This window comes from Pseudochaenichthys georgianus, chromosome 7 (assembly GCF_902827115.2).
Source record: "Pseudochaenichthys georgianus chromosome 7, fPseGeo1.2, whole genome shotgun sequence".
Lineage (NCBI taxonomy): Eukaryota > Metazoa > Chordata > Actinopteri > Perciformes > Channichthyidae > Pseudochaenichthys > Pseudochaenichthys georgianus.
Genome location: NC_047509.1, coordinates 35,364,857 through 35,436,945, shown reverse-complemented (window position 1 = coordinate 35,436,945; position 72,089 = coordinate 35,364,857). Strand labels below are relative to the sequence as shown.

At 42.9% G+C, this 72,089-nt stretch overlaps 1 protein-coding gene across 1 annotated transcript; it reads right to left on the bottom strand.

Moving 5' to 3' along the window:
* Positions 1-21,285: 21,285 nt before the first annotated feature.
* Positions 21,286-26,718, bottom strand: LOC117449225 (keratin, type II cytoskeletal 8-like). The gene is made up of 8 exons (XM_034086734.2): positions 26,165-26,718; positions 24,389-24,597; positions 23,706-23,766; positions 23,487-23,582; positions 23,182-23,346; positions 22,830-22,955; positions 22,456-22,720; positions 21,286-22,176 (listed from the first exon to the last, which is right to left on the bottom strand). The coding sequence occupies exons 1-8, from the start codon at positions 26,597-26,599 to the stop codon at positions 21,899-21,901; spliced, it is 1,635 nt and encodes a 544-aa protein (XP_033942625.1). The 5' UTR covers positions 26,600-26,718; the 3' UTR covers positions 21,286-21,898.
* Positions 26,719-72,089: the final 45,371 nt, after the last annotated feature.

Here is a 72,089-nt window from a genome sequence, read left to right as displayed (position 1 = left end):
TATTAATTATATGTTTTACATTTGATAACACCAATGTGTTTAATAATGGCAACTTCTAATTGTGGGAAAAACGAAAACGTTCAGTAGAGACGTCCCATAGAACATTTTGCGAAACACAATAGCCAGCATGTGTAGTTCTGGGGGGGTGTTCGATTCCAGTTTTGGATAATCTGGCGTGGTTTCGTTCCATTTCACACAGCTGTTTGACGCTCTGCGTAAGGACTGTAGTCCTAAACGATAGCTGGGGATTATGGGTAGTGTAGTGTCTTCGGCCATCCTAAACTCAGAAATGTTGACAATCGCAATGATGTTCGAAATGTCCCTTATAGGCCTACGTCTGTTTCCGGTTATTTTTATTTTGAAATTCAGTTCCTGACGGACACCAAAAAAGCCCGAGATTATGGAATTAAACCAATAAATAAAAGCAAGGATAATTGTGTGTTATTGGTGAGTAAATAACAGTGTGTTATTTTGAAAAGAATAACAAATTAGAAGGAAAGAAATATTTAAAAATACAGATTTCAGTATCCTGAGGCTCTGAGCCCCATTTATTTTCCTCACAGACAGCAACAAAAGTCCGAAATTATACGATTTAAAATAAAAGCAATAACTGTGGCTTGATATTGAGTAAGAACATGTTTTTATGAACCACACAGCTTCCGGTCTTCCACGACCCGACCGGAGAAAAAGTCGTGCTGCAGCCTGCAGGCACGAAACACGTTACCAGTAGAAATACATTGCTTTTAAAATCGTGCTGTACAACACGAAAAAAAGGGGCAAATCGTGATGGTGAACACGAATCAATAGATTAAAAATCGTGTTGGTGAACACGAAATGCCATGAGACTGGGTTGGTGTATACGTGTGTGTGTTTGTGTATTTTTGCATTTGTGTGTATTGTGTTTGTTTCCCGGGAAAAACACTCTCGAGAAACACCGCCTGCTGTGACGTCAAGTTACTCCGTTCTCCGCTTGTAATAATGCCGAAGCTTCAAAGTTGTATTTATCATCTGAATTTGCAGAAACAAGTTTAATATTCTGAAAGCCAAGACTTTGTTTATTTGAAAACAGATGAAAACAAACTGTAACGGACCCTGCCGTGTTATCTATGATTACTATACGCTTACATTCATAATTTCAGCCGGAGGGAGGGGGAGTGAGTGGCGAGTGAGAGCTGTCATCTTCCCTTTACAAGCTTCAAAAATGTATTTATCGTGTGATTTTGGAAATAAAAGTTTCATATTCTGAAAGCCAAGACTTTGTTTATTTAATTTTTTAATTCAACTTTTTTTTTAAACTTTTTTATTGGCTCATGATAGGCCCCTGATCTCCGTAGGCCCCTGGGCTTCAGCCCAGGTCAGCCCGTGCATTAAGGTGGCCCTGTGTGTGTGTGTGTGTGTGTGTGTGTGTGTGTGTGTGTGTGTGTGTGTGTGTGTGTGTGTGTGTGTGTGTGTGTGTGTGTGTGTGTGTGTGTGCGTGTGTGTGTAGGGCGGCGCTAGCCAGCGTCCAGCCACAAGAGAGTGTGTGTGTATGTGTGTGTGCGTGTGTAGGGCGGCACTAGCCAGCGTCCAGCCATGATAGCGTGTGTGTGCGAAGGACGGGCTGGAGGGCGGCGAGACAGTCAACCTATGGCAACGCTTCAATGTAGGAGATCACATTACGAATGGTGTCCAGTCCGAGATCTCCTCTACGACCAGCAAGAGGATCAAACTGTGCGGTGAGCTGCTCCATGTCCTCATCGCTTAGCAGGTGCTGGTTTGGAGGTACGGTGACTCTCTCTGGCCAGTCCAATGCAACATCCCCTGCATCAGCTCTTCCCTCTCTTTCTGGCTCCTCCTGAGCATCTCCTTGTCCTCCACCAAAGAGGCTCTGCATGGCAGAAGTGGTCTGGTCCTGCCGTTCCAGGCATCCTTGGACAAAAAGTTGTATGGGAGTCTGGTGTCTTTCGGTCCTCAACCCATGATTGTTCCACTGGTCCAAAAACCCCCGTAGGTCATGGTTTATGCGCGGGAGATAGACATAATGCAGGGCCCACATGTGCATTTCCTTGTCTATGTCTATTATGCCTTCACTCTCCAGGAAGTTGAAGAGGTCGTAATAGACATTGCTCACACCTCGCCACAGGTCACCCCAGAGCCGTTCTATTCTCTGGTTGTGGGTGCTTCTTCCACGGAGAGCACTGCCTCTGTGAAAGCCTCTGAAGACGTTCATCATTAGGCAGACAGCGACCATGGTCGGTTCTGACCCTCGAGGGCACACCATACTTGGCCACCGCATCCAAGAAGCTGTCCATCACAGTAGCGCTCCTGTTGTTGTCTGAGGCCCGGAGGAAGACGACCAGCCGGCTGTACCCATCTATACCCCCATGAATGACAATCCTCCACCTAAAACAAAAACATGAAAAGTATAAATAACATTTGATGATCAATACATAAACTGAAGCAGGAGTTTGGGTTTTGTGGCCTATTGATAGAAATTATCCATCTTTCAAGTCTGGTATTGGTCATATTCACCTTATTAATTTGTGGTTTCCATCTAGGTGCCACAAGGAGTTCGGTCCGGCGACCCGATATGCTCTACGATGCAGTCTCTGTGACATTGCTCGTAGTGCAGCTGCTTCTGGGTTTATGCGCTTCATGCTGTCCCGCACTCTGCGTCTCTGTATCCACATCTGCTGGGCCTGCAGCTGTGCCCTGACAGATTCGGGGCCAATCTGGTTATTCCCAGCCACTATCTCTTTGATGAGGTTGTCTAGGGCAGAATCTGAGATGGTGGAGTATGTCCCAGAGCGCAGCATGTGGAACTGCCTGAAACATAAACATGTTTTAAATATATGAGACCTACGGTATTCAGATTTACTTTACAACATGCATACAGTGGCGTAGCGGAGGCCCCGCCCCGCCCCCACTGTAGGCTATCCTCTTAGATTTCGTAACGCGGGAACAGGGCGCAGAGGGTGGGGCCCCCCCCTCCCTGCTATGTTGCTACGTCATGTGTACGCTGCCTGTAGTAGTACAACATTGTATCATTATAATTATTTGCTCACCTGCGATAGGGCTAGCCGGCTGATAACTAATGTTCATTGGCAGGCTGGGCAGCGTTCAAAACAAAGCGGGAAGCATTGCTCATATACATAACGTTCATTAGTTGCGTTGCCGGTAAACATGAAAAATGAAGCGCCACTACCCAAGCGGTGCTCAGAAAAGCAAAATGAGAGGGAAAGCCGAACAGGAGAGGGCAAAACTACCTAAAATAACGTCATTGTTCCGGCAGGCAGCAAAGGTAGACGTAGACTCTAACGTTACTGCAGATAGACCGCTAGCAACCCCCCCCCGGCCGTCAGCTCCGAGTCCAGGCAGACAGCCCAGCAGCCCCGTTACAGCCGAGCCAGCTAGTCGTGCCTCGCGCTTCGAGACAGGTTAGACATTAGAATAATAGAAAGTTTTATTCGCCATAACCAGTAAGAGTATGCTACAGGTTACATTGGAATTGGAATCTAATCCATTCATTTTTGCAGGTCAGCAAGAAGTCAGCTGTGCCCCCTCCGAGGCCAGTTAAGACATAGGCATAGCCAAGGCTGCCCAGCCAGCTAGCCGTGCCCCCACAGACCCCAGCAGCCCCGTTACAGCCGAGCCAGCTAGTCGTGCCTCACGCTTCGAGACAGGTTAGAATAATAGAAAGTTGTATTCGCCAATCACCATAAACAGTACGAGTCAGTATGCTACAGGTTACATTGGAATTGGAATATAATCCGTTCCTTTTTGCAGGTCAGCAAGAAGTCAGCTGTGCCCCCTCCGAGGCCAGTTCAGACATAGCCAAGGTTGCCCAGCCAGCTAGCCGTGCCCCGACAGTGACAGCAACTCCCACCCACCCCAGGGACACGTTGGCCAGCGACAACTCTGTGACTGAATACCCTACTGATAGGGGGAAATTCCCTGTAGATTTAGAAGACGATGATGTTAAACGGTACATTCTGAATCACGGGCCATACAAGCCTGAAGGGCCATTCAAAAGGGATGGGAAGGGAAGGTGCTTTTCAAAAGAGTTCTATAACAAAACATCCAAAATTGGATGTAGAATTCCACGCAAGTGGCTATGTTACTCGCCATCTATGGACCGGATGTACTGTGAGCAGTGCTGGCTGTTCGGTGATAGACCGTCTGCCCATCACCTCCACCAAGCGTGGAGAATAGGAATACTTTCTCTAAAAAGATTAAGGAACACGAATTCTCTCGCTCTCATTTGGCAGCATGTGTCGTGTATGATACGTGGAAAAATAATCTGACCATTGACGCGCAAATATCATCTGAATTTAATAGAGAGGTGGGGTTTTGGACCGAGGTCCTAACCAGAATAACTGATGTTACACTAACACTGGCCTCTCGCAACTCTGCTTTCCGGGGTCACAGAGAGAAAATAGGTGATATAGATAATGGTAATTTCTTATCTACCATAGAACTTATGGCGCGTTATGATCCAGTTCTGCAAAGGCTTAATGAAAGCAAAAAGAAGGTGCACTACCTAAGTCCTCAAACTCAAAACGAAATAATTTCATTGCTATCGAAAAAAGTGCAGGACACAATCATTACAGACATACAGAATGCAGAATTCTATTCGATTATAATGGATACTACCCAGGACATTTCAAAAGTAGACCAACTGAGTCAAGTGTTCATATATGTTACTATAGCAAATGATGAAAATGGAAACCCTACAGAGGTGAAAATAAACGAAAGTTTTTTGGGCTTCCATACAGTCACAGACCAAACTGCTGCAGGTCTAGAGAGAGAAATTCTCGAATCGATGGAGAGAAAGGGGATACTACTTGGGAAGTGCTGCGGACAAGGATATGACGGGGCTAGCAATATGAGTGGCGTCTACAAAAACGCAATTTAAACCTTGTACTCAATGACGCATGCTAAAATATACCTGAGAAAAAAGACTTCTACGACACTGTTGAAAGGCTATATGTATTCTTTAGTGGAAGCATCAAACGATGGGAGCTAGACTTGCTCTCCAAAAAAAGTGAGGAACGTGCCGAGGCGACTGGCTTGAAAAAGGCCATGGAGAGCTTTGAGTTTGTTGTAATGACTGTAATACAGAGCAAGGTCCTTGAAACAGTCAACATTGTGTCCCAAGCTCTCCAGCGCAAAGACGTGGACCTCTTACAGGTGACAGCAATGCTTGGTAATGCAACCGATACACTTGCCCAACTCCGAGGAGAGTTTGATGGCTTAAAAGCGCACACGCAAGACCTGGCATCCTCATGGGGTGTCCACAGTCTCTTCAAAGGCAGGCGCACAAAGAGGCACTTTTCAGAGCTTTGCGAGGACCAGCGACTCCAAGACCCAGGGGAGCATTTTAGAGTGAATGTATTTTACGCAAATATCGATATTGTCGTTGCCCAACTAAAAAATCGATTTGTTGGAATGAGCGAAGTTGCACAGCGATTTTCTGTTCTGCTTCCCCGCGAACTTTTGTGCGCAACAGACAAGGATCTGTCTGAGTCCGCAAGTGCTTTATCAGGCCAGTATAAAGACGACCTGTCAGCCGAGTTTCCTTTCCAGATCCTGTCCCTCCGTAATGCTCTTAGGCCTACTATAAAGAAAATTGAGCGTGGAACAATCAAAGACCTTGCACAAACCCTGCTCATTGAAAATCAGTCCATTTTGCCAAGTATCCCCGATGTTGCCACAGCACTGAAATTGTTTTTAACTATACCCGTGACTGTTGCCAGTGCTGAGAGATCTTTCTCAAAACTTAAATTAATAAAATACATATTTGAGGAGCACAATGTCGCAAGAGAGACTGTCTGGGTTAGCAGTCCTTAGTATTGAGAGCTGACGCGCGCGCAGTATAGATTTCAAGACTGTTATACAGGACTTTGGGCAGAAGAATGCCAGGAGACGCGCTCGTATAAAATAATAGGCCGACAAAGCAGCTCCTGATTGCATCCTCTATGTAGCCTATAGGATGTGTTTTATTTGTTTGTTTTTTGTAGGCTACTTTTCTTTTATACAGAATGTTATATATATGTGAACCGTTCCGTTGTGTGAACTCCAATGATGATAGGCTATAACGTTCTACAATATACCTTCATGTTACAAACAATACACATCCAAATTGCTACATACCTCAATCACTGTCTCACTGTGCGCAGAGATACTTTTAATATATGTGCCATCTTTGTAGCTGTAAAACCACAGCTCCTCAAAAAAGAGAGTTGCTCCCTCGAAATGCTGTATTGTGGGGGACCTCGACCACCCAACAGAATGAGTGGGGCGTGGTAGCCAGAATGACCTGCAACAACAGCAAAAGATTAGATTACATTTATTGTCATTATTGCATTTCTGTCGTTGTGCCAGAAACCCACACTTTAGTGTCATTGCCCAGCCAAAAGTTACGATGAAAAGGAAATGCAGTTTGGCATTAAAACAGTGGACATGCAACACACTATAGTTGTAGTGCTGTAGCGACGCGTCAACGTCTTCAAAATATCGTCGACGACATATTTCCGCGTCGACGCGTCGCTACACACACGTGGGTGTGTAAACAAAGCAACAAGCAGTTCGCAATCGCACTTCAAACACAATGGAGACTGAAACGGCTACCACCTCCTCCTCACAGGATTGCGCACGAAGCCCTCAAACGAAAACATCTCGCCCTAGGTCTTCAAAAGCATGGGAATATTTTAAAGTTAGTCCAAAAAGGAAAGATATTGTCATTTGCAGTCTTTGCCAAATGGAGTTGGCATATCACACAAGCACAACGGCTATGTTGGAACATTTAAAGCGCCAGCTAGCTGTGGTGGCTACCATTAGCAGCTAGCATTTGCTCTCCTATTTTTACATAAAAATGGAATTATGGATTATAAATTCAATCATTTTTTTATACATAGACGTTAAAAACCTATGGATTAACCGATTCAGCCGCGTTTTTTCTCATTTTAATGACATTGAACACGTCTTTTGATCAGATTGACAGCTACGGTGGTGAGACGATCTCCCTAGAAGCTCTGTAAAGGTACGTGTTGTGATGACTGTATTTGCTTCCCCTGTCGCGAGTCCGGATCACTCAGTGATGATACTATATACCTACATAATCTGTGGAGTCTCAGCTTTAATCGGATATCTTGTATGTGCAGCTACGATAAGTAATAAAGGTACTTTTATCTTGAGTTCTGTGCCAATGACCGTTAGCATTTTTCGCTCATGGGTCATTTAGATGCTTCTTATGAGACTTGTGTTTTGTTTTGGTAAACATGGTTTGTATCGTCAGTTAGCTGAGATTATTTCCGTTAATCTGGTATAACACATTAATAGTTTGTTAAATATTAAGATCCCCTGAGACACAGTATCGTGAATTTTTTGTTTGTTTACATTACGTTTTTTTTTTACATTACATTTTTTATGAATTGAACAACAGAAAAATAATCGTTAGATTAGTCAACTAATCGATCAAATAATCGCCCGATTAATCGTTTTCGAAATAATCGTTTCCCCCCCAGCACTAGTATACAGTATGAACAAAAATATACATAACGTTCATTAGTTGCGTTGCCGGTAAACATGAAAAATGAAGCGCCACTACCCAAGCGGTGCTCAGAAAAGCAAAATGAGAGGGAAAGCCGAACAGGAGAGGGCAAAACTACCTAAAATAACGTCATTGTTCCGGCAGGCAGCAAAGGTAGACGTAGACTCTAACGTTACTGCAGATAGACCGCTAGCAACCCCCCCCCGGCCGTCAGCTCCGAGTCCAGGCAGACAGCCCAGCAGCCCCGTTACAGCCGAGCCAGCTAGTCGTGCCTCGCGCTTCGAGACAGGTTAGACATTAGAATAATAGAAAGTTTTATTCGCCATAACCAGTAAGAGTATGCTACAGGTTACATTGGAATTGGAATCTAATCCATTCATTTTTGCAGGTCAGCAAGAAGTCAGCTGTGCCCCCTCCGAGGCCAGTTAAGACATAGGCATAGCCAAGGCTGCCCAGCCAGCTAGCCGTGCCCCCACAGACCCCAGCAGCCCCGTTACAGCCGAGCCAGCTAGTCGTGCCTCACGCTTCGAGACAGGTTAGAATAATAGAAAGTTGTATTCGCCAATCACCATAAACAGTACGAGTCAGTATGCTACAGGTTACATTGGAATTGGAATATAATCCGTTCCTTTTTGCAGGTCAGCAAGAAGTCAGCTGTGCCCCCTCCGAGGCCAGTTCAGACATAGCCAAGGTTGCCCAGCCAGCTAGCCGTGCCCCGACAGTGACAGCAACTCCCACCCACCCCAGGGACACGTTGGCCAGCGACAACTCTGTGACTGAATACCCTACTGATAGGGGGAAATTCCCTGTAGATTTAGAAGACGATGATGTTAAACGGTACATTCTGAATCACGGGCCATACAAGCCTGAAGGGCCATTCAAAAGGGATGGGAAGGGAAGGTGCTTTTCAAAAGAGTTCTATAACAAAACATCCAAAATTGGATGTAGAATTCCACGCAAGTGGCTATGTTACTCGCCATCTATGGACCGGATGTACTGTGAGCAGTGCTGGCTGTTCGGTGATAGACCGTCTGCCCATCACCTCCACCAAGCGTGGAGAATAGGAATACTTTCTCTAAAAAGATTAAGGAACACGAATTCTCTCGCTCTCATTTGGCAGCATGTGTCGTGTATGATACGTGGAAAAATAATCTGACCATTGACGCGCAAATATCATCTGAATTTAATAGAGAGGTGGGGTTTTGGACCGAGGTCCTAACCAGAATAACTGATGTTACACTAACACTGGCCTCTCGCAACTCTGCTTTCCGGGGTCACAGAGAGAAAATAGGTGATATAGATAATGGTAATTTCTTATCTACCATAGAACTTATGGCGCGTTATGATCCAGTTCTGCAAAGGCTTAATGAAAGCAAAAAGAAGGTGCACTACCTAAGTCCTCAAACTCAAAACGAAATAATTTCATTGCTATCGAAAAAAGTGCAGGACACAATCATTACAGACATACAGAATGCAGAATTCTATTCGATTATAATGGATACTACCCAGGACATTTCAAAAGTAGACCAACTGAGTCAAGTGTTCATATATGTTACTATAGCAAATGATGAAAATGGAAACCCTACAGAGGTGAAAATAAACGAAAGTTTTTTGGGCTTCCATACAGTCACAGACCAAACTGCTGCAGGTCTAGAGAGAGAAATTCTCGAATCGATGGAGAGAAAGGGGATACTACTTGGGAAGTGCTGCGGACAAGGATATGACGGGGCTAGCAATATGAGTGGCGTCTACAAAAACGCAATTTAAACCTTGTACTCAATGACGCATGCTAAAATATACCTGAGAAAAAAGACTTCTACGACACTGTTGAAAGGCTATATGTATTCTTTAGTGGAAGCATCAAACGATGGGAGCTAGACTTGCTCTCCAAAAAAAGTGAGGAACGTGCCGAGGCGACTGGCTTGAAAAAGGCCATGGAGAGCTTTGAGTTTGTTGTAATGACTGTAATACAGAGCAAGGTCCTTGAAACAGTCAACATTGTGTCCCAAGCTCTCCAGCGCAAAGACGTGGACCTCTTACAGGTGACAGCAATGCTTGGTAATGCAACCGATACACTTGCCCAACTCCGAGGAGAGTTTGATGGCTTAAAAGCGCACACGCAAGACCTGGCATCCTCATGGGGTGTCCACAGTCTCTTCAAAGGCAGGCGCACAAAGAGGCACTTTTCAGAGCTTTGCGAGGACCAGCGACTCCAAGACCCAGGGGAGCATTTTAGAGTGAATGTATTTTACGCAAATATCGATATTGTCGTTGCCCAACTAAAAAATCGATTTGTTGGAATGAGCGAAGTTGCACAGCGATTTTCTGTTCTGCTTCCCCGCGAACTTTTGTGCGCAACAGACAAGGATCTGTCTGAGTCCGCAAGTGCTTTATCAGGCCAGTATAAAGACGACCTGTCAGCCGAGTTTCCTTTCCAGATCCTGTCCCTCCGTAATGCTCTTAGGCCTACTATAAAGAAAATTGAGCGTGGAACAATCAAAGACCTTGCACAAACCCTGCTCATTGAAAATCAGTCCATTTTGCCAAGTATCCCCGATGTTGCCACAGCACTGAAATTGTTTTTAACTATACCCGTGACTGTTGCCAGTGCTGAGAGATCTTTCTCAAAACTTAAATTAATAAAATACATATTTGAGGAGCACAATGTCGCAAGAGAGACTGTCTGGGTTAGCAGTCCTTAGTATTGAGAGCTGACGCGCGCGCAGTATAGATTTCAAGACTGTTATACAGGACTTTGGGCAGAAGAATGCCAGGAGACGCGCTCGTATAAAATAATAGGCCGACAAAGCAGCTCCTGATTGCATCCTCTATGTAGCCTATAGGATGTGTTTTATTTGTTTGTTTTTTGTAGGCTACTTTTCTTTTATACAGAATGTTATATATATGTGAACCGTTCCGTTGTGTGAACTCCAATGATGATAGGCTATAACGTTCTACAATATACCTTCATGTTACAAACAATACACATCCAAATTGCTACATACCTCAATCACTGTCTCACTGTGCGCAGAGATACTTTTAATATATGTGCCATCTTTGTAGCTGTAAAACCACAGCTCCTCAAAAAAGAGAGTTGCTCCCTCGAAATGCTGTATTGTGGGGGACCTCGACCACCCAACAGAATGAGTGGGGCGTGGTAGCCAGAATGACCTGCAACAACAGCAAAAGATTAGATTACATTTATTGTCATTATTGCATTTCTGTCGTTGTGCCAGAAACCCACACTTTAGTGTCATTGCCCAGCCAAAAGTTACGATGAAAAGGAAATGCAGTTTGGCATTAAAACAGTGGACATGCAACACACTATAGTTGTAGTGCTGTAGCGACGCGTCAACGTCTTCAAAATATCGTCGACGACATATTTCCGCGTCGACGCGTCGCTACACACACGTGGGTGTGTAAACAAAGCAACAAGCAGTTCGCAATCGCACTTCAAACACAATGGAGACTGAAACGGCTACCACCTCCTCCTCACAGGATTGCGCACGAAGCCCTCAAACGAAAACATCTCGCCCTAGGTCTTCAAAAGCATGGGAATATTTTAAAGTTAGTCCAAAAAGGAAAGATATTGTCATTTGCAGTCTTTGCCAAATGGAGTTGGCATATCACACAAGCACAACGGCTATGTTGGAACATTTAAAGCGCCAGCTAGCTGTGGTGGCTACCATTAGCAGCTAGCATTTGCTCTCCTATTTTTACATAAAAATGGAATTATGGATTATAAATTCAATCATTTTTTTATACATAGACGTTAAAAACCTATGGATTAACCGATTCAGCCGCGTTTTTTTCTCATTTTAATGACATTGAACACGTCTTTTGATCAGATTGACAGCTACGGTGGTGAGACGATCTCCCTAGAAGCTCTGTAAAGGTACGTGTTGTGATGACTGTATTTGCTTCCCCTGTCGCGAGTCCGGATCACTCAGTGATGATACTATATACCTACATAATCTGTGGAGTCTCAGCTTTAATCGGATATCTTGTATGTGCAGCTACGATAAGTAATAAAGGTACTTTTATCTTGAGTTCTGTGCCAATGACCGTTAGCATTTTTCGCTCATGGGTCATTTAGATGCTTCTTATGAGACTTGTGTTTTGTTTTGGTAAACATGGTTTGTATCGTCAGTTAGCTGAGATTATTTCCGTTAATCTGGTATAACACATTAATAGTTTGTTAAATATTAAGATCCCCTGAGACACAGTATCGTGAATTTTTTGTTTGTTTACATTACGTTTTTTTTTACATTACATTTTTTATGAATTGAACAACAGAAAAATAATCGTTAGATTAGTCAACTAATCGATCAAATAATCGCCCGATTAATCGTTTTCGAAATAATCGTTTCCCCCCCAGCACTAGTATACAGTATGAACAAAAACATAAAATGTGGATGGGATGGGGATATATCCAGTCTCTGATAGTGTGACGTTATTATGACAGTGCTCTGTTTGATTCTGAAACTAAGGACTAAGACATGAGGATAGGAGTCTAGAAGGGGAATTAGTGAAATGAGAAAGGGCCAGAGACTCCCCCCTCTGGCACACTTTCAATGTCCTCATTCACAGTTTGATGATACGCAGTGCTGGAATTGGGCCGGTACTCACCGGTACGCAGTACCGGGACTTCTGATTTTTACCCATCTGGTACCGTTACTTCTTACTGAGTACCGGCACGGTGGTACTCAGTAGATGCGTCATGAGGTGCCGCCGCCACTTTGCCCGCCTCGCCCCCGGAGCAGCAGTCTTCGTCGCCCCAAACACTGCCACCCCTCGGCGGCCCGCAAGTGCTAGAGCACCTCGGCAAAACAGAGCCTGCCAAGTTCCCAACTCGCCTGTACAGTGGGGTAAGGTGCTCAGTTTGCAGCTCATGGTTTAAAAACAGAGATTGGCTGGAATATTCATGTAAAAAAGACGCCATCTTCTGCTACTGTATACATTTCGGTTCAAATACATCTAACTCAGATGCCTTCACCACAATTGTACCAGAGTACCAAACGCTGTCTCCTGGTACTCATCAAAATGAAATACTATATGACAGTAAAACAAGAATAGAGTTTAAAAGGGGAGTGATTTGTAAAATATCCATAAAGAAATTGAAAATCTGTTTACAGTTCTGTCTCATATGGATGTTGAGAGATGTATCCATAGATCTCTTCATGTTGCTCTCAAAGTGCATGTTACGACCCCCTCCACTCCACTAGAGGTCTCTGTCTTTGTGTCTGCTGCCTGGCTCTTGTTTGTGTTTCAGGTGATCAACCTGATGAGCCACACCTGGGCCGTCGACATAAAAGGCCAACACCAACCCATACTGCCGTCTCACTCTTCTGTTGGACACGGCCGCGTTTTTGTTTCTGCACATTCTCATACACACGCAATCATTACTGATAACTGACTTCCACGTTTAGGTTTCTTTGAAGACCTTTGGTTTTTGTGGTATTGTAAATAAATATGCTTTTTGTTACACTTAACTTGTCTAGTCTCCCATCTTTGTTGCACCAGTGCACCAGATTGATGCATTCAACTTCAATATTTAAAAAAAATTGTGTTAGATCCACTCCCCACTTATAAGAATAGCACTTTACCCCTGCACCCCCTCTAATCTCAGATGCACCCTGAGTCATTTTGTTTAAGTACAGTGAGCCTTTCTAAAATATACAGTAAAGAGACAAACCCACCAGCATTACAGGATATACTATGACTTTGAGCCAAATTCTTGTTTTTGGGCTGTATAAATAAATTGACTTGAAACAGTCGCTGATTTAGAGTACTGGCACCTTTTTTATTCCAATTCAAGCACTGATGATACGTGGTGTGTACTACAATGACAGCTGGCCAGACTTCCCACGATAGGGGAGGGGGAATAGCGTCTAGTGCAGCAGGAGATAAAGGTGGAATTTGGAGTCAAGTTTTAAGGTTTCAGTGGACAACTCCAGACTCAGCGTCTCACCAGAATGTGCTAATTAATAGCTGGCAACTACAGATTAAAAACGTTTTTATATTGGTATTACCGATATTTTAATAACAAATAATTACTTTAACCCTCCTGTTGTGTTCGGGTCAAATCTGACCGACTTACTACTTTCATCAATCATAACTTTTTAGTTTTACATTCGATTGTATTAAGGCTTTATGATATCCTTCATAGTAGACATTTGAACACAATTGCTGATCACCACTTTCATTGAATTTTGGATGATTTACTCAAAAATGACAGCCATAAAGAAAAGGAATTAGTAACCATCCGGATCAGATAAAATACACACACACTCCCACCCCATATGTGCCCATCCCCCCATGTGAATCACACCTGGCACACGCACACACAACAATTTGATACATTTCCCGCTCTTATGTGCCCATCCCCTTAGGTGTATATTCTTTGTATATTTACTGCAGTTTTTCATGTATACCAGTAGCCTGATACAATATCTACAGTTTGAAAGGGTGTTAAATTAAATGTGGTGATGATTAATGGTTTTTGTGTTCTTGTAATAGCAGTTAAAACAAGACCTGTCACGAACACCAAAGTAACATCACATCGACCTACCTTGTTGTGCGGTTGTGGTAGGCCACGATCTCCGGACTTCAACTATATATTCCCGAAGGTCCTGAAGTAAAAGATCTGTATGGACGTTAATTAGCCTGCCCCGTGACCACTCGATGCTCCTCTCCATTGTTTCTAACCTGCCAGTAAACGGTTTGGTGAAATAGGGGATAAGACAGAATGTGTAAGTGTGAAATATCTCACAGCCCCTCAGTAAGTTACATGCAAAAACAAACTGCATTCCTTTGTGTTCGATAGTAGCGATAGGCTGGGCCCTTACCTCACTATTGTGGATTGTAACACAGCATGACCATCATCTGTTTGGAGAAGTCTTGTGCAGTCATTTATTGTCCTTTTGCAATGCAAGATGAAGTTTCTCGTGGAAATGTTTCGATGAGTCTACTGTTTCTACAACTAAGATTCTTCTTCTTCTTCTTCTTCTTCTTCTTCTTCTTCTTCTTCTTCTTCTTCTTCTTCTTCTTCTTCTTCTTCTTCTTCTGCCCCCTGCCCCCTGCCCCCTGCCCCGCCCATTTATTTAGCTTCCGGTTTAGTTGACAACGAAAAAAGTAAACAATGAATTATATTTAGCCTTTAGGAACAGTGCTTTGTAATAACTCTCAGTAACAGATTAATTACCTAACCTAAACACATTTACTACCCAATAGCATAGTTCCATCCCCTGAAGACAAGGAATGTGTCATAGTAGAAATGTGCAGCCCAATGAAAGAAGGAAGCATAAAGCTTGTACATTTCTATAACCCGTGTAAAAATCTTCACATTGAAACTTTACAGACAATAGCAGGGACGAGTCATAGAAGGGAAGTATGGTGTGGTGATTTTAATGCTCACAACAGCCTATGCGGAAGCAGTCAAACAGACAGTAATGGTGATGTTAGAGGAAAGATCATTTTTTTGCCTTAATGATGGACAAAAAACAAGAATAGACGTGAACAGGGGGACACAATCATGTTTGGACCACACACTTGTGACGGATAGTTTAGTTAAATCGTGTGAATGGAATGTAAATGTGACTGTACCATAGGAAGTGATCATTACCCAGTTTTCTCTATCATCAACACAAATAGGAAGTGAGTATATTTTCCAGGTGGTGCTTTGGTAAAGCAGACTGGGAGAAATGTAGAATTTGCTGTAAGGAGTCGGCACAATTGTTCGCATTAGAAGGAAGTATAGAGGAGTGCTCAAATCAAATCACAATGCACATTAAAGAAGCAGCAAATAAAACTATACCAAAAAGAACAACAGAGGGTAGGAAGAAAGTGGTGCCGTGGTGGAATGAGGAATGTAGCAGAGCTATTAAAGAACAAAACAAGGTATTCAGTTACTACAGACATAGAATTAACATCACACTTGTGTAAATGGATGGAGAAGATGACATATAGACATGTCTTAGAACAAAGAGGGTTGCTGAGTAATTTCCAGACTGGTTTTCGCAAAGGAAGATCCACAATGCTTTGGTTAGAGTGATCAATGAGGTGGGAATACAGTGTGAAGACACTGAAAATGAAAGAGGTTATGGCAATAGTATATTTTGACATTGAAAAGGCTTATGACTCTATGTGCAGGGATGGGTTACTCATCAAATTAAGTGACAGGTGACAGTAACAGGATCATGGCTCAGACAGGAAATTCAGAGTTCAAGTAGGGGCAGAGGTTTCGAAAGACTTCAATATAGAAAATGGTATTCCCCAAGGGAGTTCAATCAGCGTGATATTATTTAACATTATGATAAATGACATATTGACTAAGTTGGATGGATGCATCAAACCTGCTTTGTATGCAGATGACGGGGACATATGGATAAGGGGAAGAAATGTTCCAGAAGTGGTCATACAACTGGGGTTTCAAACTGTCAGCAAGCACATCTTGCTTCATGACATTTACAAATAAACGCAAGATGGAGACTGAGAAGCTTACATCATATGGAAAGCCGATGAATGAGGTCAATGCATTTAAATATCTGGGGCTATGGTTAGATAGTAAATGTACATGGAAAACCCATATTAAACATTTGGAAACAAAATCCCAAAAAGTTTTGAACTTATTAAGAGCAGTGGCTGGATGAGACTGGGGGGCAGACAAACAGGCACTAATTGACATCTATAGGGCAATTATGAGGACAACTCTGGATTACGGGTGTATAATATATATGCAGCAGCAGCAAAAACGTCATTACCAAAAATTGATAGATTACAATATAAAGTGTTAAGGTTGTGTATAGGTGCAATTAAGTCAATAATTATCACAATTACCTCAAAATGTACCATATGGTTCTAAGAACAAGGAAGAGTGTGTTGGAGTTGGTATATATCCCAGACTTTAAAATATCGATTTCAAGAAGAGCGTCAGATCAATTATCAGTGTGCAACAGAAATGCTGGCTGTAGGATTACAGTGGGTTGAAGAGGTCAGACCAGATAGGGTGGTGATATGCACAGATTCATTATCCATTTTAAAAAGTATACAGTCAACAACAACTGTCAGAGAAGAATTACTCATAGAACTTAATCTAGGAAATCATGATAGCTAGACTCAGACTGGATCACACAGCATTGAATGTTACTCTATGTCATAGGAACTGTGGAGTTAAAGACAATGTGGAACATATCATTTTACACTGCAACATGTACAAAACAGAGAGGGAAAAACTAAGAGACAGGGTCAGAGAGGCAGGAAGGGAGTGGAGCCTGATGGGGATACTGGGAACAGAAGGTGAGGGGGTAAGAGCTACCAGGAAGGCCATTCTTAAGTATTTGAGTGAAAAAGGATTGATTGGAAGAATTGAAAACAACGTAAACACAGTGGTATAATTCCACAAGTGCTGATAGGATGATATGTTGATACACGCTCTTGTACAGTAGGGGGCGGTATGCACCTTAAAGTAGTGATGGCAAAATGAAGCTTTGAATGAAGCATCGAACCACTTGGACAATTGTTTCGGAAATAGGTTCATTTCTCGAAGCTTCAGTTACAGCGACCTCTCCTGGCGAAGTGCAAGGCTGCAGTGGGTTTAACGTATCTTTGCCTTGAAAAATATTCGATGCACACACACACTAAGACTGCATATCATGTTCTATTTGCAATTAAAGATTGATAATTGTGTGTATTGGGTTATTGAGAAGAGACTAGAGAGTGCTGGCATTTTTTTTGGGAGGAGAGGGCCTTTTATCAGTTATTAAAGTTGAAAAGCAAAGATTAAAATACATCCATTCCGGGCTTTGAACCAGCTGCGCAGAGGACATCGCCGCATTCGGGGCGCAGGCTCGACCCACTGGGCTATCTATTCCTTGAAATATTGAACTGTTTTTATATTACTGATAATTGTCTTTTTGTTCACAACTTCTCCACATTTTGAAGTGTTTCCCGAGCCAGAACGACCTATCTTTCTTCCTGGCTTGCTCTATAATGATATCAAATGCAATACCAACAACAACTCAACAGCAACAAGGCAAACTACGACAACAACCCACACATTGTGCATTGTTTAGAGCGGTCATAAAGTGTTGAAGCGCTCAAATTCGAAACGGTTTCAACCTGTCACCTGTCAGAATCGAGACGAGGCAGTGCATTGAATCGAGTGAATGGACCGCGAACCAGTCAAGTGATTCATCGAGTAGCATGAAGCTGCAGCGTCGGAGACAGCAGTTACAGGACCGCACTTATAGAACCACAAACACAGGTCCCGCGTCACGGCGGCACGTGACGGAGCAGAGTCAATGCAGAGAATGTGAGTAATGTGAAGTGCTTTTACAGTTTTATTTGTTTAACATTAATAACAATTCCGGTGTCTTGAAATGAAGTGTGATTAGCTAACATTAACTATGATAGTGTTAAGGCAATACAAACAAACATCTGTTTGCTTATGATAGCTTCTAACCGTATTAAAGTCTCTAAAAACAACTATTCCTTAGCTATAGCTTTCGGCAAAAGCATTACCAAACGCATTAGCTTCGTTAGCATATTTGATCATTTGTTTAATGAAACTAGCGTGATTTTGGCAAGCCCAACTAGGTGTCATAGTTGAGTAATTGAATCACTAATTACAGTAAGAGTGTGAGTAATGTGAATCATTTTATTTATTTTTAAGTTAACAACTATTCTGTTGTATTGAACAGCCATACAAGCAACAAGTGCTAAATGTAATCTGTTAGCCTATGATGACTCGCTGCAAAACCAACTGTTAACCATTTTGTTTATTTGTTTAATGAAACTGTATGTTATGGTTATGTTATTTGACAGAGGCTTTTATCCAAAGTGACTCTCAAAAAACATAAAATAACCATAATTAACATTAGAATTTCAATACAAATAGTTACATAGTCAAGTTACATTACTTATTACATTTTTAACAGGGTAATTACTCATCTGTAACCTACTACATTTAAAAAAAGTAAACTTCCCAACCCTAATGATTAATTATAGTCAGCTAATTAATTAAACTTCAACGGATGACAAAAGCATGTCAATATGTCCACTACATTAAATCAGTAGTAGCCTAAGTTCTGCCTTCAGTGTAAATGCTTCTTTAATAGTCATTGTATTACAATTTGAATTCATTGTAAATAATCTTTACTGTGCTGACTGCCTGTTTACCGTTTATCAGACAGTGTCATCATTTTGACATGTTTTGTAATATTGCATGAGGTGTTTTAGTCAGTTATTGTTGAGATTATTAATGCATATCAATTGTGCACCAATGCCTTAGCCTTTCCCTATGCAATACTTTAGATGACGTCTTGTTCTTATTGTTTCAAAGGCATGGCCAAAGGTTTGCCTTCTGGACTCTGGAGGCCAGAAGCTTGCTGGAGGGAACCCTTCAGCCAATATTCAGAGTGCCACGACAGGTTATCTCCCTCGAGAGGGAACAGCAGACCCCGCCTCACCCCCAGTGAAGAAACAGCAGACCCCGCAATAAAAATAAATAAAAATGTATTTTGAACTGAAATGCCTTCTCGGTCAAACTGCTTGTTTATCTTTTGCAGGCTGGTGCATGAACACACTAACAGTTGTTTTTCAGTAATCTAGCACCTCTTCGAAGACACCTTTTGATTTATTAATAATAATAATGAAACGAGAATTATGATATTGTAGAAGGAACAGTGTTTAACAGTGTTGTTTTCTTTTGAATAATAATGAAACGAGAATTATAAACATACCCAAAACTAAATTAACAGTGTTGTTTAATATACATAAAAGACTATATTTTTGAAATTCTCAACTAAATTAACAGAATATATATATAAACATTCATGTGAACGTGCGTTGACCGTCACGTGCTCCGTCACCGTCATGTACTCCGTCACGTGACCCCGTCACGTGCTCCGTCACGTGACGTGGGACCTGTGTGTGCGGTCGTGACGCGGGACCTGTGTGTGCGGTTCTGTACTGCGGTTCTGTAACTGCTGTCTCCGACGCTGCAGCGTCATACTATTGTACCGGTACGCAGCACTACTGCTACAGTAAGAAGGTTTATATATATAGGATTACTTTAAAACAGTCCCAAATAATACATGTTCACTTCAATACAGTTCAAGATAATACCGGTTTACTTTAATACAGTTTAGAACAATATCTGTTTGCTTTACAGTCCGATTTTATTTTGTATTTGCGTGCATTTCCTGTTCGGAAAGTGGCGCTGCGGCTGTACTGATAGTAACTACAATACAAGGTGTCCGTATATATCTATATATCTATATATAGATATATACATGTCACGATCCGTCACGATCCGATTTTATTTTGTATTTGCGTGCATTTCCTGTTTGGAAAGTGGCACTGTACTGATAGTGGTGATTTTATTTTGGAATTCTTAGCGTGCACTTCCGTACTGTACTGTACTGACAGTGGAGGTGTCCTGAGAGTGGAGGTCTGCACCGGAACTGTCCTGAGTGCGGAGGTCTGCAGGCAGACCCCTCACGACCCGGCCGACAGTAAAAATAAACATATTTATAACTAGTTTAGGGAGTTTGAGAGGTATTTAAAATAGCTAAGGGTGATGATCTGACTTGAAGTGTGTGTTTTGCTGCAGCGGGAGGAGCTGCAGGTGAGCAGAGCTGCGTGTCTCCATCATGTCAGATTAGACTTCACTCGCGTTTAGGTCCATATCGAGAGAAAGATAAATAATCTGAATTCAGTGTGCAGTTTACTTTGACGCGGGGTTGAGCAGCAGAGGTGGGGAGAGGCGGGGCTATTGCCTCATCATTATCAGAAAATGATCGTATAGTATAGGGCGTACACACGGAGCCGTTGGACCCCCCCAGAGCGTTGCGTATGCCGTTCTATCCACCTTGGGACCCGTTATCGTTTCCTCAGTCGTTTAGTGCCGTATTCGGTCGTCCTCGTGTGGCCGAACGGTCTATATGACACTAAACAGTAACGCAAACGACCGTTTTCGTCCTCGTGTGGCCGCAGCCTTAAACACCCATATGAAAAAGATCGGTTTACATTTTAATAATCAAATAAGTATGTGAACATAACCAATAACCTACCATAGCCAATAACAAATAAATGTAACGTATTTTATTTTTGTTGTTCATTTATATCTTATTTTACCTAGTTTACATTTATTTATGCATTTTTTTTTAATATCTCCAGTTCTCAACAATATTTTTGGTTTACTGTCCTTTAGTAGCCTATACATTGGAATGATTTCAAATAATTGTATTTATCATAATAATTATAAAGGAGTGCCTTGGAAATATTTGTGATCAAAACGTTTGAGACCCACTGAGATAACTTAGACTAAAGTGAACTATCTATGACTCTCCTCCACCTTCTTGTAGAAACATATCCGTTAGCGCAGCGCCCCCCCAGATCTGGCGCCCTATGCCAAAAACCGGCCCTGCATGGTGGTTTAACCCTCTTTGTATAACAGCAGTGTTATCACTATCTAAACATGACCAGTCAAATGTTTATTTTACCCTCATCTCAAAATAAACCATATTTGACACATTGTGTCACCTTAATCTTTACCAGTTATTCATACTGATAGAAGTAGACCTTTTTTACTTCAGTGTTAATTACATATATTTAAGATAAAGTAATGTACTGTCCTTGGTGCAATATAAAACTCTTAAATAACAGATTCTAGACTACTTAAGCACTTATTATTCCTGTCAGATTTATTGGAGTGTAGGTCCATCATCATCAAAAATGAAAACAACATCTAGTTTTTCTTTCAGTAAACACATTTTATTTGGTTTGGTAGCAAAAACAGCACCTAGAGACAACAGTATGGTGTGGGCAGCCTCCTAAGGGGTCGATAGGTTTCAGTTACAGGAAGCGCACAGGGAAGATATGCACTACTGCAGCAGGCAATTTAAGACATTAGTTTGACCAACAACGCTTAAGCACTGTTTCAGTACATTCACATTCCTTTTTCACTGTCTATCCAACACCGTTTTGAAAGATACAGCCCTTCATGAATGGAATAGCTGTTGCATAGATTTCAAGGGAGTGTTTTAGAATGTATCTTCTTTTTTCATAGTTGCAGTTTGCCCATTTTGTATCATACTTTGTGAGGAAAAACTACATTTTTTTAGTTCAGACAGTCAGACATCAGACATACAAAATAGATTCTTTGGTCCCTTTCAGATGCTTCATAGTGTTAGGGTCATTTATTGCTTCATGAGGAACATGTTAAGGCTCTATTAGAAAATTGCTGGCAAGCATTTTACTTCATATTTGGGGGGTACAGGGGGAGTGAAGTGTAAGTATAAAACTACCAGCAGATGGCCGAGGAGATCATAGCAGACAGGTAGCTACACCTTTGAACTAGACAGCTCAATCTTCAATGACCTCAGAGGACTCGGACACCACTCTGCCATCCTTGGTCTCGATCATCTTGATAACAACGTTCTTCTTGCTCTGGGTCGTAGTGTAACCGCCGCCGCTGCTTCCGCTGCTGAAGTCGCGCATGTTACCGCTGCCCATGTTACTGCTGCCCATGTTACTGCTGCCCATGCTACTGCTGCCATATCCACCTCCGTATCCACCGCTGTAACCACTGGAGTAGCCGCTTGAGTAGCTGCTCTTATTGCTGGGGAAACCACTGTAGCTTGCTGTTAAAAGAAGGTAGGTAGAAAACAGTTAGTTCGTACAAAATACTTTAACGCATTGGTAGAAATGTAATCTGAGAACCAATCGGCTATCATCAGACTCTTTATTTACAAAAATGTTGCTTGTGAATTGGTTAATTGAGACAAAACCTGCCTTGGACTGTTTTTCTGGCTTTAAGTCGGAAAATATAGCTCCTTGCTCCCCAGCTTATTGTCTATATCATTCCTTTTGAGAACGATTACACACCCTTTTGAAATCGTTTTACTGATACGAGGACTTACAGCTCTGTTGGGAAATGTTGACTGACTGGATGCCGTTGACCAGCCTGTCCTCCTCTCCCTCCAGAAGTTTCCTGTAGGTGGCGATCTCAATGTCCAGGGCCAGCTTGACGTTCATCAGGTCCTGGTATTCTCTGATCTGGCGGGCCATGTCCTGTTTGGCTCTCTGCAGGGCTTCCTCAAGGTCCCTGATGCGGGCCCTGGCGTCCTTCACTGCCATCTCACCGCGCTCCTCAGCCTCAGCGATCTGGGCCTCCAGGTTGGCACGCTAAGAAAATAAGACACTTTTTTTAAAGAAGGTTTTTCTACACTCCTGATAAACTATATATAATTGATAAGAATGGTGTACTATGGTGCCAAAACACTTTTTTCCATACCTGTCCCTTGATAGCATCAATCTCTGATGTCAGCCTCTGGATCATGCGGTTGAGGTCTGATATTTCTGTCTTGGTGCTTCTCAGATCTTCTCCGTAACTGCTGGCGGAGGTCTGCATCTCTTCATACTATATAAACATCAACAATATAGAACGTTACAAATAGGAAAACCTAATGACAAGAACATTGCATGCCCACTAATTAACTCATATGTTTCACCTTTCTTTCAATATGAATGTAAAGTATACTTTTGGCGAGTTGAGTTTTCAACACCCACACCATATCTACCTTTCTAAATAAAGAAATGATAGAAACATGAGGATAAGACAAAAATCAAAAAGTGTTCTTAATCACCTTGGACTTGTACCATGTCTCTGCCTCAGCACGGCTGCGGTTGGCGATGTCTTCATACTGAGCCTTGACTTCAGCAACGATGGAGTCCATGTCCAGGTTGCGGCTGTTGTCCATCTCCACAACGACGGAAGTGTCCTTGATCTGGCTCTGGAGCTCATGAAGTTCCTGAAGAAGTACCAGAAGAGAGATTAGTATACGCCTGCTTTATTTAGGAAACCCATCCAGCACAAGAGGGCGAGTCAAGATGCCAAACAAATGCTAAGAAAAGAAGCACCCAACGCTACTGAGCTGATTTTGTGCCGTACCTCTTCATAGATGGACCTAAGGAAGTTGATCTCATCTGTCAGACTCTCCAGCTTGGCCTCCAGCTCAACCTTATTCATGTAGGCCTCATCAACATCCTGGAAACAAAACAAATGTTTGATACAATTATTTACCAAATAATTGACATTGTCTTCAGGAGAGAGAAAAAATGGCAGACATGGTATGATATTTGTAATTAAAAAACAAGACACGATACTGACCTTCTTGATGAGAACAAAGTCATTCTCACACTCTGTGCGCCTGTTGATCTCGTCTTCATACCTAAGAGAACACATATATAGTTCCATGAAGAGTTTCATAATAGCGCTTGTTTAGATTCCAGAGTTTATACACCAATGTACCACTAGGAGGTGCAAGTAGTCCATCCTTAACTCTTGAACTCCTTTGTGCCTGACACAAAGGTGGTTGAGCATGTGCGGTACTACTGCTGATATGTTCCATATGTCTGTGGAGAGCTGACAAATATGGTTGGTACCATTTTGTGTTAGGGAACTGCGCGTCAGCATGCACCCATTAGTCTGCTAAAAGCTGTAGGCTTAGGTTAAAGCTGAAGACAGCCAACTCTGTAAAATGACTTTTACTTCGATTCATATGCAATGCAATGGGTGTTTGGAACATGCTTCCTCAGTGACGCAAGACAATGGACAGATGTAGGGAGTATTCCAAAACAAAAAACATTAACTCTGTTTGCTGCACGGCTAGTCCTGGAGCGCAAATTGGACATTGTGCTAATGTATAAAATAGGAACAAGTTTTGCGCATTTGGCAAATCTTCCACTGCAACCTATATAAAAAGATTATAGCTAGATAAACAATTTGCTTCTTTATGGTGCAGACAAGGCCTGCACAAAGCAGCTGGCTCTCCCTCCCCCCTCCACACTCACTTGTTCTTGAAGTCCTCCACCAGGCCCTGCATGTTGTGCAGGTCGGCCTCCAGCTTCATCTTGTCGTTGCCGAGCCCGTCGAGCTGTCTGCGCAGGTTGGAGATGTAGGCCTCGAACATAGCGTCGATGTTGGAGCGGGTGGTGGTCTGTCCCTGCAGCAGGTTCCACTTGGTCTCCAGCATTTTGTTCTGCTGTTCCAGGAAGCGGACCTGATGTGTGAAGAAAGTGGCGTCAAATTATTATTATTATTATGGTTACTATGAGAAACATATCAAAAATACTTTAGAAAAAATTAGCGACTTACATTATTTACTGTAATTTGTTATGAATGGTAATGCAAGCATGATGTAACTGCAGTGTTCTCTGTCCTGACAAAACAATATGGGCCATAACATTCTGATACTCAATCATCAGGATCAACTTTCCATTCCTTCTATTCAACGTCTACAGGCTTTGATGTTATTATCTGACTTTGGAGCTGCGTTTCCAAAGGAAGGCCTGACTTGCATGCATCCTGACAGGAGGTAGAGGGGAGGGAAGTCAGGACGAGGTTGGAAAAAACTGGTAATGGAGGACTAAAGCAAGTTAACCCTTCTCCTATATGTCTTCCTGTTTTTGTATAGCTGGCGAGAGAAGACAAATACGCAGAGAGCGAAAGGGGCGAAGCAAAGTTGCATCCGCAGGCATATGCAGGAAGGTAAATATTTGACTTTGTTATACGTGATAAGAGGAGCGCAGAGAATGGTAGGCGGAGAGGGAAAGAGGGCGATGTACGAGGTGAAGAGAGAAGTGAGGTCGCATGATGAAAGGTGGGGAGTTTGCATATTTGTGAACAGTAAAAGCAAGACAGCCAAAGCAGATATACACCTTGCTCTGATACATTGTACTTTACAGGTGAAATCCAACCAGGAATGTCATTGGAACTGGAGTAAATACAGATAAGGTGCCTTTTTAAATGGACTGTCACCACAAGATAAGAGATGATAGGCTGGAAGTTATCTGCTTTGTGTTGAAGCATGCAAAGGACAGTTGATATGTAGCAAGTCAGCTGGCATTGACCAGAACATGAAACCAACTGGCCTTTTTAAATATTAACCTACTGCTGCTGAGGCCTCAGAGGACACACACACTCCTAAGTATTATATGCTGCTGGATGCAGATTTAAATTATTAATATGAAGAAGCTCCCAATGGGCACTCATTTTAAAAAGTGTCGCCATGAAAGAAGTTTTTGTCATTGAAGGTAATGATTGTGTGAATGTGTTTGGGAGGGGTGGTGGCTACCAGGGCAGCAGAAAGAGCCACACCCCAGCTAAGGGAGGGACCATTCCCAAGGTAACTGGTATCACAAGTCCTGAGCTCTGACCTGACACACCCTACGCGTTCTCGATCTTTCTCTCATATTTGTCTTTCTCAATCTCTCCTTCTGCGAGTCTGTTTTTCATCACTATAAAAGGGCAGGCCGAGCCAAAAAGATAGACGCCCTAACCCTAACTCTGAGCACACTCCAGCACATTGGTTTTCTGTAATTGTGGGAGTTGACGAGAGTAGAGAGGGGAAATAAATCCACTTTTTACATGCAGCGAAAGTTGGGAAATCAGCATTACAGGACATCTGGCAAACATATGAAGCTCATTATCAAACAATGTGCACTGTGAAGATACGTTGACTACACTATGTGACTGAAATTCACACTCAAAGCATTTTTTGTCTGCATGAAGACTACAATGAGGCAAAGAGCATTGTCTGACTGTTTTTTTCACACATTGGCTCTTACCTTGTCAATGAAGGAAGCAAAGCGGTTGTTGAGGGTCTTGATCTGCTCCTTCTCATGGGTTCGGACACCATGGATTGTGGGGTCAATCTCAAGGTTCAGGGGGGCCAGGAGGCTCCTGTTCACAGTGACGGCGGTGATAGGTCCATGACCCATTCCCATTCCCATGCCTGAACCTCCACCCATTCCCATGCCTCCACCCATTCCCATGCCTCCACTCATGCCCATGCTTCCGCCACCCATGCTTGAGTTCAGGCCATAGGCAGAGGAGCTGGTGATGCCTCCAAAGTTCCTGTTGCCTCCTCCATAGGAATTCTTGACACTGAAGCTACTGCTGCTGCGGCTGCCTGCGCTCGGTCCAGAGTAGGACATGCTGCTGAAGCTCCTTGGGGCGTTGGAACTTCTCACACTGTAAGAGCTTTTCTTGAAGGAGGTCATTCTGAAAGCTGGAGGCTTTTTTTCTCTTTTGGATGAAGTAAGTCTGGGAAGGTCAGACCAAATGGCTCGGTTGGTGAGGCAGGCAGGCAGAGGGGAGAGACCAGAGTGGATAGAAAAGAGAAAAAGCTACAGTGGAGTTTTAAAGCCTGTGGCTGTGGGAGGGGACTCTGCTGCACTGCCATTGGCTGCATGTCTGGCTCAAAGAGGGAGGCAGGGCTGTAACATTACACTTCGATGACACATTGTCCAGTCATTCAAAACCATTACCTGGTTTCTCTGCAGGCCCTGTGTTGTTACAGAAAACCATGTCTTTCGAGAGAATAGTTGGAGAACAGTTATATTTCTTTGCTTTGATCTCCTGTGTGTGTCTTCAGGTAAAACTACTCAAACACACTACAGTTTATTCAACAGGTCTGGATAAATAGAAAATGAAAATGTTCTAAGTTAAGCAGCAGCTAGAAACAAATGCAGTCTGTGTGTGGGGGCAGGTTGGTGGGTGGTTGATAAGAGTTTATTAGTTCTTAGAATAAAAGCTGGTTTAAATCTGTGAGTGTTTATAACTTTCAAAATGATTATTTTTCATGTGTTTATATATATATATTAACTAAATATCCATTTTACATTATAGTTTATAAATGTGTATATGACTGTACTATATCTGATAGACTTGGTTAAAGGGGCACTATTATGCTAATTTTCAGGTTCATATTAGTATTGTGGGCCTCGACTGTGACAAGTTTCCATGCTGTAATGTTCAAAAAGCTCTTTATTTTACACCTAAAAAGTTACCCCTTCATTGGGTTAAGCCAACAATACTACCTTGTTCTGAAAATGTCATGGTATGGGTTAAAATCGTGGTACATAACGTAGGTAAGAGTATGTTGCATACATGATTTGAGTTAATTACATAAGTACATTACGTAGCTTAGACCAAGTCAACTGCTTTTTACTAAAGATACTAACAGTGGCCTCATAGAGGAAAGTATTGTGTTCGTTTGACCCATTTGTGCATACAGGAAGTGTTGTGGTTTCCAAACTGCCATATTTAAAATGTTAAGAGTCAGAAATTGTACTTGAGGAGCACTTGGGACATCTAACATGCATATTTTTCAATATCTGAAATTGGACTATAGCCGTTACCAAGGTGGTTTGTTACAATAAGCCATTTTTGAGAAGTTTTTTTTTGGATGCTTGAGGGCTCCAAATTCCTTGGCTGCTGCAGGCTAACTCTATGCAATACTTTGTGTGGTTGTGAATATAACACACATCACATGTACTGTTCAGTAAGCTTATGTCTGCAAACCAGGTGAACTGCACTAACCAGCTGGCTTTCATCAATGTCGACCAAGAGTTAAGGTTGGCTAATGCCATTGAGCCTGAGGCTTTTGAAAACAATGAACAAGACTCAACGTTTATTTAGGCTTATAAACAACTGTGTGCTCATGTATCTGTCCATGTACACGGCCTCAGATAAGAAGACTTGTGATGCATGGTTGGTCTCTTTAAACACCTGTCCATAATTCATAACTGATGCCTTTTCCCTAGAGAACTGTGTAAACATTTGTAAAGTTTTTGTTGCACAACACTGATATCAAATCTAGTATTGCCCATAGTATTCATGACAGCACTATAACTGAACCATGTTTCCCACCATGCAACAGTGGGAAACTACACTGGCACACATAGCAGCTCAACCTTCTACCGTCCTTCCACCAATACCCGCCCTGCATTCTTCTCCTCCCCCCATTAATTTCCTCCTCCAGTCCCTCACCACGATGAGTCATGATTCTTGGCACTACTAATCCAAAATCCCTCCACCATATCCTCAATCTTCTTTTACCTTTTGTTCTTGCCATTGGCTCTTGACCGCCTTATTAGCATGGAAACGCACTAAAAACAAAATAGACTCCCATCTTCTTTCAGCCAAAATGGATGCCTGCCCAAGAGGGAGGCATTTGAGTGCACAGAGTTAGAAAGCACAGAGGGACTGACTCAAATTAAGAAAATAACATGTGGCAATATCGATATGAGTTTGCGCTTTCAACACAAAGGAAAAAAATTGGTTGGGGACACAAGTAGACAGCACTAAAGGGCAATTCCTGCTCCTGTTGCAAAATGCATATGACTGAAGTGAAATCATGCTGATCTTATCATATATCATCACCAGGCTTTGAATCATGTGTGAGGTTCATTCAAAACAGATCTTGCTCTCGGAACATCAAATTGAATTTCAGTAATTCCGCCATGAACTATGCTTTCTGTTGGTCGTATGACTCTCATTACTTTGGCCAATACTGTAAATAATCTAATTATGTTTCAATAACATTTTGCCTAAATGTATCAAAATGCAAAATTCTATAAGGCAAAGGATATATATTCACATTACCTTATATACAATTTAAAGTTGATTTCTGAACATTACAACATGACAACATTAAGTCATGTTGGAAGTATTGTTACTTTTATTTTTCACTTGAGGTCAGAAAGAGAGCTTACCACAGCTTTTAGAAGCAATTGTTCATTGCTCATGATGAGTACGATATCATAGGCAACATGTATATTTCAGAAAAGTGTATATTTAGCATTAATATTTGCATTTTACAAGATGACTTTATTGGTGCAGACCAGAAAAAAATTATTGACAAAGTTTGCATATCTAATTTTAAATATTTTTGGTCTGTACTTGACTGTAAGGTAATGTATTCCTATTGTATGTTTGAGTATGATCATCATCTGCCCGCAGCAAAATCTCTTGCAACTTTAGTCTAGTGTAATTTAGTTCCAGTTTAAAATCAATTTAAATTTAAATATCTGCAGATTTTGGCTAAATCCTTGTCTCTTGCTATTCCTGCTCAGGGCCTACACTGAAAGAAAGGGGAAAATGGGGTTGTTCAATTTGCAAATATGCATTTAATATATGAAACATAATTTATTCATGTTTCTCGTCGAAACATGAATCAATCATGTAGAACTATTTTAATCTTGAGAGCTGTACGTTCTATAAGTCTAAATCATATTAAGAAATAAGAAAAAAGTTATGTTTGTCTCTGTAACTCCGCCCACTGAGCACATACGTCAGCAGCTTGCTCTGCAGCCGATTAGTCAGCTTCTAATTATTATTTACAAATATTTTATTCACAAATGAATATGGTCGGACTCAAACCCGTACTTTAATAGTTTCGTAATTGAACCTGAACAATATGGCACTTTAATGGACAAGATGTAAAGCAGAAAAAAATTGCAAAATATATTTATTTTGAAAAATGTGAAGCTTTTTCTTTTTTAAATAAAGGAGGGGGGGGAGGGGTTCTACCATTTGTTCTTCCCGCATCGGAGGAGTAAGCTGGTTCTGTCCCGAGAACATCTCTAAAAGTTAGTTGAAGTTATTTAATGTCATCAAATGTTCGTCATAGTTACATGTTATCACAAGACGCATTGTTTGCAAAAAGCAGAGTTCACATTTTCCGTTACAACGAGCAACGTAAATACAGCTGTCAATTTGTAAACATTGTCATTCACTGGTGTTAGCTAGGATAAAGCCATAAGGTGAGTTTATATTGATTGACTTGTGTTTAGCGTGTTTTTTTATACTGTGAGTATTTGTAGAGCGTAAGTCCGACAGTTGCTTGATTTACAATATTTAAAACTATGAACCTTGCCCAAAGTTATGCACATTAAACCGAGCTCAGTGGGGAGTCATAGATGATGGATGAGCTTGCGGCATGTTTGCATGTCTATAGGGTACGTCTTGTTTTAAATTATTGTTTCATGTCTGCTGTCAGGCGGTGTAGAACTTAAAAACTGTTTATGTCTCTGCTTTGATCCGCTCTGTGTTCATGTAAATACCGTAAATACACACAGATCAAAACAGAGACACAATATTGTGTGTGGGGGTGTGTCCCGGAAAGCGACACTTGATACTGGAAAGTGGAGGATATTAATGATTGTGTTACATTTTAGCAGCGGTGCACATACCATTAATATGGGGACATGCCGGACAGACAACCCAGTCTCATAAAAAAACGTGTAATAACTATGTTGGTCCACAACGTAGGACGTAGTATTTCTACAAAAACGCCTCTGAAATTGTAAGATCCCTACGTTTTTGTTCACCATTCATTCCAATGGCTGGCGTCTATGTCACGTGATCTTCACATTTCTCCCTGCAGAAAAAAAAAGTATGGCCGAACTTCGTTTTATTCTCGGTGTAAAATGCCTATTTTAAAGTTAGTTTGGCCATTAAAATGCGTTTTGATGTCATTTGATGCGAGAAATATGAGTTGTTATTTCAGATTATGCGTGCAGTTGATGCACATGATCGTTAGTTTGCTAGTTATTACGAAGATTACTTCAGGAAATTGTGTCGATACAACATTTTCATTGTTACCAAGGTGGTTGCTAGGGACGCTGCTATCGATATTATTTCTGTTATGTTGTGTAACAGTTTAATAGTGTAATCTTTATTGCTACCCCCTTCCCCGTCAATGTATAGTGTTGGTCCACAGCGCAAACGTATTAGTTTAACAAAATCCGCATCTAAAATTGTGGCATAGATACGTTATTTTCCCCTGTGCAATTCCAGTCTCACATCTCAGATCACATCGTCATAAACAAATACCGGAAACAGACCGAAAACACTTTATTCCGAGTGTGCTTGCTTTTCTCTTTGAAAGTCATCACATAACGGCATTTTAATACACGGTTCGGCTGCATTAAATATTACATATCTGCCGTAGTTCTCTATTTATAGAGCCCTGATGAGAAGACTTCTAGACAAACATGAGGAACTGCCGCCAACACTGAAAACGTGACATGGGTCATAAATATATCAGCCATTAAACAACATCTTACATTTCTTTTCACACAATACGTCTCCTTGCAGTATCAACACTAATTCGGCTGACTTTTATATTTGGTCCAATTGGTAGATAGGCTGTATTTACACCATAAAGGTGTAATATATATATATATATTAGGGATGCACGATATTGGTTTTTTGAAACCGATACCGTACTTTTATTACTTAAGTCCAACAGACTTTTTACAGTGAAGCTTAAATAAAGAAATCATGTTGCTTTAACAGGTACAAGTTAAATATACTGAGCATATTAAAAGCCTAAAATGAACATAAAAAAAGTCATGTTGGTTAAACATAGGGTAAATGAATATACCTATATTAAAGGAAATATTCAAATGAACATAACAATTTCATGTTTCTTTGACATAACATAGTTGTGTGTCTTTAACATAATGGAATAGTTTTGAGTACACATGTGTTTAATGTGTGCAACCGGTTTCCATATTAAAATCATGTTAATCCAACGGCCTTTTTTTTCAGTGTACCTTTGATCACTTAAGAACTGATTTTAAAATGATATTCCTTCACCTTGTTGTGAGTAAAATAAATTAGCAATATAAAGTGCAATTCTAACAAGTTTGATACAGACCCTGATTTCAACAGTTCTTTCAAGCCAAGAAACCATCACATGACAACTAAACAAACATGAAATCACAATGAATCATCAGATGATTTGCCCTTTGGACATGTTTGCTTGGTAGATAAAGTTAGAAGTAAGATGTCAGATGCATCCGCAGGTCAACAAAGCTGTTTGAGATCAATCCTGTTGTCCCTCGATACTGCAAACAATCATTCGGAGCAGCTAAGAACTGGCTTTTTTAAAAGCCTCTGGTTCATTTAGCTTTTTGTTTTAGTTGTAAAAGTTGCATTCAGGCATATTTGGACAACCCAAGTATTTAGCTAAGGGTAATACATCAACAGTTCTACATCTGTGAAGTTTCATTTTAAGGTTGTCCATAGCGGGTATTCGGGTACTGCCATTTATTCCGTAATCAATTGTAAAGAGGCTTTGATCATGTCTAGTCACATGCTTCGAGAGATTGTCATACTTTCTGTCGTTACAACATCAATAGCCTGAGGTTGTTTGCTGGAAAATCACAAACCAAGCCGGCTGCTGATATTTCTTGTTTGACAGGGCAGGATAAATGAATATGACGAAAAACAGACCTTAACACTCTATAAACATCTCAGAGGACCTATCGGCTGTCAGCTCTGCACAAAGCTGTCCTTCACAAGGGCATCTCAGAGTGTGTCACAGCTTCTGTGTGTGGGCCGGTACTAAGGGTGTGTTGATGCTTGTAACTCTCTTGCCCCTGTGCTGCACCCGACCATAAAAGTCACACAGGACATAGAATCACTCATCGATGCAAATCAAGCAACATATCAAATTAGGATCAAATTGGCATGAAAATGTCTCGTTGTCGTGAGATTAGCATGACACAAGCACCAAATGTGATGTTTTTGTAAGTGGGTGGTTTCATTACACCAGTTCAACAATAGCTTTTCCAGCAGCCTTTCCTGGCAGGATACAGTGCAAACACACTGAACAGCCCCTTTTTGTTTTAAGGCCCCATTGTGTTGCTGTTGAGCCGTCTACAGTGAAAGACGACCCTTCCTCTCAGAAAGACGGAACTGTTTTACTTTACGTTCTTCTGGAACAGCAGGTTCTATGGGGGCCTCTGATATTCTAGCACAAGCAGGGCCGGCCCTAGACATTTGGGGGCCCTAAGCGAGCTTTGGCTTGGGGGCCCCCCTCACTCTAGCGCGTTCTCACTACACACAACACGGAACCAACTTTTGTCTTATGATGTTAGCATAAGCACACATATTGTATAAATAAGCATGTAAACACTGTGGACCTCACCTCCTCTAGGGGGGTCCAGGGGCATGCTCCCCCGGGAAGATTTTTTTTTAAATATTGAAGTTAAAAGCATCAATCTGGTGCACTTTGAGAGCAAAATTAAGAGATCTATGCATACATCTCTCAACACCCATATGAAACAGAACTGTAAACATATTTTTCTTTATGGATATTTTACAAATCACTTAAACTGTATTCTTGTTTTGTCATATAGTATTTCATAACTGTTTTTAATTTATTCTCTCTGGCTGTCCATCTCATAATGTTCACATAGAAACTAGCTGTCAATAGGAATATCATTCAGAAGAATTATAATTTCTTGCAAAAATCTGTCACAAAAAGAGGTTGCACATTTAAATTCAGGTGTTGTTACGTCAGTGGCCAAACAGCCACATTTACTGCTGCAAATACGTTCAAACATGCTGTTGACACGTAAAGCAGTGGCAACTATGCCACCATTTCAGCTGACTTTTTCTCAGAAATACTGTCACATAACATCCATATATTTCAGTGCTAGGTTGATGCTTAGCTAAGCTAACTATGAAACACTTTAACTGACAGGACTCAGGATCAACTGTGTACTGTAAGGTAGCTTCTAGCTTCATGTCGAACAGTAAGTCAACATTTCCCAGAGAGCTTTCTTTGAAATCACCAAGTAACGCTAAAAAATATTACATTTAGATTGTATGACAAAGTGTTTATTTAATATATCTGGCTAGCTATAGCTACTTGCTAACGGTTTAGCTTACCCCCGCGATTCAAAGTAACGTCAACGTAGCTGTAATTTATTCTTTGCTTACATGTTCGCATAACTTGGAAGTTTACTGACATTTACATACCTTGTTTACCTGGCTCAAGTGGTGGCTCTGCCACTTGAGAATTGTCGTCTTTTTTAAGAAAATGTTTTCTTATGTCCATCTTCAAAAACTCTGAGTCCGACTGACAGTTTATTTTAAACATTGTCACAGCTCACAGGATAGGTACCTGTCAGCCAATAAGACAGATGTGTATTTCCATTCAACTCTCTGGTTGCTCTGGTATCTTGCCTCTGTTGCATTCACTGAACACGGGAAATTACAATCCTGCCGTCCTCTCTTGTGTCATGATGAGGTTCAGGTTAAGCACGGTTAATGTATTATATTATTGACTCAATAATATAATACATGACTTTGAGAGTAGGCAATCTAGGCATATTAACATAATTAATTAAACATACTTATCACGGTGTACTGAGATTTTTTTTCTTTTTCTAAGGGGCCCCTAAGCCCCTAAGCGGTCGCTTAATGGGTCGGGCCGGCTCTGAGCACAAGGCTGTACAGAGGTACAAGCACAGACATTTTAAGGAACTGTTGCTTGAAAAAAGGCATGTTTTTCCTTTTTCTATCGCAATGTAATGTTTCTGAACCAGCTTTCTGGATCTATAACTTGTGTATGGTGCAGACCCAAGTGCATGGTGTTCCAATGACGCACCCTACAAATGTATTTCTTTATGTTGGTTATTAGAAATGTTATGGAAAGATACTCTTCTGCCAGTATTATTTACTGTAAATCCCATTGGGTTGCCTTACACATGCATTAAGTGAATGAGAGCTTGTGCTGATGGAGGTTGTCTCAGTGAACTACAGCATTTTGGCTTGGTTTAGCTTACAAAAGTTTAGAGACTGCCTGCTAAAATGACACTTTCCCATTAGAAAGAAGTCATTCCATTTTAAAGTATGTGCTGAAATGACACTGTCCCATTAGAAATAAGTCATTTATTGTTCAGTTTGTGAGAGTACTTCATTGGAAAAGGGGAGAAAGCCGTTTCCTTCCCAGTCATGTAATACATGTACGCTATGCAACCCCTACAGTATGTTTGCATCAAGTATGGAGAACAGCCATTGTGAGATGTACATTTCAACCTGCTACTGACAACCATTGGGTTGTCAGCCAAAGTATATTTCGCGACCCATGTAGGTTTACAATCGACGCCATCCGCGATCGATTAACTAGTGGACTACTTTACCTGTTTGCTCCGCTATCGCGTGAAGGGTCTGCTCCACCAGCTACCCCCCCCCTCCATTCTCGACTACCGCCACAAGTATATTTCAGATCTGTGGGAAACACCGAACATAGTGTGTGGGGTTCCAGGTTATTTAAAAAAATAACTGTTGACAATAACAGGAAGTTAAGAAGATACTGTTTCAAAAGTTATATTGAATTTTGAGCAGCTACTATCATTACCAACTGTATAAACCCTAACCCTAACCACATGTGTCGTTAGACAGCCACAGCAAGACATGTCATTTTTCCATTCAATTGTAAAGCATTTTTCTGGGATAAACTTTGAAAGGTTTGAAAAAGCCAATTAGGTGAATAAACTGGGCATAGCTGTATACAGCCTGTAAATAGAGTAGAAGTAATGGAAGTTGAAGCGAAATGACTGATAACCCAACAGTCCCATTCTACGACTACTATTTACCTACTATTTTACTATTCGGGCAGACATTTTTGCACAGAATTGCTACAGAATGATCAATCAACCGTGAAGTTCCTTTTCCTACCACAGTCTAACTTGATATTGTTTAACTCTAACAGAGGTTTGAACTAATACAATAAAGCATGGTCAGAAAAACTTGGAGGAAAAAGAGGATATGGAGAGAAAACGATAGTTACGGCTGTAACTACGGTTCTATGAGTCCCGGATGACCGCCAGAGGCGGTGCTTTTAGCACTGGATATGTCCATCACACGCATGCGCAGTTCGAGTACCAAATAACAACAAAGTCACCTGTGACCCACGTGACTACGGCTACATAGGCCGGCGTCATTAGTGGATCGGTTCCCGGAATCTTCTCGCGAGCACACAAGAATTCTGAGTGACCGGAAACTCTGGTGGTCATCCGGGACTCATAGAACCGTAGTTACAGCCGTAACTATCGTTCTATTTCGTCCCTAATGACCGCCAGAGGCGGTGCTTTTAGCACTGGATGACTATACCAACCATGTCACGAAGAATCCGAACACTTGCTTACCTAGCTGGAAGCAGCGGAGCTCGGCAACAGGACCATGCCCAAAGGATGGGGAGTGGCGACATTGACCCGGTAGAACCTGGAGAATGTGCCAGACGATGCCCACGACGCCGCAGCGCAGATCGTCTCCAGGGACACCCCTCTCAGGGCAGCCCAAGACGTTGAGATGCTCCTTGTAGAGTGACATCTCACCCCTGATGGCGGGGGGGGGGGGGGGGGCACTGGCCCCATAGGCATGTGTGATTGTATCCACAACCCAGTGGGACAGCTGCTGTTTGGAGAGAGCACAGCCCCTTCTCGTGCCGCCATGGCAGATGAAGAGCTGCTCTGACTGTCATATATGGGCCGTAGCACCAATATACACCTCTAGGGCACGCACAGGGCACAGCAACTCTGTTGTGCCGTTCTCCTGTGGGACATTAAAGCGCGCTAGCTGGATAGGCCGATTGGAGTGGGCTAGTGGAAGCACTTTGGGCAGGAACACCACGTTTGGCCAGAGGGCAACACCCGAGCCATCGGAGTTCCACCTCAGGCATGTATCACTCACAGAGAGAGCATGTAGCTCTCCAACTCGTTTCCCTGAGGTCAAGGCAAGCAGAAATGCTGCCTTCAGGGACAGCCACTTAAGCTCCACCCGGGCTAGGGGCTCGAAGGGAGGAGATGACAGGGCATCCAGCACTATGGGCAAGTCCCAAGCTGGAGCCCTCGGGGTGCTAGGGGGACGCTCCCGTAAAGCCCCTCTCAGGAAGAGGGACAATAACCTGTGGCGCCCCACTGTGGCGCCGTCCACTCCCACATGACGGGCAAATATAGCAGCCGTATAGACCTTCAAGGTGGAGTGAGAACGACCACTATCTAGAAGGGACTGCAGAAACTCTAAAATGGTGGCCACCGAGCAACGCTCCGGATTCTCGGCCTTGCCCGAACACCAGTGGGAGAAGAGCTTCCATTTGTACTCGTACTGTACTCAAGTGGATGGTGCTCTGGCCTTCAGGATAGTTTCCCTGACAGATGCCGTGAAAACGCTCAACAGTGGGTTTGGCCCCTCAGAGGCCAGGCCCAGAGCTGAAGGCGGTGAGGGTCGGGATGCCAGATCCGACCCCCGAGCTGTGACAGAAGGTCCTTCCTGTTGGGGAGACGCCATGGTGGGCTGCAGCAGAGACTGCGCAGCAGTGGGAACCAGACTCTCCCCGGCCAGCAGGGGGCGACTAGAAGGAGCCTGTGCCCCTGAGTAAGAACCCTGTAAAGCGTCTGCAATATCAGAGGCAGTGGCCAGTCGTGCGCCAAAGCATCCTGCCCCATCGGGCTGGTCACCTCCGACCAGGAGAACCAGAGGGGGCAGTGCCTTGATCCTTCCGAGGCGAAAAGGTCCACCTTGGCCTTGCCAAAAAGGCTCGAAATTGTCTCCACCACCTCTGGATGAAGCCTCCACTCCCCTGATGGGGGTTTGTGCCGAGAGAGGAAATCCGCAACCTGATTTCGGTCTCCTGGTAAAAAGGCTGCCCGCAGACTGGTCAAGCGGGGAGACGCCCAAGACAAGAGGTTCTGTGAAAGCCGGAGCAGCTGCACGGACCTGGTGCCCCCTTGGTGGTTGATATGGGCAATGGCGGACATGTTGTCCGAACAAACAAGCACATGCCTGCCCGCCAGTTGGGGTAGAAAGTGCTTGAGTGCGAGCAGCACAGCCCGAAGCTCTAGCACATTGATATGGTGCGCCCCCTCCTGGGTGGACCACTGACCCTGAGCAGTTCTGCTCTGCCACACTGCAACCCACCCAGAGAGACATGCATCCACAGTGACAGTCTCCCGGCGGGATGGGACGACGTCCATGGGCGCACCCATCAGAATATAGGCCCTGTCCCCCCAGCATGACAGAGAGCAGAGGCACAGCTGTGACACCCTGACTCTCCTGTGCCTGTGCCACTTGGCATACAAGTGGAGGCTGTTCAGCCACATCTGTATGGGGCGCAAAGACAGCAGGCCTAAGGGCACAACGGCTGAGGCAGCCGACAGTGTGCCCAGGAGCCGGAGGAACTGGATGTAAGGCACCATCTTGCCCAGCCTGAAGGTGGGAAGAAGGTGGGAAATGTCGTCCACACGACGAGGTATCAGATAGGCCCTCATGGCGACCGAGTCTAGGACCATCCCAAGGTAAATAACCTGTTGGGCAGGGTCCAGACAACTCTTCTCGATGTTCACTCTCAGGCCCAACCGGGCTACGTGAGACAAGAGGCGCGCCGTATCCTGGGCCACTTGAGGCCGGGATGGCGCGCAGACCAGCCAGTCGTCTAGATACGGCAGGACCTTTACGCCCTGCTTTTGCAGGGGTGCGAAAGCTGCCGCCACGACCCTGGTGAACACCCTTGGAGAGAGGGAAAGACCGAAGGGAAGCACCCGGAACGGATAGTGTTGGCCCTGAAAGGCGAACCTCAGGAACTTCCGGTGATGGGGTGCATTCGGCACGTGGAAGTAGGCGTCCCTCAAGTCCACGGTTGCGAACCACTCCCCCTGTGTGACAACACGAAGGGTGTCTGTTGTGGTCAGCATATGAAAGGGCAGCACCTTGAGGAATCTGTTGAGTCCCCTGAGGTCCAGCACTGGACGGAATCCGCCGACTTTCTTGGTTACAAGAAAGTACGCCGAGTAGAACCCCTCGGTCTGAAACAGAGGGTCTACCGGCTCGATTGCGCCCTTGGCCAAGAGGACGGATAACTCTTGGGCCAGAGCTAAGGCCTTCGCCGGGTCGCTGACAACTGTCATTCTGACCCGGTTGAAGGCTAGGGGCCGGCGTCGGAACTGCAATTCGTATCCCCGGGTTAGGATGGAAACCCAGGGGTCGGAAGTACAGGCAGCCCAGTAACTGAGCTGCTGGGAGAAGCAGCCGACGACTGGCTTCAGGGCCTCGCCCCCCGGCCTCTGGAGCCCCTTGGGGGGCGCCGGTAAGGCGCTGGGGTAAGAGGCTGCCTAGAAGGCCGGCGATCAGGGGCCCGAAAGCCACTGGGAGGCAGTTGAGTGGGCCGCCGCGAACCACCACCATACGCTGGTGGCTGAGTGTGCCTGCTAGAGGGGCCGCTGGGCCTGCTGGGAGTGGGCACAGGCCTATGAAGACCCGAGAGCTGCTGCCTGGTTTGCCTAGCTTGGGCAGCCCGCTCCAGTGCCTCCAGGGCAGCTGCTCCAAACAGCTCCCCTGGCTCGACTGGCACGCTACGGAGGACTCTCCTACATGTCTCCGTTAGAGGAGATTGCGCCAGCCACACCTGGCGGCGAGTCTGCACCAGAAAGGACATAACTCGCCCCAGTTCCCTAGTCATTAACGCAAAGGCCTGTAGTGATGCATCACTGAGGCCCAGCAAAGGAGGCTCAGCCGGAGCCTGCTGCAGAGAGGTGGAGACGGCCAGCATTAAATGGGAGAGGGAGTTCCCGATACGACCCATGCGTGCCGCTGTGTCGTAGGCCCTACAGAGCAGTTCGTCTGTGACCCTGCACTGAGGCCGAGGGCACCTGGCATCAGGCCTTAGGGCCTCATCAGGAGCCAGAATCAGGGAGGCGATGGTGGGCTCAATGGGTGGCATGCGACCCAGCCCCACTCTCGCCGAATCCTGCATGGCAGCCAAGGTCCGGGCATCAGAGCCGGAGTGTGAGAGGGCCTTGGTGTCCCTCCAGCATGCATGGAGCTCCCTCAGGTACTCCTCTGAAGGAGGAACAGTGAGGGGGACAGTGGCAGGGCTACGCCTGAAAAAGGCGTTAGCCTGAGCTGGATCGGCCTGCGGAACCGGAAGCTGTAAGCATGTCAGGGCCGCACGAATAATGGCCGCCATAGAGGCGTCCTCCTCCTGCAGAGAACCCTGAGCAGAGGAATGGGAAGCCTCCTCGGGAGTGAGCAGGGCCTCGTCCTCCACCTCTTCGTTGAAGAGGTTAGCCGAAGCCGCTAGAGACATGACGTCGTCATGTGAAGGTGCGACAACCGAAGGAGGGCCGGGCGGCAGGCTAGCAGCCCCTATACCGGCCCCTGGCTGAAGGGCCAAGAGGAGCGTCTTCATCGTACCCATGTCGGCAGCTAATTGATCCACTTTAGTGGACAGCCTATTTCTAGACCTCCTATTGGGGGGTGACCCCATAGCCGCCGTTCCCCCGCGTCGCTGGGAAAGGCTAAACTGCTCTGGGGGAAAATGTGACGAGGAGAGGTGTTCATTGGCTGCCGCCAAATGCTCCACCTCTGCAACTCTAGCTACTCTGAGCGCCCGAGGCATACAGCTACAGTTCATGCAGGCGTTCTGCGTGAGACCCTCCCTCAAATGCTCGAGACCAAGGCAAGAGGGGCAGCGGTCATGGCCGTCCTCTGGCTCAAGAGGAGCTATACAGGCACTACATGAATGAGCCATTATGTAGGTGGCCAGATGCAAGGTAACCGGGAGCGGGTGCGAGGACACAGCCTTCACCAGCTACCTGCTGAAGGGGAGAGTAGAGCAATGCTCCTACTCGCCGAACACAACAAGAGATGTAACTTTCCTACACCCAAGTCACCAGCAAAGGGAGCGGAAGCGAGAGCACTGCCTTCACCTAGCTGAATAATACAAAACAGAAGCTCAACAGGCCGGCTTAGCCAGCGGTTGCTGCTAGCCCCGCTACTGCTAACTAGCTAACCGAGGAAACAGAGCTAAACTGTTAACTCAAATATGCCAATAATAGCTCGGCAGTACAAAATAGCACAACAAGTGCAACTCCTGGGAGAGGGAGCGGAACCGCTGCCGTCACCAAGAAAAAAAGTTAAGCAAAATAGTAAACAAGATAGCACGGGTAATCCCGGCGTCAGCCAACGCTGCGCGCCAGGACACAGTTAGACTGAGCGATGCTACTGCTAACTAATTAACAAAGAAACAAAGCTAAAGCTGGAAACTCAAATGCTAATAATAGCTTGGTACAATGCCACGGTCAGCAGAGATACAAAATAGCACAGCAAGGCAACTCCTGGGAGAGGGAGCGGAAACGCTGCCGTCACCGAAAAGGTTAAAGCCAAGTAGTAAGCAAGACAGAAATCAGGACAGCTTGGCTGGGAGAGGGAGCGGAAACACTGCCATCACCGACCAAGCCGACACCAACCTGTCCGTCGAAGTTTTCCGCGTAGCCGGCCACAGCTCCTGGGGGACGGGTAGCCCGTAGCCCCGACTGGAATAGTCGCGAAACTGCACTCAGCCGGCTGTAAGCGGGGAAATCCTTAGATCCAACGTTCCAATGAATGTGTGTAGGTTACAAAAATGCAACCACGGTACTCTCGCGAAGCGAGAAGATGAAAAGGAACCGATCCACTAATGGTCGCCGGCCTATGTAGCCGTAGTCATGTGGGTCACAGGTGACTAGTGCTGGGGGGAAATGATTATTTCGAAAACAATTAATCGGGCGATTATTTGATCGATTAGTCGACTAATCTAACGATTATTTTTCTGTTGTTCAATTCATAAAAAACGTTATGTAAAAATGTCTTTTTTCACGATACTGTGTCTCAGCGGATCTTAATATTTAAGAACCTATTAATGTGTTATACCAGATTAACGGAAATAATCTCAGTTAACTGACGATACAAACCATGTTTACCAAAACAAAACACAAGTCTCATAAGAAGCATCTAAATGATCCATGAGCGAAAAATGCTAACGGACATTGGCACAGAACTCAAGATAAAAGTACCCTTATTACTCATCGTAGCTGCACATACAAGATATCCGATTAAAACTGAGACTCCACAGATTATGTAGGTATATAGTATCATCACTGAGTGATCCGGACTCGCGACAGGGGAAGCAAATACAGTCATGTTCAATGGCATTAAAATGAGAAAAAACGCGGCTGAATCGGTTAATCCATAGGTTTTTAACGTCTATGTATAAAAAAATTATTGAATTTATAATCCATAATTCCATTTTTATGTAAAAATCGGAGAGCAAATGCTAGATGCTAATGGTAGCCACCACAGCTAGCTGCCACTTTAAATGTTCCAACATAGCCGTTGTGCTTGTGTGATATGCCAACTCCATTTGGCAAAGACTGCAAATGACAATATCTTTGCGTTTTGGACTAACTTTAAAATATTCCCATGCTTTTGAAGACCTAGGGCGAGATGTTTTCGTTTGAGGGCTTCGTGCGCAATCCTGTGAGGAGGAGGTGGTAGCCGTTTCAGTCTCCATTGTGTTTGAAGTGCGATTGCGAACTGCTTGTTGCTTTGGGTGACCAACGTGTGTGTAGCGACGCGTCGACGCGGAAATATGTCGTCGACGATATTTTGAAGTCGACGCGTCGACGTCGTCGGCACTACAGGTGACTTTGTTGTTATTTGGTACTCGAACTGCGCATGCGTGCGATGGACATATCCAGAGTTAAAAGCACCGCCTCTGGCGGTCATTAGGGACGAAATAGAACCAACATGTTCTATGGAAAAAACCTGGTACTACTCAGCTTAGTGGCCATGCGCCCAGTTTACCAGTGCCCACAAAAAGTTAGGTTCCCTTTTTGAATTTCAGTCTCCTGCTCTTTCCTTCTTCTCTTTTTGAAGAGCAGCATTTCCTGATTCATGAAACAAAGATTATGTATAGCGTGCTAGGTTAGTTTGTACCTTTTCCTCACATATCACATATGCATTTTATCCGTCTCCTGTATTTATATCAAAACACACACACACACACTGTATCTTCCTCTTATGTTTGTTCTATGTTTGTCCTTGTATGATCCCTCTAACACTTTTCCCCACCATCCCTCTCCCGCTATGCCACACCCATCGTCGCTATGGCAACAGGGTTTACCACAGAGCAAATGAGTATGCCAGATGCATATGGAAATAGTTTGTAGTGGTTGCCTTGGATACAAGACACATGGAACCACACACGTGTAATTCCGCACTGTATGGCATGTGGTTATGCTCGGAAACTCTGCAGCAGTGGTGTGTCACGGGATATTTCAAAGCAAGGGACTGGACAGCTTGACTCATGCACAGCCCTCAAGAAATAACACATTCTCATATAGGCTCATACTCTAATGTTTGCGTGACATTTGTTTCCGGTCCCTGCAGGCTGTAGGACAATGCAAAGACAACTGAACGTTGGCAGAAACTGGAAACGGAAAACGGAAGTCGTATAATGAGCGTGGTTTTTGAGCCAATTTGGAATTAGAGTAGTAGTGAGAATTGTGTGTATCAAATCTGTTTCCAATCAGAGTGCTGCTCACAATAGCCTCCATTGTTTTAGCTTTGTACGGTTTCAAATGCTGGGACTTATTTGAATACATTTGTAGGTCAAACATGAAGATATTTTTTGAAGATCTGTCTTTTTTACCACGTCAGACAATAGTCAAAAGCCATTCTGTAGCGACCCTTAGGCTATAACTTTTCAACAAGACAGAATGCAGAATGTGTGTATGCTGCTTCCCTGGTGGTAGCTGTCTGGACATGTGGTCTGTCTATGATGGTTTCTTTTTTCAGGATTAAGTGAAAACAGAAATGCTCGAAATATACAAAGGAAGGAATAGTTTGGTGTTATGCAACTCAGCAAAAGGTTGACTAACACTAAATACAGTGTGAACTCATTCTTCCCTACAAGAGCAGAGTGGAGTTGCACTTAGATGATATCATTCACATCTACATATCAATGATACATTATAAATATGTCATATATCATTTTTATTTTTATTCAGCCATATAAAATCCCTTAAGTTCTGTCTAAAACGTTCAGTCGCAAGTAAGTGAATTCCACTGTACAATTGAATGTGTTGCTTAAACTAACTCCAATGCGCATGTTATAGATGATTTTAAATGTATTGAAAGAATAAGAATAATAGGCATGCCCAGTTAAGAATGAACCTATTGTACAGAACCAATATAGCATTACTTGAAAGGGCATTAGTAAAGCGTTAAAAAGCAATATCGGAACCTATCAACTAAAAACCCTAACCCCAACCCAACAGCCATCATATATCAATCATTTACCTATTTCTCAGCTTTTTTAATTATTTCCATTCTTTCCACTTAAGTTTCTAATCTGACTGTAACAAAGACTGGTACATAGATATGGGAACCTGGCCAGGATATCTTGTAGCTGCCCTCGATATATTGGTTGTTGCCCCCAGTGGCTAAGTCTTCATCACTCAACCAGCCGATTGGTTCTCTAATTGAACTTTATTAAACAATACAGCCTAATTACATCTAGGGATGCTCCGATTGCCAATTTCGGGGCCGGAATCAGTATCGGCCGATACCGATCGCCAATCCGATCGAGTGGGCGGGGCCTAAATGGAAGATTTAAACTCAGTTAATGGGGCTCATTCACTGGAGCTTCCACAAACAACAATCAACTTAATTATTACATTCAAATGATGTACATTATTCAAGTTTACATTCACTTTGGATAATAACACGGGAGAAATGAGCGGAAGCGCTCTCTTTTCCTCTCTCCCTCTCGCTCTCTCCCCCTCTCTTCCTCTCCTGACAGCCTGTCAGTATCTCATGCAGCTCACTGATCCAGTAATGAGTGACCCGACAGTGAAGAATAAATATATTTATAATAACTAGTTTAGCTTGTTCCAGAGGTAAATAAAATGGCTAAGTGTGTTAGGTCTAACTCTTGTGTGTTTCGCTCCACTTACCGGTCCGGTGGGCGGAGCTGCAGGATTTCTGCTTCACACACGTTGCATACTGCTATTTTACTGTCTTTTTTGGACACCTTAAAATAATGCCAGACCGGTGAAGCCATTTTGGCGAGCTTGTTTTGCCGCACACAGAGACCTATTCTGTCATGTATTTTACGTCATGCGATCGGCTCTCGCAATCGGCATGTTTAGAGAGCACCGATCGATCGGTAGAGAGTGAGTGTCGGCCGATCTTGATCGGTGACCGATCGATCGGAGCATCCCTAATTACAATGAATCCTGGTCTAACTCCCACTCTACTACGTAAGTTGTTATTCTTCAATACTGCATGTCAAACCTTTATTATGTATTATATATTATTATTATTATTTATTACAACTCTCGTAAGCATTATAAACTAAAATGTGACCACCTCTATGTAGCCCCAGAACAATACTAACAGTGTTTTAAATACCACCGATTTACATCACTAAGACTCAGTTGAACTGAAAAAGAGCACGGAAAAAGAAATGGAACAGGAAAGACATTGGAGTCAAGCATGAAAAAGAAAGCGTTTTAGGTTGCAGTGGGAATGTCAGAGGAGGATTTTAGAACCTAGTAGAGATAAGTAACACTTACAGTAGCTCAACAAGTGATATTTATCATGCTTTTAAAACCCTAACTTTAGCTCATTCTCAAGTCTGTTTTAGAGGTTTGGTGAAACCTATGGAGGAGAAAAGGGGCATTAGTTTGGGGAGCTGATTTGTTATAGGCAATATTATTTTACTGTATTAGGATTATGTGTGTACTTGTGTGCGTTTGTTTCACTTCCTCTGCCTCTGTCTGGAGTCTAAAGAAATTATATGTTTACCTTTTTGTAATTACATGTGTCAGGGAAATCTGTAAAGGGCTTAAACAAATCTGCTCACAAGTTCACTCTGCATGCTGTATGCATCCAGATAATATGTCAAGGCCTTTTTTTGCAGTGAATAAGGACAGTCTAACAAAGTCCAAAAAAGTGCTGGCCCTCCCATGTGCCATCGGATTTTCAAAATCCATTCAGTCCTTGTGTTCCCCGATTCAATCCCACTCCAATACATTCATATTTGTGTATGCAACAATTAACTGGAACGTAAAACATCAGGAACACAGGCATGTTCATTGCAGTTCCAGCTTTTATAAATCGAATAAAAAATGTGTACAGTTGAATCTATTGTCGCCAATAGTTTCACATCCCCAGCTATCTGACAAAGGAGTCCCACAAGGATCTGTATCAGGTATCTTACAGTTTACTGTGTACATAAATAATGTCTATTTACCAACCAAGTTCTCAATTGTTATGCTGACGACACAAGCCTATATGCCATATGCTACAAATCATACTAGGCATTCTCCAAATAACAATGTGCTATTAATTAAACCCGCACATCTGTCAGTAATATAGAGCTTGGTCTAAATATCAAAAAGACTAACATCATTGCCATTCACAAGGCACATAGCCTATTCCCATTCATGCCTTCCACCGAAATGTTATTGCCATTGCAGCATTTTTAGTGTAAAGGAATTTGGAAGCAGATTATTCTACAAAAAACACTTTAAACACTTAAAAGCTAACAAGGCAAGATTCTACTTATACATGGCTAGGTAATGCTGTACTTAACCTTACTGCTTATATTTACTCTTAACATATTATAGCAGAAACTGATGGGATTGTTATTGGATGTGAATGTTGACGTGGTTGTTGCTTCATGAAAAATCAAGAGAGCATCAAAGTAGGTATGGTTTATCTGGACACCACTGAAATCCGTACCAAATGTTATGAGAATATATCCAACAGTTAAAAAGACATGTTGGTTTTGGTGGGCCAATCTACCAAGAAACAGGTTGAGGTTGATATTCTTGTTTTTCTTTCAATAAGGCATCAGAAGAATAGTCATTGATCAACATTGGTGGATTTCATGCCCATACACCAAATGTCATTGCATAAATTAGACCTTAGTAACACACATGTGTCCATATTCACTAAGACTGTGAAACACAAGCCAAGACATGCTGTTCAGTGTTTACACCCCTTTAGGCATCATGTAGTAGCAGCATAATCTACTATAATTTACTCAAAACAGTTGTAAATAATTTCCTTTTCAGCGTACGCCCAATGCATTCACTAAATAACTCATGAATCAAGTGTTTAGCAAAACGGTTTAAAAGTCAAAGCCTCTTCCCCTGGAAACCATGTGTTTTGGTCACTATCTGCAGCAGTCACAACAAAGATAAAAAGTAACCACCAGGTACAATACGTTGCTATGGAGATCAAATCTGTGCACACTCAAACACAATGAGTGACCTGCCTCCCTACTAAAGCTCCACCTCCAACAACGTGGCTCGCTTCCTGTTTCAAATATTCAAATCCATGTCTCTTTTAAACTGGTATTCAACCTGTAACACCTTAGTAATACAATATGCCATTCAGCAAGAATACACAGCACATATGGTACAAAAAGTGAATTAGCATCAGAACAAAACAAGGATATGCCAATGACCGCAAGGTCTTTTTTTGCGTAACATTATACTGCAGACAGCCTTCAGCCCGCAGACAGTAGATTAGTACCGTATGTGAGTATGGGAGCCCAATCTCAATCTCATTTTCACAGCATGTTTTTTTGTGTGTTAATCCTCTTTGTAATCTTGAAGATCTGCATGGGTCTGTCACATGTGGGCTGTGTTAGGTGAACACAAATGCAAACACATGCCAACATTTGCATGTAGCTGGGTGTGTCTGTGCTTAAACTCACACAAAAGCATATGATAAACAAAGGCTGATTGCAGTGTTTAAGTTAGGCCTCCTCTAATGGTTGACTGCTGAGTGACGCCTTCTTCATGTTGGTGTAATATGGGAGTCATTTTGGTTCAAATTCAAGATGGTGGGTGGCATACAGGCAAGAACAGAAAAACAAAACCATTTTCTTATCTTTTGTACTTTGTATTCTGGTATGGAATACGTACGATGGTAGTGAGCAAGGTGAATTTTACAGTACAGTAGACACAATGAGTGGGACTATTTTATCCCATTATGTAAATATGTTGGTTGAAAATTAAACTATATCTGATTTCATGTCAACTTCATTTCCTTTTGCTTAACCTCTTAAGCCCTGAGCCTGTTTTTCAGGTTTCAGGCTCGAAAATGCCACTAACACAACAAAGACTATATCTTCACTTCTAAAAGGGTTAAATTAATAATCTTTTCTCTCAAAGCAAGGTTACATCTTTGAGTTGGATGTAGAAGTGTCAGAATCAATATAGATGTTTTTATTTTAAAGTTAATTCAGATGGAACACAGTAAAAACATGTAAATTCTAATGTCCACCTAAAAAAAAAAACCCATTACTTATAGTGAAAACCACCCTTGAATGATGGGCTAGTAGACTAAAAGCTTTAGGAATCCAAACTATAACATATAATAAGTACCCTGTATCAAGATTGATGCAAAGCAAGTGAAATTTGACCTTTTTAGAGAGGTTTAGAAAAATAAAGTTCAAGCGGACTCACCTCTGCGTAATTTGGGAACCATCAGTTCCATTTGAACTTTTTCACTGTAAAAATCATTTTATTACTTTGAATTATCACTATAGGTATTCATTCCATCCAAATACAACGGTTGTGAACAAAATAAAAATAAAATAAAATAAAACATAGGCCTACTCTGTTATCCTCTTACCCCCTAAACGCACCAGGAGCGTCTGCGCCGCGTTACGTTGCGGCTGCGCCACGCTGCGACCTCCTCCTGCGACCTAACACACCAGGCGCGTTTCATGTAGTTGTTACCTTCCACTCCACAAACTGCAGCGACTAAAGACCAGGCCTTGTCCTTTCTGATGTTGTCCTTGTAAAAAGCATTGGTTACATCGTATAAAATGGTGTGTTTCTCCACTTCCATTATGAACACCTCGTCGTCCATTGTGCGTATCGTAGTGGAGGTGTTGTGATGAAGGAGGGGGGTCTGCTAAATTAGTATACGCGGGATGGGCCTGGCCCGGATGCTCACCTTTCCACTTCCTGCGAGGGGGGGGCTGCCTGCCCGACCTTACCTTACGGCTGCGCCGCGGCAAAAATAGGATTCATCCTAATCTTAGAGAAGCGCTGCGCCGAGCCGCTTCTGGGACGCGTCTGAGCCGTAACGCGGCGCGTGTGGTGGAATAGCACCCATTGACTAGAGTGGCCGCGATCCTTACGACCGCCGAGGCGCGGCCGTAACGCGGCGCAGACGCTCCTGGTGCGTTTAGGGGGTTACAGTGAGCCTCTGAATTAGCCCCGAGCGAAAAATGCTAACCTATTACTGCACCGAAAATCACTCCTAGCTCCCTTATTACTTATCCTAGCTGCACATCCAACACATTGTTTATGATCGTAAAGACACATAATCTAACGGTGCCCACCTCAACACTGAAAGATACAAACTCGCAACGTTATCAACAAAAACGTACATCAAAACAAGTGGCGCTAGCGCTAATGCGCTAGGCTAACATGGCTCACCTTCCTCTTTGTCTGGTCTAAACTGGTCTTCAATGGCATTAAAACGATAAAAACGATGATGTAGTTGATCCATAGGTTAATATCCAATGTGGCTGTGTCCCCTTTGAATTGTTCTGATAATCTATAAGCAATAAAACTGCAATTCCGTTATCTGCTGTCCGCTCTGTGCTCCATGCGCTCTGGGTCCTGCAATTCCTGCTTCCTTACGTAGTAAACAATAAGTAAAGTCTGCTGCGTAATGTACTTAAGCTGGCTGGCATTCTTTATACTTTACGCAGGACCATATCTCTGGAACCCATTGGTCGATTTGGGTTATTTACACCTTTTTTTTTAACCATTACATCCAATAGAATCGATGGGCAGTTCCCAAATCCACGTAAACATTACCATTGCGGACGTAATAGAGAAGCAAACGAAACATATCTGAAAGTACAAGCCTGGACGGCAAAACTTTATACCCAGTATATTGCCATAAATATGATGATGGATTATCAGTAAAAATGTCTACATGACACAAAGACATTGGATTAACCTTGAGCGGCGTTTTTATTCCGTTGAACACAACTTTTGATCACAAATCAAAAAACGTAAGACGTAATTATTGTAATATTTTTGAAACCGGATGTTGTTTACTTTCTCTTTTCTGGCTGATAGCTCCAGGAATTTGAGGTCGTACAGTGATGACATTACATGTGTGGAATCTGTGGAGTCTCAGCTTTAAATCGTATATCTTGTTTGTGCAGTTAAGATAGTAATAAGGGCATTTCTACCGTGAGTTCTGTGTAAAAAAGCGTTAGCATTAGTTAGCATTTTTTCGCTCAATGCTAATTCAAAGGCTTGGTATTACTCTTGTGTTTTTTTTAGCTAACAATTGTTCTTATTGTCAGTTAGCGGAGTTTCTTACCTTTAAAAGGGTATGAAACATTAATAGTTTCATAAATGTTAAGAAGCCCTGAGACATAGTCTCGTAAAAAAACGGTGGGAGGGGTCCACTGGGGGGACCTTCGGGCTTAAGAGGTTAAACAATGTGTGTCTCCTACGGAACTTTGGAATTTCCGTTGACTGAATTGCTATGTTAACTTCCCTCAAAACAAATGTAAAGACATTAAAAAAATTGGTCAAACCATTTGACTAAAATGTCATAATGCCAAAGGACCACTGTTTCTTTATATTTCATTACATTTTCGCGAACAAAAAAGTAGTTCCATGTGTGTTATCAAGCATCTGGTATACAGGTTCTCCTTTTATCAATGCCAAAATGATCACTTAACCAGTTGTTAGTATCATCGAGAAAATAAAGAAAAAGTCTTGGGCAAAATGTGTTACACCACACCTCCACACCAATAGGCGCATTCACACGGCGGTACTTTTCCCACAAAGGTTCATGCGAACTTAGTTCATGCGAACTCTTTAGTTTGCATGAACTAAGTACAGATCGCGTTCACACCGGAAAAAGTCCATGGGGGTGGATTAGGCAAATGAAGCCGCTGACGACACTTCTTCTTCTTCTGCTTTGGGCTTACTGGCAGGCCGCAAACCACTTCACGGCGTATACTGCCGCCCAAAGTCCCCGGCCGGAAGTCCCCGGAGTTGGGGACTGGCTTCAGTAGAAGCTGCTGGGAGTCCCAGCAGCTTCTACTGAAGCCTTCCGAGTAAATCGCCAGAACGCCGACACCTCCTCATCTCCACCGCTCCCATGTTTTATTTTGTGTTGCCATAAGTTAGTCTCTCTGCGTTTCTGCGCTGGACTAATGCTAATGCTAATAATGGTAATGCAAGGATAATAAAATGGCAGCTTCACAAAACCTTTTGGGAGTTTTACGGGGCTTGGTTTGCAATCCGCCCAGCCAATCAGAAATATAGCTCTTTTCTCACAAAAGAGCCACTCGAAAGTCCATGCTCTCTAGCAGGGACTTTCGAGGGGGTAAAAAGGTTCGCATGAACTAATTTTAGTACCGGCTCTTTTTGGTGTGAACGCGATCATGAACTAAGTTCGCATAAACCTTTGTGGGAAAAGTACCGCAGTGTGAATGCGCCTAATGCCTGCACTTAAAGGGAAATGGAAACACTTTTCAAACTGCTTTCCATGCGACAATATTCCCATTAGGAAATGTATGTATCTAGTCTATTTCCAATGTAAACGATCGAGATACGCGAATTTACTTTTTGAAATACGTGCCTAATGACCATGGGCGCTTCCATTGCTCCGGGACTTTTCCAGTGACGTCACTGAGTGGGTACGGCTTCCTGGGCCAAAGCTCAATAACAAACAACATGGCGTGCAATGCACCAGTAGTTTACATTACAAGAAAACGGTCGTCGTCAGGAGTTTATTGTATTGCCCCAGGCTGCACAAATGGATTTTATACGAAGAAGGAAGAAGTACATTTCCATAGGCTGCCACTAAAGGATGAGAAGCTGCTCAAAGTCCAGTCTGGATGCCTGGTTCAATACAAAACATCGGATTTGAAGCCAGGATCTGTTCCCACAATATTCGATTTCTCAACGTATGCAGTCGGGAACACCGACCGTCCCAGCACGTGGGCGCGCAAGACAATGACAGTGTCAACAAACGTGAAGTTGGAGCCACCAAACGAGTTGCTTCAGCTGCCGAGAGAGAGGTACATACTGCAGCACTAGTGCTGCGTACCTGGACTCACATTCAGGTTCAGGTCCGGACTCAAGTCCAGAGGTTCAGGTTCAGGTCTGGACTTATAAGTCCGGACCTGAACCCATGGCTTGAGTCAAGTTGTGTGAGTAACTAAAGTGAACTTATTGTGAGCTAATTATCAATTGAAAATTAACTCATAATCAACTCAAATTCAAACTCATCAGGTTTATTGTGCTCCCTTCCAACTTGTGTCTACATTTCTCTACAAAGTACAAATGTGCCACTTAGTCTACAAATGACTTATGACAGCAACTACAGTGAACTACTACAAAGTTCAAACATTTATTTCATTTACCAAACTAAAGTAACCAAACAGTCCCTGAGCTGACTGAGCCTAAATCCCTAAAACGTTGCTGAAAGGTAGAGTGTAGAGTAGACTATACGCATTACACTGTTACACACCTACTATACAGTATAGGCTACAGTGTAGCCGCTACACTGTAGTGACTGTACAGTCAGAGTGTACTGTACTGTCTGTGCACCATGTATTTTCTACAACTCTACATGTGTACATTATACAGTACATACATAGTGATGTACATACATACTGTTAAATTAAAATCAATGTTGATATGGCGTAATTTTGAATTAAATACACTAATTTAAATCAGTTTTATTCTGAAAAAAACGGAAGTTAACACTATTAACTTAATACTTTTATTCTGAAAATTCTTCACTTCCGGTTAGCATTAGCATGTGGCGAAATGCTACGTTTTCAAACCGTGAATCGAAGGTGAAATGACATGTGATGTTGTACACTGAGCACACTGGGATTAGCACTCGTTTATTGACACTGAATAACATTTATCAGGGAATGTTTAAATAACCACAGACACCAGAATATACGTAAGTGCTAGTTTTTTTGCGAGTCCAAGTACCGGTTCCCGACGTTCCGGTTTTAACCGGACTTGAACCGAAACTTTTTACAAGTCCAGTACCGGTTCGGCGTACCGGTACGCAGCACTATGCAGCACTGCCAGATTACTAGCTCACACATGTATTTACTGACACAGTGTGACCTTATTAATTAACGCAATCGCGTCCAAACCAAATGGTAGCTATTATTATGACGTACAATAGAGAATTGGGTGTGTTCTATAGCTCAACTAATTAAACTGGCATACACACGCTCATCTGTCGAAAACAGCCCTAAAAAGGCTAGTATTGCTGGACTAGGTGTTCAATGGATGGAATTGCAGGACCCAGAGCGCACGGAGCACAGAGTGGACAGCAGATAACGGAATTGCAGTTGTATTGCTTATAGATTATCAGAACATTTCAAAGGGGACACAGCCCCATTGGATATTAACCTATGGATTAACTACATCATCGTTTTTATCGTTGTAATGCCATTGAAGACCAGTTTAGACCAGACAAAGAGGAAGGTAAGCTATGTTAGCCTGGCGTATGTTAGTACCTAGCACCACTTGTTTTGATGTACGTTTTTGTTGATAACCTCGCGAGTTTGTATCTTCCAGTGTTGAGGTGGGCACCGTTAGATTCTGTGTCTCCTTGCGATCATTAACGATGTGTTGGATGTGTGGCTAGGATAAGTAATAAGGGAGCTAGGAGTGATTTTCGGTGCAGTAATAGGTTAGCATTTTTCGCTCGGGGCTAATTCAGAGGCTCACTGTTAGCATTGTGTTTTTTTTATTTTTTTATTCCGGATCGTATGCCACTCTATTCGACCGAATCGGTTCATAAGCATAGGCCATGGGATGCCTGGTAACTGTAGATACTTCCACATCAATGTCATCTCCCGACGAATAGTCAAACGAATAGTCAAATTCAAAACGTCGATCTCATTGCAAAATTCCTCCATCGCTGCCATATCTGCTACGTTGTGTATGGATACCCGGAGCAAAGACCCATCCAGTGACGTCACCATTTAGGACTCCCCTAATGGCGGCGGCCTGGTCTTTTCTTTTGGCGAGTAATATCATATACAATAAATATTACGATCAATATCCATTGTAAAATGAATAAACTACCGGAATATTATAACTGTAATTGGTGTTTCCTTTCCCCTTTAAGCGAATGTTTGACAGCACAAACGTCTTTCGTTTTGCCAAGATTTGTGAACGAATTAAATAGAATTATCTAGTAAACAAAAAAGTGTTAAATATGATTTATATTTAGCTAGCTACTGCAGAATGCTTTGGTAGCCATGCTGGTTAAGTATGCCTTGAATTCTGAATAAATCACCGACAGTGACACCAGCAAAGCCCCCCCCCCCCCACCATCACACTTCCTCCTCCATGCTTCAGGGTGGGAACCACACATGCAGATACCATCCGCTCACCTTCTCTGTGTCTCACAAAGACACAGAGGTTGGAACCAAAAATCTCAAATGTTGACTCATCAGATCAAAGTACAGATTTCCATTGTCTAATGTCCAATCCTTGTGTTTCTTGGCCCAAACAATTCTCTTCTTCTTCTTGTTCATCTTTAGTAGTGGATCTTTGCAGCAATTGGACCATGAAGGCCTGATTTACGGAGTCTCCTCTGAACAGTGGATGTTGAGATTGTTACTTGAGCTCTATGATAATTTAAGTGGGCTCTAATCTGAGGTGCTTTAATTTGCCGTTTCTGAGGCTGGTAACTCTTGTGTATTTATCCTCTGCAGCAGAGGTGTCTCTTGGTCTTCCTTTCCCGGGGGGGGGGGGGGGGGTCCTGTTTCATCATAGCGTTCGATGGTTTTTGCGACTGCAATTGAGGATACATTCAAAGTTCTTGACATTTTCCGGATCGACTGGCCTTCATTTCTTAAAGTGATGATGGATGGTCGTTTCTCTTTACTGAGTTGAGTGGTTCTTGCCATAATATGGATTACAACAGTAGTCAAATAGGGCTTTCCACTGTGCACTAACCTTACTTCTGCACAACACAACTGATGGTCTCAAACACATTCAGAAGGCAAGTAATTTCAGAAATTGACACTTGAAAATGCACACGTGTTAATTGAAAACCTTTCCAGGTGACGACCTCATGAAGTTGACTGATGGGGCTTTCTCACCAACGCGGTTCCAGGGCCGGTTCGGAGCTAGAGCCTGAAAAGCACCAGTTTTTCCTGTTCACACCGCAGCGGAGCCGCCTCTAAGCTCCGGAATCCGGTTTGTTTCAAGCACCAAAAAATTGTCGGTCTAGAAGCAGTAACCTCATACGTCACGCTTACGTCGGAGGGGGGCGAGATTAACCTGAGCTAACAGTTAAAGGCGAGTACGGCAAATAAAAGTTGTAACAAGCAGTAGCTCTGAGAAAAGTGACTAGAACGCAACCACACACTTTATAAAGTCAGGCAACACTAACCAGGCTTCGTGTGATTCTGTTTATTTGTACCTTACTTTGACCATCCGTTCACTGTCATTGATCATTGTGGAGAGCAGGCAGACGTTTTGTTTTGTATTATAGCAGCTATCGGATGGAATCAATACATGGGCTGCACAGGTTGTCATGTCCGACTATCACAAGTAGAATCATAATGGAAAAAAAGGCAAGTTACCACATACGTTTTAAAATGCTTAATAAGCATCGTAACTTTCATGATGTAATATTTCTCGATCATAATCGGTTGTTTCCGTGAACGGCCGACTGTTGTGTGACGGAAAATGCTGCGGCCGCAAGGCATTGTGGGGCAGCATGTTTTCCTCTCCTTTCGTAAAGGAAGGTCCAGTGGTTCCTAAGCTAAAGGAGGTTATAAAGGAAGTTTTAAACCTCCTTTCCTATCATCTAGAGAATTCGAACGGCACTTATCATGGCTGCCACTTACGTACTTCCGGGTAATTTCACACCGTTAGGAAGGTTCCTAAGCAAAATGGACTATTCGACCACAACCCATGTGTGTGAAGAAGCAGGAAATAAAAAGGAACTCACCTTGTGGTATAACCGGCAAGAGAGAAAGCCTTTGAGCTCCATACTGTTTCAGAAATAATCCTTGATAATCCATGATATGGCGTTTCATCACGGCAGTATTTGCCGGTAGAATCTCCCGCATGAGCTCAGCCCCCTCCTTAAATCTTTTTATTTTTTATTTTTTAAAGCTTTATACCCAAAATCAGCACTTTTGAAACAGGAAGTGAAATAGAGGTAAATGAGGCATAGCTAGAATGGGCGATCTGTTTGGTATTTTGAGCAAAACACTTCATAGACATGTTTTTTATATATTTTTATATATCTGAGACCTATGCTATTGCCTAAAAATAGCATGATAGGTGACCTTTAAAGTATTAAAGGCGGGTCATAGAGGTGGAGTGTTGGGTTGCAGAGACCTACTTGTTTAACAAATCCTCCTCACTGAGAGAGAGGAGAACAGAGTTATGAGAAAAATGCAAAAAAAAAGGTAAAGTAAATCTCCCATTCTGTTCACCATAAAAGCTCATATCTGCTCTTTGTAAATGCAGTGGAGGGAAAGACAAGATAGTAAGACCTCATTTGCTTCAAAGTCAGTTGCAGCATATTTAAATCCAAACATAACTGTTATACAACTTTGAGGATGGTTGTGTTTGTTTACTGCAGTGTGAGGAATGTGTCACGGTTGCGTGCTAACCTGATGTATGCTGAAAGTTTGCAAAATCGGGACATACGATCAAAACTGAATTCCTTAATGTTGTTTTGAAACAGGTGATTGAATTTCACTTGATACGTTTTATATACCATCTGGCGTAACAAAAGAGATCAGATAATTAACGTAAACAAAGGGTAAAAAGGGTGATCTAACAGCTATTATACTCCTACTAGGTGTGTCGCGTTGGCACCAGTACAGTAAGATACAGAACACTGATAATCTTTTTTTTTCTTTGTGGCTTTGGAACATTATCTGTATCAAACAGCCAGTATTTGGAGTTTGAAGTGTTATTTGTGAAGTTTTAAGCACTTTTACACTTCTGAATCCTGTTTGGTCAAAGGCTTGGTTGTTCAAACATCGTAATTCCTCCTGTATTTTCCCAACGTTAGCACTTTCCCAACCATAAAACATGTTGATGTGTGTGTTTTAAAAGCTTCATTCAACCCAATAAACATAACCTGAGATGTGGTTATGCAATTAGGTTTTTTAACACCTTCTAAAGTAAGCAAAAGTGTACATTGGCAAGATTAGATGAGGACAATAAAAGAGAAACACAATGGCCCAAGAACAGGCACTCCCGAAAAGGGAAATAAAGCTGACATGACTCACTCCCTCATGGCTACTTCTCCTGGGTAAGAGAAAAAAAGAAGTGGAACAAAAAAAAACAGTTATCTGAGCATCTTAAAATCTCAGTCTCAAATATGGGTCTGTGCTTCCTTTCCCTACCGCAAGTGAGTCATAAAGGACTATTATATGTGAAGTGGGCCTGGCACTGGGATAAATGAGCATGCGCAACATACTTGAAAATGCACAAATAGACCAAGTTTACTGGCAAGTCGATATACTTTTCATGCTCTCTCTGTTCAGTAGATAGGAAAACTGGGCAAAGAGTCTGAAGCGTAACACCAAAGTCTTTGTCCAAAACTTGGTTTACTGCAGAGAGGAAAACTGGTGGACTGCAGGGCCAGTGTGAAAAGCTTGTATGATGGCAGAGGATTGGAATGTGCCAAAACGGGCAAATGGAGCAAAGTAAGACAGGGAACAGGAGCGAAAGGTCATTAGGGTTGGAAGGGAGTAAGAGTGGGAGTGTGGTGGCCTTCAAGAAAGGGGTTTTACAAGATGTTTGCATTTGGCAACAAGACGGACCATGACATTTTAGCTTGGAGGAAGGCTGAAGAGGTAAAGAAGTTAAACAAAAGATGAAAAATGACCTTTAATGACATGCGTTTGTAAATAAAGTAGGGGGGCTAGAGACCAAACCTTTTGTACCAGGCTGTAACAGCCTTTCTGCAAAGTAGGGCATTTTAATAGGAGGAGCCTATGGTGATTGACTTTTTGGAGGTTTCCCCAAGTGGCCATTGAGGGAACTGTAGTTTTTGGCTTTTTAGCTCTTTCACCCTCCATTGTACGCACATATCTACCGTCATCACAAAACTGCCATTCAATGCTGCTAGAGTACTGCTAACATGCGTCTCAAGCTACACCTCCCTCTTTCAGATTTGTTATGAAACTTTAACAGTTTAATTGTTAGCAGTGCTTTGCATATAACAAAAAGGAAAGAAGCTTGCCTGGCGCTCTCCAAAGGTAGTGGTATTATCCAACTCTCAGCAACAAGGGGAATAAGCCAATTTCCCATAATGTCAACTTGGACTTTTATCCCCAAAGGTTTTAGCATGAGATCAGCAATGAATCCCAGGTTATAGGGGGTGCTACAGAGTGCCATAAGGAGAAAGAAAATGGCAAAGCTATGAGGGAGAGCCTTCCCAAACTGTCTCTCTGCAAACAATAAGGTCGGGAAAACACACATGGATTATGGGATAAGAAGTGGGAGTGGAATGAAGTGAAAATGCAATAAAAAAGGAGAATGAGAGCCAAACAAGAGCTTCAGTGTGGAGAGTGAGTAGGGAGAGCAAGATTTATGAGTTTCAGGGAAGAATGTGAGGTGTCCAATTCCTCACTTGTGTTCTATCCACAACCCATAATCCTGCTCTCAGAAGCTGGCCCAAAGGAGATTTTTTTTAACTTGATGCATGACCTTTTAGCCCTAGGGTCAACCTTTTGGACGCAAAACGACAGATGACTTGAAAAAAGGAAAAGGAAAAAAACAAACAGCTGGATGTTAAAACATTTGTTTGCAAGTAAACGTCTGTGCTGAATCTGCTGATCCATGTTGGCCTGGCCCATCTTTAAATGTATTGTTGGATGAATTATTGCCAAGGATCTTTATCCTGATATGCCCTGTGAATGCTGTTCTAGATTAAAGATGTTAAAAATAAAGATGTGTAAGTTCTAGTGGCTCCTCTAATGACTTTTACTGTTCATTAGAAATATTTCCTCCTTAATTCTGTTGAAATATATATTTCTTATCATTCATTACACAACGGCTTATTTCCAGTGAACCACCACACCCAGTTAAATAATTCACTCAACTATTTGGCATGAATCAGGAGTGACCTGACCGCAAAACAGTGGATCATGTGTGTATTGTCGGCAGGGTGTGTGTGGGGGGTTGTCTTTGAAGTTTTATTTCTATGGCCCCCCTGAACCACATGTGCATACACATTCACACTTAAATCACGATCATACTGGGCGCTCCTTTAGCAAAACGTTCCAAAATTCAGATCAACATGGGCTTAGCATTACATTACATACTTAATTATGTCTTGGTAATACTTGGTAAGATCTAGGCCCAAACATGTACATGTTAAGTTTAGGAAAGGGTAAGATAAGTATGTTACTTATGTCAGCTTTTATTTTGGACATTTGGGGGAATATTTTCTTGATGCACAAGCAATGCAAACACCAATACAAGGCACATACAAATACATAACGAGTATAAATACGAACCTCTAAAATGAAGTAAAACTAAAACAGACATATCAAAACTTCCTATTGTTACGAAGTACACAAGGCTTTTACTCCAGAGTTTGATACGACAAATACTAAGGAACACAAACAAACACACACAAAAACTTGATCAATGGATACTTCAACAAGTCCTCCAACTCATACGACCAAATAGGCCAATTGTTCAGGCCCTTATTACGACCAAATATGTTGTTTGTTCAAGCGCTTAATACGTCCTATAATTACGTTTTAAAGTTTTCGCCCTCTAGTGCTCCCGTTGAATGCAAACGTTACAGATGGTCGTTTATTCACAAATAACTAGGGGTGTAACGGTATCCGTATTCATCCCGTACCATCACGGTTCGGACGTCACGGTTCGGCACACGCAGTCACACGACGAATACGCCTTTTTTTTATGAGTGGGAAAAAAGTGTCATTTAGGGCAGTATCCACTACACTATATATAATCCAGGGGGCGGTATTGTGCCTAAAAGCTGTTTGCCAGCCGCCCTTAAACAACAAATGAAGAACAAGAAGAAAACACAACAAAACTAACAAAATACAAGAAGAAGAAAAGTTAGTATGGCGATTTCAGATAACACACAGGAGCTAGAACCCACCTGCTTCTTTTAAATCAGCTGTGTGGGAACATTTTGGGTTCCCTGTGGACTACAATAACGATGCAGTGTACGAGTGGTGGATCGGACGAGGACGGTGGATCGGACGAGGACGGTGTGTCGCCGTTGTTCTACAGTGGTGCGGTATGCTAATGGTAACACACGCCAAACATGCTAAATCATATCAGAAGGCATCACCCAGATTTGCCAATGATCGGAGCCCGGCAAAAGACAACAGCAGTTCAACAGCTGATCCCCGCTGTTTTTAAGAAGCCAAGAGCCATGAAAGCCGTGAAACCAAAATAAATAACGGAAGCTTTTGGCATATGTTTTTCAACGACTTTGCGCTCTTGAAACACTTTCTTATTATTTATGATGTCATATTTTCAAGACATTCTTTTTAGCTTTACAGCTTGATGAAACCTTTTTGTTTGACATCAGCCAGTATAGATAATATGGCCATCTGAGTGTACTGTGTATGGTTTGTTTTTAACTGTTTAATACAGTTAGTTATTCAAAAAAAGAGTTCTTTATTTTTAAACTGAAACTTCCACTACTGTTCAAACATAAATAACAACAAACCTGGAATTATGCATTTGGGACTTTTTTTTGCTTTTTCTTGTTGTACCGAACCGTACGGAACCGTGACCTCCAAACCGAGGTACGAACTGAACCGTGACTTCTGTGAACCATTACACCCCTACAAATAACCCTCTCTGTAAAATCCTAAATTGTAGGATAGTTTGGCCATTAAAATGCTTTTTGATTAGATTTCTAGCGAGAAGTGTATATTGTACTTTTAGAATCCACGTCCAGTCGATATGTAGGATCTATAGTTTGATAGATATTACCAAGATGATTTGAGGTATGCGGCAAGCTTCCATGTAAAGTTACGGGTTGAAAACAGTATTTCCGGTCTCTACGTTTTCATAATAAAACCAATGATCAAATGATTTAACAGTGATATCTGCAGTACTCATCAACTAAAAAACATCAGTTTATCCTTGTTAATTATACGACATGTATTGGTTTAAATTGTGTACAATGCTTTTGTGTTACACACTGGTAACACGTATTGATTGCTAGAAAGCTAACTTAGTTTCCAAGTCAAAGTTATATTCTTAAACCTGTTTTTCTCTGACCAGAATCAGTCTACTACTCTGCCTGCCACGTCCAGCCAACACCACCTCGTCAGCGAACCTCGGATTATCTTCACTACCAGCTCCAGCCTGCTCACTCTATTCAACTCTGATTCCCCGGCTCATCTCACCCGTGTTCCGCTACAAATCTCCGAACCCCGGCTTCAGCCTGCTTTCTCCGACAACCTCCGGATCTTCAACTACGGACCTCCACTCTCCCCCCCCGTAGTTATTCCCAGATCCGGATTATTAATTCCACATCAGTATTGTTTGAATTTTGAGTTGGAAATTAAATTATTTTTGCTTCCATACTCACGTCTCCTCCCTTCCGTGTTTGTATTGAGGGTTCAGCCTGTAAGCGCTCTTTGAGCTTAACAGTACGAACTGGTCACTATGAACCCCTCAAACACTGGATCGGATCCCTCCGCTGTTCAGCACGCCCTGACTCATCAGGGACATCTTCTTGGCCAACATGAACGGTTAATCCAAGTTTTGGTGGAAAGCAATCTTTCCATGACTCAAAGCATCACAAACCTTTCTGCCCAGATCTCAACCCTGACATCTTCCGATGCAATCCCTGCCACCTCAAATCCTCCTCCCGTATCCACTCCATGCCGGGATTTCCACATCACTGATCCAGAGCCTTTTCATGGAGAGGTGGAGAAATGCAGGGGGTTCATTTTTCAATGCAATAAGGTATTTCGTCAGCGTCCCTTGACCTTTCCTTCGGATGTAACCAAGATTACTTATGTTTTGAATTTGCTTCGTGGCAAAGCATTATACTGGGCTGAAGCACTGAGTTCATCTGTGGATTATGACACCCTTTCCTTGAGAGTTTGTCCATTGTTTTTGATCACCCTGACTACTCCAGCTCTCCTGCTAATCGTCTGCTCACACTACAACAAGGGAATCGAACCGTGGCGGATTACTCTATCGAGTTCCGCACACTGGCGGCAGAGGCCCGTTGGGACGAGGCGGCTCTAAGGGCAGTTTTTGTTAAAGGGTTGAAGGATCAACTAAAGGATGAGCTGGCTGCACGAGACGAGCCTGCAGACCTCCAAGCCTTAATTACCCTGGTGTATCGCCTCGACAGCCGGTTGCGGGAGCGCCGTGCGGAGAAAGCGCAACGTTCTCCTTTTGCTTTTCCAAGTAAACCGAGCTACTCACCCAGATGTGCTCCTTCTGTTTCCACACCCTTTGGATTCACCTCTTCACCTCGCGTGCCTCCTTTGGCTAAGGAGGAACCGATGCAGTTGGGAAGTACCGGACTATCTCCTGAGGAACGCCTTCGACGTATGAGGTTGGGTGAGTGCCTGTATTGTGGCAAGTTTGGGCATCTCATTGCTGGTTGTCCTGTTCGCCCAAACGCAGAAGCTTGTCAGTAAGTTTGGGAGTCCTGACGAGCTCACTTTGCCCATCTATTGTTGCCCCAACCCTGCGCCGATTTCTCATTCCTGCCATACTCTGTACAAACTCTCAGACCTTGCCCCTCTCTGTCCTCATTGACTCTGGCGCTGAAGATAGTTTTGTAGACATAGAACTTGCCAACCAGCTGGGACTTAAGTTGAAATCCTTACAGGATCCTATGACTGCTTATGCCTTAAACGGTCAACGCATCTCTAGAGTAACTCAGCAGTCACAACCTGTTACTCTGATTATTTCAGGAAATCACAGAGAACAAATCCAACTTAAGGTTATTTCCTCTCCAACTACTCCTTTGGTACTTGGTTATCCTTGGCTTCGCACCCACAATCCTCATATTGATTGGGCTGGAGGAAGGATCATTGAATGGAATCAGAAGTGTCACCTTAACTGTCTACAGTCAGCCTTGCCTCCAGTTCCTGTTAACCCGTTACCTGCTCCATGTGTCTCTCCAGAGGTAGATGTATCCGGCGTTCCTAACGTTTACCACAACATGGGTGAGGTCTTCTGCAAGGATAAGGCTCTCTCTCTCCCTCCTCACCGTCCATATGATTGTCTCATTGTTTTGCTTCCTGGGGCTCCGTTACCCACCAGCAAGCTCTATAATCTGTCTCGGCCTGAGAGAGAGGCCAAGGAGAAATATATCAGTGATTCCCTGGCTTCTGGAATAATTCGTCCTTCTTCCTCCCCTCTGGGTGAGGGGTTTTTCTTCGTGGACAAGAAAGATAAATCTCTTCGACCCTGTATTGACTTCCGTGGGTTAAATAACATCACAGTTAAGAATAAGTACCCACTTCCCCTGATCAACTCTGCTTTTGAGCCACTCCAAGGTGCCACCATCTTCTCAAAACTCGATCTCAGAAATGCCTATCACTTGGTTCGTATCCGCCAAGGTGATGAGTGGAAGACTGCCTTTAACACCCCCCTTGGCCACTTTGAATATCTCGTCATGCCCTTTGGACTCTCAAATGTCCCAGCAGTTTTTCAGTCCCTGGTAAATGATGTATTGCGTGATTATCTCAACCAGTTTGTCTTTGTGTACATCGACGATATTCTGATCTTCTCCAAGAGCCTGGAGGAACACCAAAGACACGTCAGTCTGGTTCTTCAGAGGCTGCTTGAAAACAAGCTCTACGTCAAGGCAGAAAAGTGTGAGTTTCACCAGGAATGGGTCAGTTTCCTTGGATACATCATCCGGCAAGGCAGGTTGTAGGCGGATCCAGGGAAGATTCTCGCAGTCTCAGAGTGGCCAGTCCCCACTTCTCGGAAGGAGTTGCAAAGGTTCCTGGGGTTTTCCAACTTCTATCACCGGTTCATCAAGGATTATAGCAAGGTTGCTGCTCCACTCTCCAGTCTCACCTCTATCAAGATCAAGTTCTCCTGGACCCCTGAAGCTAACAATGCTTTTCTTAGACTTAAGTCTCTGTTCACTTCAGCCCCCATTCTCATCCAGCCTGACTCAAGCAGACAATTTGTGGTCGAAGTTGACGCCTCTGACATCGGAGTTGGCGCTGTTCTGTCTCAGACTTCCGGGCCAAACAACAAGCTTCATCCTTGTGCTTTCTTCTCTCGCCGTCTCTCCCCAGCTGAGAGAAACTATGATGTGGGAAACAGGGAGCTGCTGGCAGTTAAGATGGCATTGGATGAGTGGCGGCACTGGCTCGAGGGCAGCGGGCAGCCATTCCTGGTGTGGACCGACCATAAGAACCTTGAGTACATTCAATCAGCCAAACGGCTAAATTCTCGACAAGCCAGGTGGGCTCTCTTCTTTGGACGTTTCAACTTCACTCTCACCTATCGCCCAGGTTCCAGGAATACTAAGCCCGATGCCCTGTCCAGATCATTCACGTCTGAGGGTCCAGTCTCTACATCGGACTCTATTCTTCCCCAGAGATGTGTTGTGGGAGTCGTCACCTGGGAGATCAGTAACGCTATCCAGGAGGCACTGTTGGAACAACCAGACCCTGGTAGTGGTCCACCTAACCGTTTGTTTGTCCCAAACTCAGTCCGTTCCCAAGTCCTGCAGTGGGTTCACAGCTCCCGTTTCTCCAACCATCCCGGTGCCAACCGCACACTCTCCCTTCTCCAAAGACATTTCTGGTGGCCAACAGTCGACAAGGATACAAGGGAATTCGTCTCAGCCTGTACAGTATGTGCCAGGAGTAAGGCCTCTCATCAGAAACATGCAGGTTTGCTCCAGCCCCTTCCAATCCCTAGTCGACCCTGGTCACATATTGTTCTGGACATTGTCACCAGTCTGCCCCCCTCTCATGGCAATACGACAATCCTAACTGTTGTAGACCGCTTCTCTAAGTGTGCTCTTTTTGTTGCTCTACCCAAGCTCCCCTCAGCCCTGGAAACCCCCAGTCTAATGGTCAAACCGAAAGGGCCAATCAGGATCTGGAATCTGCCCTCCGCCGTGTTGCAAACCGGAATCAGAAGATCTGGAGCTCCCATCTGCCTTGGGTGGAATATTCTCTCACTTCATCAGCTACAGGACTCTCTCCTTTCGAAGCCTCTCTAGGGTACTAGCCACCCTTGTTTCCCGAAGAGGAGATTGAGTTGGCTGTTCCATCTGTCCAGCAACATGTTCGTCGGTGCTGTAAGATCTGGAGAGACACTCGATCTGCCCTCCTCCGGACTTTCGCCAAGAACCAGCAATCAGCCAACCGCCACAGACTTGTTGCTCCACTTTACGCCCCTGGACAATCGGTTTGGTTGTCCTCCAAGAACATCCCCCTCCTTACCGAGTCCAAGAAGCTGTCTCCCCGGTGTATTGGCCCCTTCCCCATTGAGCGCATAATCAACCCCTCTGCTGTCCGCCTGAAGCTCCCCAGAATCATCAAGATCCATCCCACTTTTCATGTTTCACAAATCAAGCCAGTTCACACCAGTGACTTGTGCCCTCCGGCCGTTCCCCCTCCTCCCCCCCGAGTCATTGATGATCATGCTGCCTATACCGTGCATCGACTCTTGGATGTTAGACGCCGGGGCAGGGGCTTACATTACTTGGTGGATTGGGAGGGTTACAACCTGGAGGAGCGTTGCTGGGTTCCTCGATCTCGGATAATGGACCCCGTTATGGTGAGGGATTTCCACAGGGCTCATCCCGAAAAGCCTGGTGGTCGCCAGGAGGCTCCCGTTGAGGGGGGGGGTACTGTAAGGATGTGCAGTTTTCCCTCCTTCTGCTTCTCTTTTTGTTTCATGTTTGTTTGTATCTGTCTGTCTTCTTGGCTGGGCGTGGCTGACCTACTTTCAGTTCCCGTCAATTCACCTCCGCAGCGGCTACTCATCTACCTGATTAATCTACTCACCCACACCTGCTTATATAACCGGCTTCCTCATCCAGTATTCACCAGTTCGTCGTCAAAGATACACTGGTAACACTTATTGATTGCTAGAAAGCTAACCTAGTTTCCAAGTCAAAGTTATATTCTTAAACCTGTATTTCTCTGCCCAGAATCCGTCTACTACTCTGCCTGCCACGTCCAGCCAACACCACCTCGTCAGCGAACCTCGGATTATCTTCACTACCTGCTCCAGCCTGCTCACTCTATTCAACTCTGATTCCCCGGCTCATCTCACCCGTGTTCCGCTGCGAATCTCCGAACCCTGGCTTCAGGCTGCTTTCTCCGACATCCTCCGGATCTTCAACTACGGACCTCCACTCTCCCCCCCGTAGTTATTCCCAGATCCGGATTATTAATTCCACATCAGTCTAGTTTGAATTTTGAGTTGGAAATTAAATTATTTTTGCTTCCATACTCACGTCTCCTCCCTTCCGTGTTTGTATTGAGGGTTCAGCCTGTAAGCGCTCTTTGAGCTTAACAATTTGCCTCTGAACCTTGACAAGTGCATGTTTCAGGCTTATCAATGAACAACAGGAAGGGTCACAAACATAAGACCAGCTGTTAAATAAAGCTCTTCTGACCTTAGGTGTCATGTGGGTATATTAATTCACCCATTTATTAATTATATGTTTTAAATGTGATAACACCACTGTGTTTCGTATCCCCTAAACCTCCAGGATGTACACAGTTTAATACTGGCAACTTCTAATCGTGGGAAATACGAAAACGTCTTATAAAGAGACGTGCCATAGAACATGTTGCGAAACACACAATAACCAGCATATGGGGGGGGGGCTGGAGCCGGGGGCTGGACACGTCCAATTCCATTTTTGGAAAGTCTGCCGTGGTTCCATTCCATTTCATAGAGCTGTTTGATGGTCAGTGTAACCTTGTCGCACTGCCACTCCAACATCCAATCACAGGGCTTGATGACTAATCACGGGGTTTGTAAAGCAAGGCGGATGTTGTAGTCCAATATAGCTGGGGATTCTGGGTAGTGTAGTGTCTTCGGAAACTGTAGTGTTTAAACTCTGAAAAAACTATTTGTTTCTCTGAATCGAAGGTTAAAAACCCAAAAGCATTGTACACAATTTAAACCAATCAATATTGTGTAATTAACAAGGATAAACTGATGTTTTTTAGTGGATGAGTCATGCAGATATCACTGTGTAATCATTTGACAGTGAGGGGAATACTTCTGGTTTTATTATGAAAACTTCGAGACCGGAAAAACATTTTTCACCCACGCTAACTTTACATGGAAGCTGCATCTGCATAAACGTTATCCTGGCGAGACCTCAAATCATCTTCGTAATATCTATCAAACTATAGATCCTACACATCGACTGGACGTGGATTCTAAGAGTACAATATACACTTCTCGCCAGATATCGAATTAAAAAGCATTTTAATGGCCAAACTATTCCACAATTTAGGATTTTCCAGAGAGGGTCATTTGTGAATAAACGTCCCTCCAATGAATGGGCCGGGAGCATGTTGTTTCTGAAACAACATACACTTTAAAACGTGTCTCTGGGTCGTAATAAGGGCATGAACAATCAGCCTATATGGTCGTTTTTTGTAGGGGGATACTTGGACCGCGGGAGCTTGCTGGCAGGCTTGTCATGATGAGATGAACTGGCACAAGACAAAGGGAGACGCAGACTGTAAATACACAAGGTAATGAGGCACAGGTGGGCTCGACAATCTCAGATGCGAAAAAAACAAACGCAAATAAATTAAGTTAGCTAAGTAACTTAAAGGGGACCTATTATGCAAAATGCACTTGTTGATGTCTTTTATACATAAATATGTGTCCCCGGTGTGTCGGGGAACTCACGCAGCGTCAGAAAATAAAACCCTCTCTCTTTTCCTCTGTACCCAAATCTCTAAAAACGGGGGAACAACGGAGCTGATCCAGATTTGCGTCCGATATGACGCAATATTGGAAATGTAGGCTGGCTTTACACCCACGGCCCTATCAGAAAGTTGCTATCAGAAACAATGCCCGACTGTTTTGGATGTAATATGGTCGGTGCATGTTTACATTAGCATCGCTAACACTCAGAGCTAACCTGTACTGCAGAGCATGTGTGTGAAGAAGCAGGAAATAAAAAGGAACTCACCTTGTGGTATAACAGGCAAGAGAGAAAGCCTTTGAGCTCCATACTGTTTCAGAAATAATCCTTGATAATCCATGATATGGCGTTTCATCATGGCAGTATCTGCCGGCAGAATCTCCCGCATGAGCTCAGCCCCCTCCTGTTTTTTATAAAAACTAGGGCTGTCAAGTTAACGCATTAGTATCGCGTTAACGCAAAAAAAAGTAACGCCACTAATTATTTTAACGCGATTAACGCATGTGTATTTTTTGTCCTCGGCCGCCCCGTAGTTTCAGAGCGCATTGAGTTTAAAATACCATCTACAAGCTGATGCTGACAGCCCCGCTCCTGCTGCCCACTTGCAGCAGACCACACTTCCACGCTCACCGGCAGGCACCGACTGGCCATCGGGAGGACCGGGAGGGTGTGTGTATGTGTGGCCCGAGCGAGCGAGAGAGAGACCTTACATGTGGTGTATTGTTGTTAGCATCTGGTGCTAGCTAGCTGCGCTAACAGATATAAGGAGTTATTTAAATGAAAACAGAGGAGCGACATTTCGCCACAACTGCGCCGAGCACTTGACTTTATGCAGGAAGCCAGACAGTGGGACATTGTACGAAAAGTCAGCACACTCAGCACGGATAGTGCGCGCAACATGATTGCAGCGTCCAGGCAGCTCCCGTTCGAGCATATGCCTTGAGTTGCACATAGCTCCAACGATCCATCACACACACACACACACACACACACACACACACACACACACACACACACACACACACACACACACACACACACACACACACACACACACATTGTATTGTATTATTGTATGAGAGAGGTTCCAGGTTGAATTGAGGCGAATATTTGTAATGTTCAGAGGTTGTTGTTTAATATTCATGAGAATATTTGTCATTGTTCAAATGATAATAACATTTGCATAAAGCATATGTGTCCACTCATATGTTGATAAGAGTATTAAAAACTTGAAAAATATTCCTCTAAGGTACATTTAGAACAGATACAAAATGTGATTAATTTGCGATTAACTATGGACAATCATGCGATTAATCGCGATTAAATATTTTAATCGACTGACAGCCCTAATAAAAACATTTTTTTTTTTAAAGCTTTATACCTCAAATCGGGAAGTGAAATAGAGAGATATGAGGCATGGCTAAAATGGGTGATCTGTTTGGTATTTTGAACAAAACACATGTTTTTTATATATTTGTATATGTCTGAGAGCTATGCTATTGCCTATAAATAGCTTGATAGGTGCACTTTAAAACAAGTCCAAATTCAGCCCGTCAAGTACAGGAAATTAGCTAGCAGGATACTTGGAGACCTCCAGTCCCACAGGTTAAATGTAAACACACCTAATACACAACTGATTATCCTGTGGAATGTGATGATATTTTTAGGTCAACAGGTTACACCATCTGCCTTAATTGGGAAAAGCATTCGATTAGCAACATTTATTTTGTGTGCGCAAGTATGTGTGTGTATGTGAGTTTCTCAAAGGTTAAAGTTTAACTGGATAATTTTTATTTTGATAATTAGTACGATTTGTTGACAAGATTTTCTTTCTTCACAAAATGAACCAAAATGCTTTCTTTCTTTGCAGATTAAGTTGACACTAGGTTCATTGTTCAGTTATGGGATGAAAAGTGGAATTTAGTGGGTTTTTTTTATAGTCACCAAAGACAGTTAGGGGTTGAGGAGCAACGGAAGGCCAACATGATTCATTTGACAGCTCTAGAGGCTGGATTTGGTTTTGCTACAAAATGATGTAACTCATGACTTGCCATAAAGACTTTAGATAATGAAAATGCTTGTCATAAGGCATCATGCTTTCAAATTAACGAGAACAAATGATCAGGATTAGCCTCTGATTTGGATTCAGTCCAATTATTTTAAAGAGGACATATCATGCTTATCTTCAGGTTCATAACTGGTTTTTGTGCCTCTACTGTGACATGTCTCATATCATACGTTAATGTTCAAAATGAAATGTTCTTTCTTTCATTGTACATGTATAATGACATTAAATGATTACATTCTATTTCTAATTATTTTCTAAAAAGTGGTAGAGAAATTCTCTCTGGAGGGACCTTTTGAAGACCATGTACATGGACAAAAACATATAACACACTACAGGATAGGGAAAACCCAAATAGCATAATAGGGCCTCTTTCAAATGTTGATGATAAATAATGTCTAAATCAATTGACACACCTACTTTATTCACATGCATAATCGACAATTCTTTATTGAAAAGGTCTCTGAATAGACCTGTGAACGATCACATGACTGCTGTGTGTGTTTCAACACCCTTTCATCCCTTTACTGACGGGGTGAATTATTGATGTGGGGCTACACCTGTTGAAAACATAAAATGCCTTTCACAACTCTGCATTTCAAGCTTATCTTAACAAATGTGATGAAGTGTTATGACTTAGTACACACCCCGGTTAAAGAGTGTTGCAAAAGCTAAAATGTAACAAAACACAAGGACATTTTTAGTCATCCTATTTAGTTCTCAAAGTAGTTTCGTCTATTTTGTTAGTGTTTTGTAGATGCACTTTTTGGAATGAATTGTGTGCATTGTCATCTCAGTGTGAAGCTTGTACTCACTCACAATGCAATATCTGGACACATGTGATTTGGGTTATTTTGTTGTGCCTCTGCAGGGTTGCAGTTCCTGTGTTTATGCACATCATTTGGGGCAGTGATATTTTTGCTAACTTTGGCATGACATAAGCTCGTTTATGCACCAGGTTTTTATCTCAAAATGTGCAAAGGGCAATTTTCACAACCCAGTATCCGGTATCCCACCATTGTTGTCCAATGCAGGAAGTTAGCTTACCATTTAAAGTGTAACCTGGCTGTAGTATTTACAACAGAGAGTAGTTTACAAGCCATCTTTAGACAAAAATATATTGTGAATAAATTAAATGCGGCAGTAAATAGCTAGTTTTATTTCTTTGCTGGCTTTGGCACCAAATAGACATGGTTTGCATGTTAAGATATGCCAGCAACGATATCTACATACTGTTATCATTGTTAGCAGTCAGAGTTCAGTATGGAGTGGGGATAAGCAGGATGTTGACGCTAGCTAAACCAATGCAGAGAGCATGACCTTTTTCCAGGTGTTCATTCTTGTTTTTTACATAAAACATATGTACAATAAGAACTTAATGTTATGTTGAGGATACATGAGTAAATGGATATTGACATATATTGGAAATGACTAGATATTACCCCAAAAAGACACAATTTTGTTGTGCCTTTAAACAGATACAGTATTTGGTATGTTGTGAAGTATTTTACTATTCATCATTTGATCGTTATTAAAACAATATGGCTGGCGGATCCGCAGTGAGCAGCTACACCTGTGCATTGGAGGGGCTTTACCCATATTCAAGCTACAGACAGGGCAACATGGCCATTTATGTCATTCAAAACTAAAATAAAAACATCGTAAAAAAATAATAGAACGGGTTCCTTCAAGCTCTGTTTGCACTTTTAATAAAAGTTTAATACAATTTCTAATTATTTTTTAAATGTTCTGTCTTGTTTTTTAATTGAATTGTAAGCCTTTAGCTCATGACAATAACTGCACATATATTTTTATTTTCCTGACTAGTTTTTCATAATTTACTGTACTCAATTTATTTTATATTTAGTTTACATTTTTCTCTATTTTTTATGTTAAATATATATTTTTGTAATAGTCAATTACTAAGTCAGCCTACTATCACCTAAAGAATATATCTAGGATTAAAAGACTAATGTCACAGCAGGATTTGGAAAAACTTTTATCTTCAGTAGACTCGACTACTGCAATGGTGTCTTCACAGGTCTCACTAAAAAATCTATTAGGAAGCTGCAGCTGATCCAGAACGC

What these genes read in the sequence shown, in the direction of transcription:
- LOC117449225 (XM_034086734.2), bottom strand. Translation starts at nt 26,599, where the DNA reads ATGACCTCCTTCAAGAAAAGCTCTTACAGTGTGAGAAGTTCCAACGCC. An exon ending in TTAGGTCCATCTATGAAGAG is followed by an intron (nt 23,347 to 23,486) that starts GTACGGCACAAA and finishes GTACTTCTTCAG; the next exon opens with GAACTTCATGAGCTCCAGAG. An exon ending in CAACATTTCCCAACAGAGCT is followed by an intron (nt 22,177 to 22,455) that starts GTAAGTCCTCGT and finishes TTCTTTTAACAG; the next exon opens with CAAGCTACAGTGGTTTCCCC.